The sequence below is a fragment of the Benincasa hispida genome, chromosome 3 (genome assembly GCF_027475165.1).
Source record: "Benincasa hispida cultivar pf3 chromosome 3, pf3_genome.v1.1, whole genome shotgun sequence".
NCBI lineage: Eukaryota > Viridiplantae > Streptophyta > Magnoliopsida > Cucurbitales > Cucurbitaceae > Benincasa > Benincasa hispida.
This window is the reverse complement of record NC_143480.1, coordinates 32589956-32662044: the sequence shown is the minus strand read 5'-3', so window position 1 is coordinate 32662044 and position 72089 is coordinate 32589956. Positions and strand designations below refer to the sequence as shown.

The following is a 72089-nucleotide window of genomic DNA, read 5'->3' as shown; positions in this document are numbered from 1 at the left end:
CTGCAATATAATAAACTTAATGTATTTTGGACACAATTTAACATATTTTATCAACACAAGCCAACATTGTTAAAGAACTTAGCACTATGATAACATGCATTCATACCCGTTATCAATTAACTTTCAGGGTTTGACCAAACTATTTAAAGTTTTACCTTTCAATTTAGGGCTAATTAAAGGTATTTAAACTTGGTTTATAGCCCAATTAACATCATTAAGATATTTTAAAGCGATTAATTTAATGTAAACCCTAATTAGGGTTATGGAAAGTTAGATCGAATTGGACAAAATTAAGGTTAATTTATGGGATATTTGAATTATGACTATGATGGGAATAATAAAATAAATTTTAGGATTATCCAGAATTTGATGGATGAGAAATTTAGGGAAAAGCTAATTAACTGCGGGTGGTTTTATTTTCAAATATTTTAATTTTTTTTAATGAACTCAAGCATGATTTTTTTTATTGTGAATCTTGAACGAATTATTTAAATAAACATATTTTACTAAGGATGGGAGAAGAGTTTGATTTGAGATATATTATGATTTTATTTTAGTTTTGAGGGAAGTGGATTTCAAACCACTGGCTTAGGTATCTAGGGAATCTTAGCATACTCTGTGGACATCTGACGAGGATTGTCAATACGCTCTAACTAGAATTGTCAGCATACTCGAGTATGTTTGGCAAAAATTATTGACATATGCACATGGGATGGGTTAAATTAGGTATGGGGTTTAGTGAGATTTTTCCTGGATATGACTGGAATTTATATGAACTATTTTCTGGTTTAATTGAAAAGATTTATGATCATGCTATTACATTGATTTGCATATGTTTCCAGGATTTCCTATTATGAGTTGATCTGTTATGTTTTAAAGGATTATTTGATGAAATATGTCTGAAAAGTTTAGTGAAGTATTGTAAGATCTGGTTATTATAGTGATTTTGCTTAAGAATGTATTTCAAGAGTATATCTAAAAATAAAATCCCTATGTTCGTATAAAAATACCACTCATTGGGCTTCAAAACTCATGTCTTCTAATGTTTTGTTCCCCCCTCCCCCTTCCATGTAACAGGAGAGTTCCAAGGTGCTTTAACTAAAAGAGTCCAGTCTGCCACCACATCAGAGTATCTTGTAGGCTAAGAACTAAAAGTCTGGTTGTTTTAAGTTAGTCATTGTACTCGTCAACATTAGTAGATGAGGGTGTCAAGGCCCTGACTGTAATCTAAGTTTATACTTGGAAGTATGTTATGAGTTGTTTTGTGATAATCAAAATTGTTGGTTTTAATATCATAAATTTAATGTATATTTCTTGTTATAAGTTAAAGTAAAGTACGTCAAGTTGGACAATAGATATCATAAGAGGGTTGACATTTGTTATCCTCACATCTCCTCTTGGGTTCAGAGGGTAATCTGGGAAGGGGTATGACAAAAATTGCACTTTACGTTCATGCATTTACAAAATTTATCCTCCTGGAAATTATAAAATTTAACATATTTTGAATGCAAATGAAGTGATCAGATCGGCTCCAAATTTTGCACGCAAAGAACCATTGGATGAGCAGAAACACGAAGAGAGAAAAAGACAAACGCATGGGCTGTGGATGTCAAATCAAAATACAAATTGGTCGCTGATTTGAGACAGTCACGACAGAGCCATTGAACCCGTGATGCTAGTAGTCGGAACAGAGGGCATGGAATTAAATGCAAAGGTGTAAGAACATCATTAGAAAGAGGCAAATAAGCTTCCATTTGACTCCTATAAATAATGCATCTAAAATTTGTCTACATAAGTAACTTCCCATCGAGAGATTGGCGGAAGCTCTGCCCAAATTCTTCCATAATTCCACCATTATCATCCATCTTTCAAGATTTTTCTTTAAGAAATTTTGAGTGATAACTCTTCTTCTCTAAAATAAGAGAAAACTCCATCACCTCCATTGTAACCTCTATTGAAGTAGCCACCATACAAGCCAAAAGAAGCAAGAGATTGCATTCTGCGATTTGACACTTTCATTATTTGCTCATTATTATATTTTCCTTGGCATCTTATTTGTTGAGTTATTTAAGATTGAAAAACTCACATGCCTTTATATAAATATGACTTCTTCCATATTCAATCTATCCATGTCATTTCCTTCCTTTATCATGAGCAATTAATTCTTCAATGGGTTGAGGAAGTTAAACTAACATTTCTTGTTTTGTATGGTCAAAGTTCCTCTTGTTTAATGTGTGCATATTAGATTGCTTTTAAAAAAAAAAATTGAGAGATTGGTTTAAGTAGAAATAATTAACTACTTGAGAGAGTAAGGGACTAGGAAACTCATTAAACAAGGAACGAAGTGGCTTTAGAGATAAAGCTAACCTTCTGTTTGAAATTAAGTAAAGCCTGCATCCTAAAAATAGGGTATTGTTGCTTAAAAGCACCAAGAGGTGAGTGCTTTATTTTATAAATTAATGACATGAACACAGACTTGTGCATTACTTTGGAAAATGTTAGTAAATCTTTATCGACCTTGCTTTATTCATTGATATTTCTTCATATTTTACACACGTTGTTTCATTGTGTTTGCAATTGTCATCACCACCTTCACTTCCACAACCATTTGACACATCATCAATCATTTATCGCTTACAATTGTCACTAGAATACATTATCATCATACTTGTACTTAGTCCAATTATTGATTAGTTGTATAAAACATTCTTAACGCATATTAAGATCAGACATTAAGCTCAAATGCCTCTTAATGGATTATCCCTGTATTCGACTCTAGACTCATCAAGACTCTATTTTGACTTATACTTGGGTTTTAATAGGGAAAACATTGCATCTAATCTAGACTATTCATTTTATTTGTTTAGTAAGACACAATACAAGACTATAATTTCTTTGACCATACTGAACGCAACAATTATTAAACTCGAGTTTCACGTAAGTGAATTGAAACCAAATCGAATTCTACATGACATAAACAAAGTATAAACTCAAATTTAAATTGTTAATTTCATTTCATAACCATTTGAATTTTTAAATTGTGCTTGTTTTTCAATTTTTCTTTACAACATGATCTTCATATTTATTAGATAAGCATTTGGATTATGTACAAAAATTCAAAAACAAATAAACTATTTTAAAAACTACTATTTTTGGTTTCTATTGGACTATTTGGGTAGCTAAGGTGAGTTATGAAACTTTGAGTTAATATGTACGTAGAGTCACTAAGTTTGTATTTATGGTGTAAAGTTGTTTAATCTAAGTTAAGAAGTTTGTGTTTTGAGTCTATCTTTTTGTTTGGTTTGTTGTAGACTTGATAAGTGTTGGAACAATCTGTCCTTAGGTGCAAGTAGTGGTTTTTAAATAGCCGAGGCACATTAAGACGCAGTGGCCCTATGGAGCCTAGACACAAAGCGCACAAAAAGGCGTCGACTTCTTTCGTAAGGCGCACTATTTATTAAAAATATAGATACATGTTTATTTACATGACCAAAATATAGATGGGTAGAAATGGAACTTAAAAAATAATATACAAAAATAAAAGATAGATAACGTTTTAATATCAGTCACTCAACACCAAGTTAAGTGAAGTCAACAAAATTTACCTTACAAACAAAAACATGAAACAACACAAAAACAATCATAAATACAACTCTAAAGTCCTAAAGATCAAATTCTTTTTCACTAAATATGTCTTCATCTTCATTTTCTCCACCGTTCAACTTATGACCATTTGTATCTTCTTCGTCGGTCTTAGAGTCATCCAAATTACGGAATTCATTCCTACCCATTTCAGGGTCAACAAGGTTGTTTTCTTAAGTACTGACTCCTGATCTTGAATAAAAGGGTCTCACCCTCTCTATGGCTGAGAGGGACTCGGTTTATTGGTAGGACCATAAATCAATTGTTCATTGGTGGATCAGTGGAGACTTAAGAAGCAAGATATAATATAGGGGTAAAATGGTAATTTTGACCCAACTATTAATACTAACAACCTGTGAGGGTTCGACTTACTAATCATGGTTAAATCAAGTGAATATAAATATATCTACAGTGAGGAGAGTGCAACTACTAGGCTTTAGTGGAGTGATCCAATAGTTAACAAGTGTTGATTAATTTAGTTTAAAGAGCTTAGCCAATTAATTTCAGATCGTTGAAGCTCATAATCTCTAGGTCCATTAGGTCCCCCTACTAGCTCACAAATGGATTAATCCTTAGAATAGGAGTAAATTTGAATTAAGGAAATCGGTAATTATATGTGATATAACGAAATTGGAGAGTTGGAAAATATTTAAATGAGATTTAAATATTAGTTACATGAACAGGGATTCATGTATTAGGAAATGGTAGTTTAATATTTGATATTTGATACGAAATTTTCATTAGTTAAATAGTTTAATTAATGATTTAAAACTAATTTTTTTGTTAGAATTAGTTTTATAAATTTTTCCAATTTTTTAAATTGGATTCATATTGATTTTTGAATAAAAATCAAGTTAATTTGAATTTTGAATAAAAATCAATTAAAAAACCATAGTCAGTTTTACCCACTTTGGACACCAAATTCCCACTAAAACCAAGTTGTTTGATGTCAAATTACCATACAATCCGATTACATGTAGTGTTTTTAAACAAAAGATCAGCTAGTTCGGCTAAAAAATAGTACATGTCATTTGAAAATTCTAAATTTTTTAATGAAAAAAGAGTTCTTTAACACTTAGACACCAAACCAGAAAATTCTTCAAAATTCTTCTCTTCTTGGATCCCACCATCCAATCTAATATCCTAGAGGAAAGTAAGGAAGATTAAGTGTTGGTCTACAATCTACTAAAGAAGAGATCCGGCCGGATTTTGAAGATTTAAAGAGTCCATCAAAGGTAATTTAAAAAATTTTACTTTTTTGTTATGACCATGCTTACTTGGTTGCTAAAATTGATGAAATTATAGTGTTTAAAATTCAAATTGCTTTCGCTTGTTCATTGCCAATACCGACAGTTGTGTCCATGAATATAATCAATATAAGTAAGTCGATCCTTCACAAGTCGTTCATAATTATAGTCGGATCAAAATATTTGTTTCACCTCTATAATTACAACTTTTCCTTAAATCCCACTAATTCATCTAATTAATAATTTGTTTCAAGTACAACTATGAATTAAGTCCCTCTCGGGCCAATGAGAGCGAGGGATCCCTTTGTTCAATATCCAAAATCGACACTTAAAGGAACTACTTATCTACTTTCCCTATATGGAAAAGAGTGAATTCCATATTGTGAAGTTATGTTCCCAGCTCCCTATTTAGTCAACTCCCCAAAATGGTAGGCCTATTGAGTCGGCAACTTGGATCACTCTCACCCGTACAAATCAAAGGACTGACCTCATAGACAGAAGTATAAATCGCTCAAGATTAAGATCGATTCACACATGATCATCATATGAAATATTAATCTCTTCAATTAAGGGATTTACAAAGAGATATTAAATATTTTCCAATCCAATCTTATACAAACTCTTTGTATAAGATACCCTCGCTAGCATGTATCAACTTGAACGATTTGTGTAACACCTCGAATTTTGTTATTAATGTAATTTCAGTATTTTCTAGTATTAAAGGGAATTTTTGGAATTTTGGAAATTTAAGTGTAATTATTATGATTTGATCGCAAAGAAAGAGGTGATTCGTCTTAATTGTTTAATCAGAGGGAAATTGTGAAAATTGAACCTTTTATGTCACACAAATTTAATTTGAAATTGATATCAGGAATTAATTTTATTTTGGGAGGGGGTTGGTTAAATTCTTTTTTTAATTGAAAATTTTAAAGGAACAGGGGATTTAAAAATGGAAGGAAGAGATTAAAATAAGGTAAAATAAGATATAATAAGATAAAATAAAATAAAATATTTTATTTTATTTCTTTATTTATTATTTTTCTTTTCTTTTTCCCTTCCCTTTCTTCTTCTCGCGCAAAGGTGACCCACCCAACTTTTCTTCTCCACGTTGTCCACCGCCGACCCAGCCTCCGCACCTCTTGCCTCTCGCGCCGCTCGCCCTCCTTCGCACTGCTCGTCGCGTCGGCGCTTCCTCCCAGCCGCTGAAGTCGACACTGAGTCATAGATCTAAGATACACATCCTAGCAGTCTCAGTCCTAGATCCAGCCACTTACCCTCTACCTTCGTGTTGACTCCGCCGGAAAATCCAGATTTGAAGCGCCGCCTCACCGTTCGCGACTCGACACCGCCCTTGTCTCAGTCAACTGGATCCGACTCCCATCAGCGATGCGCTGCTCGACGGCGAGCTTCAAATGCCTGCCCCTCTTTATGACCCACGAATCTGTAGCTTGCCGCCTCTGATTGCGAGTCGCTGCTGCCTAGGTTGTGCGACTCCACTCCGACACCACCGTCAAGCAGGATGTCGTCGCCACTCGCTAATCTACTAGTTGGGTGAGTTTTGCTGGGAATTTGAGGATTTGTGGTTCAGGTTTTGAATAACCAACTAATTATGGGCCTAATTACTGGATTAATTGTGATTTTGAATTTTAGATACAAAGTTTGGAGGCATTTTAAAGTCTTTTGGGTGCTACCGACAAGATTATGAGTTCCGTCAATTTTGGTAAGTTTTGGGTGAGTAGTTGGTTTGGTTCCCTTTTTGATTAAGGGTAATCATTGAAAATTTAGTTATTATACTTTGGTTTTGATTTGGGTTCAGTTTAGACAAATAAATAGAACTTTGGAACTGGCCTAGAACCAAGTCGCGACTTCGGTAAGTTAAATTTGTGGTCATTTAATTTAATTTGGTTAACTGGATTTAGATCCCAAAGATGAGTTTAAAACTTTTGATTTATTATTTTTGGACTAGGGGTGCTAAATTAATATTTTTAATGTATGTTATAGGATGGATTCAAAGTTTTCCAAGAGTTGTAAGAAGGTTAATTACTTGGGTTAATTTGGGACCAAATTTGAGGTAAGTAATCTTACCACTAGAACTGCCCACAGGCCAAGCTTTAGTTGTATGCTAGCATGGTGACTGTATGTTGTGGTAAATTGTTAGCATGTTGATTGATAGTATGACCTGAATCAAAGTATGTTCTGGCACGAGTTTGGAATTGTTTAAATACACACCTAAGCTCTTGATCGTTAGTATGTGATGGTATGTGTTTTCATATGTCGACGTCTAATCTGTTGGTGTTGAGGCATACTTGTATGTTGTAGAATTATGACGTAAGGTTTACATGAATGTTGTATAATATGTTGTTAAGGATTATGTGTATGTGATGGAGCCATGGTACCAAGGATTTCATGTATGTTTTAGAATTGTACGGTGTTGAAACTGTGTGAATATCCTCATTGATTAGTTAGATGCTCACCAGTTTTGTGTTTCCTTCGAGATTCACCAGTTTGTGTTTCCTTTGGGATTCACCAGTTTTGTGTTTCCTTCGGGATTCACCAGTTTGTGTTTCCTTCGGGATTCACCAGTTTTGTGTTTCCTTCGGGATTCATCAGTTTTGTGTTTCCTTCGGAATTCACCAGTTTTGTGTTTCCTTTGAGATTCGCCAGTTTTGTGGGCATACTTAACTACAATAGGATAGGACTCAGTCTCTTGTTTGTTTCATGTGTTTATGTGCCATATGCGGGTATCTAGAGGACATAGGTGCCTAGTCTGACCCCAGTGGTGGGGCTACTTACTGAGTATTTCATACTCATCCTTTCTTATGTTGATTTTTCAGGAAAAGGTAAAGATGTACCGGCGATGGTGCAACGGAATTCATGATTGTGTCACTGGGACTAGACCTTTTTGCTTCCGCATCTTGAAATTTGATATTTAGTTTTACTGTTTAAAATTTATTACTAAGGACTATTTCTCTTATATGCCTTTGAACGTCTTTAAGAAGTTTGGGTACCCTATTAACTGTTTTAATAATTGCATTTAATAAACGTTTTTTGAACTTCTCTTATTTAATTAGTATTTATTTCAAATAACTGAGCGTCGTTTTAAATTTTGTGCATGCATTTATTTTAGTAACGACCTTACCTAAGTCTTATGGGGTCGGGTCGTTACAATTTGGATCGAACCATTTGTAACTATTGCAAACTAGGTTGTATCCATAGTGTCACGAAGATAAGGTACCCAACCTTACCCATGTACTATAGACCTTTAGATTATTTCTTGAACATGATATTCCTGTATGTTAACTACATACATGTTCGAGATTTCATATAATAACCTTGGATTTTCTGGTTTATTTTGAATAATGTTATGCAAATGATAATTAACATAAAATAACAAATTGTTTTATTAATTGATAAATAGTTTATTTACAAAAGTTACAAGCTTTAGGGCATAAACTCCAACAATCTCTCACTTACACTAATGCTAGTGGGGACTACAAATAAACTAGGGTATATTATGCACCCTATAACATCTCCCACTTGTCCTAGACAAGGTGATGTACATCTCATAGACCTATACTTTCTAGATGACCCTCAAACACTTTAACCGTGAGAGCCTTTGTAAATGGATCAACATAGTTGTCTTCAGATGCAATTTTAGGAACTACTACGTCACCCATTTGCACTATTTATCTAATCAAGTGATACTTTTTCTCTATATGCTTCCTCTCTTATGATTTGTAGGTTATTTAAAGTTAACCACAACACTACTGTTATCGCAATAAAATGTGATAGGCAGGTTCATATTTGGAATAGCTTCCAAATTTGTCATGAACTTTTTGAGCCAAACAGTTTCCTTAGCTGCTTCATAAGCAACCACATATCCAGCTTCCATTGTAGAGTCTACAATGCATCCTTGATTGATGCTACGCACATTATAGCTCCTCTACATAGAATGGATACTGTTCATGAAATGGATTTCCTAAAATCCTAATCAATCTAAAAATTAGAGGTCTTGTATCCTATAAGGATCAATTTCTTAGCTCCATACACAAACATATAGTCCCTCGTTCTCCTAATATGCTCGAGGATCGTTTTGATTGTAATCCAGCGATCATATCCTGGATTGGAATGATATCTATTGACAATCCCTACTACATAACAGATATCAGGCCTCATACATAATATTTCATGCATGAACTGCCTATAGCATATGCATAGAGAATCAGTCTCACTTCCTTAATATCTTGAGGTGTCTTAGGACACTGTTCCTTAGATAAAATAGTTCCATGCCTGAAAGGTTGATTACCCTTCTTCGAATTCTGCATCGAATTAATAAGCATCCTGTCAATATATGATGCACGAGACAAGACTAAGGTTTTGTCCTTGCGATTCCTTATAATGTGAACCCCTAGAAGAAATTGTGCCTATTCCAAATCTTTCATCTATAATTGCGTAGCTAGCCAATTTTTAATGTATGTGAGAACACTTAGATCATTCTGAATCATCCATGTACAATACTAGAAAAGCTAATTTCCTTTTAATGATCTTTTTGTAGATACAAGGTTCATCAACATTTTGTTCGAAGCCATATGATTTGACAACATTTTCAAATCTAATATTTCAAGATCTTGATGCTTGTTTAAGTCCATAAATGAACCTATTAAGCTTACAAACCGCATACTTTTGATATTGCTCTATGAAATCTTTTAGTTGACCCATGTAGATGTTCTTTTCAAGATTGACATTCAGAAAGGCAGTTTTCACATCCATTTTCTATATCCCATAATCATAAAATGTGGCAATGGCAAAGAGAATGTGAATTGACTTTAACATGGCAACTAACGAGAAGGTTTCCTTATAGTCCACCCTCTCCCTTTGGGTATACTCTTTTGCCAGAAGTCTCGTCTTGAAGGTCTGCACCTTCCCATCTATATTTTTTCCCCTCTTGTAGATCCACTTGCATTCTATGGATTTTACCCCTTCAAGTTTATCTTCGAGATCACAAACTAAATTGGAGGATATAGACTCCCTTTCAAGGTTTATGGCTTTGAGTCATTCATCTTTATCAACGTCATCCATTGCTTGTTTGAAAGTTAATGGATCCTTGATGTCATCATTAGATGGGTTGTGTTATAACCCTCCTACTACACCAAGACACTTTAACTCTTGGGAAGGACAAACCTGACTAACAAATTCTTCATCAACGACTCTTATTGATGAATTACCAATAACTTTTTTTGGTATTTCATCAACAACTTTTGTTGATGTTCAAGTAGCTCCAACGGAAGTCATTTCATTCAACGCAATTTTACTACGATGTTTATGATCCCTCATATGATCTTCCTTTAAGAACGTGGAATTTGTAGACGCAAACACCTTATTTTCTTTAAAAACATAAAAACAACCACCTTTAGTTTCCTTTGAATAGCTTACAAAAAGGCATAATTTTGAATGTGGTTTCAATTTTTTTGGGTTTTCATTCAGCACATGTGCTGAACATCTATAAATCCTGAAATATCGCAAAATACACTTACGACATCTTCAAAGTTTAAATGGTGTCTCTAGGACACTCTTTGATAGAACATTGTTCAAAATATACAGTACAGTCAATATTGTATACTCCCAAAAGGAATATGGTAACTGAGCATAGCTCATCATCGATTAAACCATGTCCAACAAGGTTCTGTTACTGATTTCTTATACACCATTCTATCGAGGTGTACTAGAAATTGAGAGTTGGGATGTGATTTCATTCTCTGTAGTCTTGGAATCTCAAGTACATATACTCTCCAACTCGATCCGATTGAAGTGTTCTAATTTTTTTACCTAATAGATTCTCAACTTCAGCCTTATACTCCTTGAACTTTTCAAGAGTTTCAGACTTATGTTGCATTAGGTAACGATATACATATCTTGAATAATCATCTATGAAGGAGATGAAATATTCATAACCTTCCCTTGCTTTAATATTCATCAAACTACAAAGGTCTGAATGTATAAGTTTATATGTTCATTGGCTCTATGATATTTTCCAGTAAAAGGTCTTTTGCCTTCAAAACAAGATGTGTCCACTTCGAACTTATTTAGAAGAACACTATTTACCAACTTCTTAATCCTATTGAGTTTATATGATCCAACCTTAGATGCCAAATATATGTAACATTTTTGTGAGAAACCTTTGTCTTTTTGTCATAGAGTTTGTTGTACTAAAAATTTTAGTGTTAAGAAGTATTTTACATGCTAGTGATTTTAGCACATATAAATTATCTTTAATAAAAGTTGAACAAGGATCCAAGTCATTCTTAGAAATAAAAACTTTATTCTCGATAAAGTTTAAAGAATAATAATATTCAACTAAATAAGAAACCGAAATCATGTTCCTCATAGAACTAGGAACTAAATAAACGCTGTCCAAAAAATAATAATAACATTTCTCAAAAGATAACTTAATGCTTCCAACAGCAACAACCGATACGACTTTACCGGTTCCAACTTGTATCATCATTTCTCCAGCCTCTAATTGCTCCCAATAGTCAATTTCCTAAAAAGAAGAACAAACGTGATTAATGGCTCTCAGATTAATTATCCTGGTGGAACTATTGTTGTCCACTAAATAGTTCTCTAGGACAACTAAATCATATTTACCTTCCTTGGCTTCTTTTCCTCGGCCAGATACTTTTCTCTCCCAATGCCTAATTTCATTGCAATTGAATCATTTTCTTTTTGCATTCTTGTTTCTAGCTTTCTTCCCTTTTGGGGAAAATTTAGCTTTATTATTCTTCTCATTTCTCTTCATTTTCTAGCTCTTTTAACTAGAGAATGAAGCTCTAGACTTCATTACAAAGGTCAAATCCATGAACTTATGTTTATTTAAAGTGGCCTTTCCATTTTGTCCCTTGTTCAAAGACTGAAAAAGTCTATAGTTCATTCAACAAATTTGTGAGATTGTAAGTAATTTTGTTCATAATAACATTATTTTTAAATTGTAAGAAACTCTTAGGAAGAGTTTCTAACATAAAACTAACTTGGTTGGAATCATCAATGACAACTCCATTTATTTATGCGATGTTTAAGTGAACCATCATGTCAAGAATATGTTCCCCAACAAATGTTCCCTCCTTCATACATGCATTATAAATGTACTTAAGAGCATCATGCTTGATGTATTCAAACGGTTGCCAAAACATATCATACAATGAATCCATTTATCTCATGTGCAGTCTACATGCTTTCAAGCTTCTTGGCCAAAATATCAATTATGCTCGCCAAGATATAGACTCGGGCCTTTTCGTTTATCCTTATCCATTTTTCATAGGTTTCACGAACATTTCATGTAGCATTTAGAGCCAGTTCTTAAGGACATTCCTCAGTTAGGACAAATTTTGCATTGTCTAGTATTAGTACTTTTTTTATATTGTTTTTCCATGTATAATTATCACTTGTCAATTAATTAGTGGTGAGAAAAGAGATCATAGAGGTAAACGTTATTGTTGGAAAGAAAAACATTTTATCCAATCGACCATTTATATAACTTTAATCCAATTAAATTTAGCAATAAATTTTATGAACCTTATAAACCATGTCTAATGCAATGATACTCTAGTGATTTAGAACAAGTATCGCCAAAGGGTAAACCAAAAGCTCTTTCATTGGATTGAGATGTTCTCAACCAAATGTTACACCAGAACAACTCTTATTCTTATATCGTTTAATTGTCATTATTTGGTCAAAACACCATTAACAACTTTAATGTGTTATTGTAAGTATAAACTATTATTTTAGATCTTATAGTTCTACCCCAATAAGTCTGTCGAAAGGAAGGTCAATATTGGAAACATAATACTACATCTTATCCATGGTTGAAGTTTACCTTATCTTGACCCATGCAAACACCTTCCGAAAGAGAATAGAAGCAGAGGCCGAAGCAAAGCTGCCACGAGGCCAAGCATGAGTCTCATGGTATAAATCAATGATGGAGACCATAAGACATGTTGACATATGTTCTTCTTCCACTTACCATAAATACTTTCTTTAATTCACCTTGATCTTGACTCATACAAACACCTCTCGAAGAGAGATGAAAGTAGAGCCGAAGCCAAGCCACCACGAGGCCAAGCATGAGTCTCAAGGTGTGAATCTTATTAAAGAATGTAGGAGAGACGACGTATCATATACATTTAATCTCCCACTGAGTATTTTGAAAAGGGGTTTCATTACTTTGACAAATTTAGGCTAAATCATTCACCCAAGTTTTAGTTTTGTTTGCCAAACATAACTATTATATTTGGATATTTTATTTGACATAATGGAAAATATCCAAGTTTATCAAACTCTTTAATAAACTAATCACATTATGTTATAATAAAAGTTTGACTAATTCAACTCTCAGGTCAGTTTTCAGGTAGAGGTGTTCGGTTGTCGTCAGCTTAAATACCCCAATCATATGGAACCTATCTAACAGGTTCCTTTATAGGCAAGCTTTTATTATTTAAATCTTTTAAGTTACCCATTTTAAATTATTTAAAACTAAATTGAAAGATATAAATTAATCTAATATCATTAGATAAACATGCAATGTTTTCTAATCTCATTAAAAAATTATAAAGATAAACAAAAATTAATTTTATCTTTATTTAAGCAAGAACCTAATCCTATTAGGTAAGCATGCATTTTTCTAATCTCATTAGAGAAAGTAAAGATAAACCGTAAATAATTAATACTATGTTTATCTAAACATGCAAGCTTACTAAGCTCTTTAATTAATTATACAATATATTAAATATATTTTAATTAAAGAGGAATCTTTACTTGCATCTATTAAATATAACATTTGTATTTAATACATGTGAACCTCATCATGCATTTAATTAAATATAACACTTATATTTAAAATATGCATGATATTCTTAACCTTTGGAGAATTTTTAAACTAAATGGCATACTATATACAACAATCAAGATTTAATTTAAATTATGCATCTCATGTATAATTAAATTAAAAACAACAAAGTTTGTCGGCTTTTGGCATCCATAGAAAAAAAATCTAAAAATAATAAATTTTTAGGGGGAAAACCCCTGAAAGAAAATGGGGAAAAAACTTATGCCTGCTGGAATCGTCGGAGCGTCACGATACTGTTCATTTCGTGTTGTCTGCTTCATGTCAAAGCATTGCGACGCTTCGTCGTGATGCTATTCACATAACAGTACTGCCTTACCTTCGAATTTTTTATTTCACCTATGTTTTTTTAGGTTATCTTCACAACAACTCTTTACTATGAACGACACAGACTTACAGACTGAATTTACAACAATTTTTTTTTTTAAAAAAAAATACCCATAAATGCTAGATTTTACATTGATCTCACTGATAAAACTATAGATCAAAATGTCAAAAGCCTAAACAGGCAAACTGTAAACCACAATTAAAAAAACACATACATCTTATGCATTGATTTAAAAGCTACTCACTATTCTTGATTTTTAATTTCGAATCAAGAATCTAAGATTGACTCTAATACCAACTGAAGGAAATTGAATCCAGGTGGAAGCATGTGATCGATTTTTTTTTTTAATTTTTTGAAATAATTAAAAGAAGTAAACAAGAAAAAGGTTAAAGGTCATACGGTTGCCGACACGCAGCTATAGCAAAATCTCCTATTGAAACTGGTAGTCTCTTTCTTAGATTCTTAAAATTCCACGATGTCTTCCTTAATATAACTCTAGCAAAGATCCAGATCATGGGAACCACTTCTTGAAAGAATAGAGGGAAGAGGGAAGAAGAATTTTATTGGGAGTTTTATAAGAAAATTGAGAGAATTTCTATATGGAGAGTTTCAGAGTAATGTTAGGGATTATTCTTGCAAATAGTATATTCTATGAAAGCTCCCAAGGGCCTTATTTATAGAACTATGTGGGTTACTTCTAATCCTATTGGGATAACCCTTCTACATAGATTTTTAATTAAATATTTAATAACATCCAATATTAATAAATATCTACCCAAATAATATCCCATATTAAATTGTTTAAAATATTTAAATCATTAAAATATTTATTCTCTACGAGATTTAATTATCTATTAATAACCCATATTAAAAGACAATTATTAATTTAATATCTCTATTAAATGAATTTAAATATTTATTCTATGCATTATCTCTTAATTTCAATCATATTCAAATATATCAATTCTCCCAACATCTATTTAATTCAAACATTATTCAAATTAAATAATTTATTTATTTATATGTATCTCATCCAAATAAATAATTAATTATTTGAATCATATTCAAATACATTGATTCTTCATGTTATAAAATTATAATTTGAATCATATTCAAATAAATTTTATGATAAATCATGTAATTAGTTGTATCTAATGAAATTAATATTTTTCCTTGTGAATTTAAACATTTCAAATTTTCTTTTAATCCTTGTTGATCCATAACGAGCTAGCAAGGGACCTTATTGACCTACAAATTATAAACTCCAATTGATAGAGTTGACATTCGACATACGAAAACTATTTGGATCTCAAGCAGTCTAATTACATTATGTTCTAGTAAGAAAACATGCAAGTTCATAAAATACATAAATAGGTTTTCAAGAACACAACCTTTGATGAATCCTCAAATTACTCCAAATCTCCACGAATTTCTTCTTCGAGCCTTGAAGTAGACTACCACAAGAGCCTTCTCTACTATACTCAGACCTTAGATTGGGTGGTGGAACCTAAATTGAGCGAGATTTGGGATGAATTTATAAGGTTTTTAGAGAGTGTTCAACGACAGTTTTTTTTTTCCTTATGAATTTTGGATTGCATGAACCCGAAAATAAATTACATTCAATCGTTTTATAGGTCTTAAGCTTGCAAATCAAATTCAACAAGAATTTGCTACTTAATCTCCCACTTAGATAAGTGGATTAGGTGTGATTTAAGTGAAAAGTATGGGATTATCCCACTTTCTATTTAATCCTTTTATTTTTAATACTAATTGGAACAATTTCCAAAATCTATTAAATGAGAAAAAAATCAATTTTATATTTTGAATTTCATAAATTCAAAATTCAATCAAATTAATTTGGATAAATAATTAATTAAACCATTTAATTAGTTAATTTGAGATTAATTTAATATCGAATATTAAATTAATAAGACACCTAATTAAAATATTTAAATCATATTTAAATATTCTCAACTCTCTAAAACCGTAATATTTAATTCGATAATTAAACATTAATTATATGAAATATAATAATCCAAATCCTAATCTAAATTTGAACATTTCAAATCCATTCAACATGCTATTCTAAAGTTTAATCCTTTTGCGAGCTAGTAGAGGGACCTAATAAACCTACAGATCATGAGCTCCAACGATCTAAGATTAATTGGTTAAACTCTTTAAACCGAATTAATCAATATTTGTTAATTATCAAGACACACCACGATAGCTCAATAGTTGTACTCTCCTCGCTGTAAATATATTCCTGTCTACTTGATTTAACCATAATCAGTAAGTCGATCCTTCACAAGTTGTTTCTATTTACAGTTGGATCAAAATTACCATTTTACTCCTATAATACATCTTGCTCCTTAAGTTTACATTGATCCACTAATGAACAATTGGTTTATAGTCTTACCAATAAACCGAGTCCCTCTCAGCCATATAGAGGGTGGAGTCCCTTTATTTAAGACCAAAAGTCAGTACTTAAGGGTGCAACATATATGTTAACCCTAGAACAAGTACGAGTAAATTTTGTCTTATGGAACTATGTCTCCAGCTATCTATTCGGTCTTACCTCTAAAATGGGAGGCTTATTGAGCAGCGATGTTGAGCCACTCTCACCCATACAGATTAAAGGATAGTCTTGAATAAACAAGAGTTCATAGTTAGCTTAAGATTAAGATTAGGTTATCTTAGATCATCAAATTGAAATAGTCAGTTTTGATAGTAAACGGTCGTTATAAGAAAAATGACTATTTCGTAGTCCGGTCTCATGCAAATATCTTTTACATAGGATGCCTCCACTCACATATCTCCACATGAACGACTTAGAGATCACATCGTTTATATCAATATACAAAGCGGGTCACATCCATAGTGTCCCCGGGATAAGGTACTCAACCCTATCCATATACCTATAGACCATATTGGCTATACACTCAAACTTGATTATCTTTTATGTCTCCACATAAAGTTTAAGTATTTATGTTATAGCCATAAGTTCGTTACTTTATTGGATTTATGAATCTGTAAATGCAATTTATATGTTCAATAACAACTTTATTGTAAATAGAATATATCTAAAGTTTACAAACTATGAGTTTTAGGACATACAATCCAACACCAATGATTCAAGATTAATTAATTAAACTCTTTAATTAAATCAACCTTCATTCATTAACTATAGGGCAAACCACTATAGACTCATAGTTGAACTCTTATACATGACAAGTTGTGTCCATGGATATAATCAATATAAGCAAGTTGATCCTTCATAAATTGTTCATAATTACAGTTGGGTCAAAAAGTCCATTTCACTCCTGTAATTACATTTTTTCCTTAAGTCACATTGATTTCTCTAATGAACAACTTATTTATGGTCCAACCACTAAGTCCCTTTTGAGCCAATGAGAGGGTGAGATCCCTTTGCTCAAGACCCAAAATAAGCACTTAAGGGAACTACTCGTCTACTTATCCTATATGGGAAAGAATGAATTTCATTTTTTGAAGTTTTGTTCCCAGCTCCCTATTTAGTCAAGTCCACAAAATGTAGGCTTATTGAGTCGACAACTCAGGCTATTTTCACCTTGCAAATCAAAGAAATGGCTTCACAGACAGAAGTTCATAAATCACCCAAGATTAAGATCAAGTCGCACATGATCATCTTATGAAACATTGATCTCATCAATTAACAGATTTACAAAGAGAGATTAAATATTTCTCGATCTGATGTTATACAAACTCTTTGTATAGGATACCTCCATTCACATATCTCCACATTAACGGTTTGGATCAAACGTTTGTACTATTACAAAGTGGGTCGTATCCATAGGATCAATGGGATAAGACACCCAACCTTAACCATGTACTATAGGCCTTTAGGTTATTTATTGAACATGATCCTCTCGTATGTTTACATGCATGTTCAAGATTTCATACAATAACCTTAGATTTTTTGGTTTGTTTGATAATGTTAGGCAAATGATAATTAACATAAAATAACAAATTAGTAATTGTTTGATAAATAGTTTATTTATAAAAGCTATGAGCTTTTGGACATAAAACTCCAACAAACGGCACAAACACAAATCTCCCTCGAACTGAAAAATACCTCTCACGAACAAACAAGTCACGAACAGGGGACACCACCAATTGGTTTCCTAGCTTTTCTCGAGACAATTAATCAAGGATATGTGGGCTCTTTAATTTGGTAGGGAGAAATGATTTTGTGCTAGAGATGTTTCTTGAGGAAGAAGATGAATAGTGCATATAAATTTTTTTTCTCTCTCTCTTTTGAGTGATCTATGCGTTGTATTGAAGCTTCTCAAAAATTAATCTCCTCCTTCCTATTTTTACTTGAGAGCGAGTTGGTTGGGGAGGGAATTAAAACTCCCTTCCACTAACTCACAATAACTTCTGAAGGGAGTCAATAATTTGAATTTAAATAAATTATATATTAAATCAAATTCAATATATAATTAAACAAATATCAATTGATTAACAATTAATTAATTCATTAAACATCATATATTTAATTCAATTTGAATCATATTCGAATAATAACATCTCATATAACTTATAGTTTTAATATGAATCTTATTAATATTAGTTTTAACCTATTTTATTATATGAATCTTATTCATATAATTAATATTTGAATTTTATTTAAATATTTATCTCTCACACATTATAAAGTATAATTTTTAATCTTATTCAAAATTAACTTTGAGTTATAATATATCTATATATATTATATTACTTGTAAAATGTGCATCCATTAGATCCTTTGTCTTGGCCTCCATGAGCTTGGACCACTTAGTGCCGCTTCTTTTATTCAAATTGCTTACACTCACTTCATCTTCATCATCGTCCTTAATACCATAATGCATCAATTTCCATGATCAAATTTCTTTATTCTTTAATCTCTCTTTTGGACATATACTATTTAATTTATTCCTTCATGTGATCCGGACATTTTCTACATGTCGTGACATTATATAACCATCAACAATGTGTTGTTTCATCCTATAAACCCTTCCTTTTGTTATTTTCGAACAAAACCCACACACATGTATTTATATCTTGGGCATTTTGCAATCGAGCATATTTCCATGCTAAATCTCTTCTTAAACTATCCTCAACCATCTATGTTGTGAAAATTGCAAGTAACAAAACAAACAATTATTACTGGGAGAAAAGAGAACAAACATATCACATATGTAAATTGGGAAAATAAGACTGTTTGAGATTATATGTTGGTAAAATTTCTTATTTTTTAAATGAGAGAAAAAAAAAGAGTAGAGAATCTCACATTGTTTGGGATTACATGAAGGTGTCTCCTCATTTACCGGTTTGGGTGCCAAGGGATATCCAAGGTTTAGAAGGAGTGAGGAGGTAGGCAAATGAGGATTTGATGGTATTTCCATGCGCGTGTCGTTGTCGTCCGTTTGGTGGGGTGAGGCGAATAATAATATCCGTCTTAGTCAACAACTAAACGAATCCCCAAATCTCTGGAAAGCTGTTTTTAACACCGAACCTAATCAAATTGGCTTAGAAAAGATGAGATAGGGAGGCCCTACCTTGGATGATTGATTGGTACCGGTTAATGATGTGATGGATTCTAATCAATGTGATAAAAAAAAACTTTCCTAATTAAATTAATTAGACAATATATGTCCAAGAAAAGCTCGCGCCTAGTGCGCGACTTCTTCAATATGCCTTGTCTGTTCAAGGCGATGCCCCACATATGTGCCTTGCAAGTTGCGCCTAGGCGTGTGCCCGATGATGCCTTTTAAAACATCAGGTGCAAGTATACATTGTTTCAACCTTAATGAAAAAATTGTACCTAATTTGTGTTCATAATTACTTTGCTCGACTAGACCCATATACAATTTAGTATGTGACTTAAATGTATCTGCATTAATTCAAATTAGTAAGGGTTAAGTCGTATGCAACCAAATTGTAGAATTGTGGCCACAATCTATTTGCTAATCGACGCTTAGCAACATGAATCAAATTTATCTCTTGTTAAGTTTATTTGAGAATTACCTTTTGGGGACTAAGAAATTAAAACAACTATAGTGATTCCATACGAATTATCCTATTTATGTGGGTAAAACAAAATCTCATGTCTAAACTTTTATGACAACTGTATATTATCCAACTCTTTCAATTTTAGACCCGACATAGTGTGCTAACTTAGTTAAGCAAAATGAGTAAACAATAAGCAGTAAAACCAATAACAACATGTGAATACTAATGTCGAGCGAAAGTAATATGGACATGTGAAGTTTTTGTTCCATCATTAGGGTACCTACATATTAATAACGGATGACTCATCTCTATATGCTTCCTCTCTCATCACTCACACCAAAAATGATTTAGAATATTTCAAAAAAGAAATAAAAATGATTTTTCACATAATAAATTATGATTAGGTACAACTTAGTGAGATGCACAAAGATAGTACCTAAGTATTTTTTCCATATATTTGAATCACCATAAAATGTTTAGTTTATAACAGGAAATTAAGAAAAAAAATACAAAGAATAAAAAACTCGCATTAATGTAGAATTGCGAAAATGTACAATAATTGTTTTAATGTGAATAAAAGTAAAAAATTAGCTTAAAAACATGAATTAAAATTATTATGGAAAGAAAAGTACAAGAAGTAATAAAAGAAAAAGCAATTAAAACCTATCCAATGTGCTCCTTAATCTAGCTGGGGTTCAATCCACTTAAGACAAACAAAACCCCTGTACTTGTTATTTTAAAGCAAGCGTATGAAAAATGGCACGTAAGCTGCGAAATGATCGAAGCAACAATCTTTCTATTCAATTTGTGTGTGCGATACACATATTTATAACTAAAGAAAAATGTTGAAAATTTCGACAGTCTCTTACAAGGGACGAGGCTCGATGATTTGGGAAAAAAACATGTCGCCTTTTTAAACATCCAAGACAGTATGGAAGAAAATAATATATGGTTTAGTTGGATTTGGTCTCGGTCACACTTCGGGGACTTTTATTTTTATTTTAAGTATACCGGCAATCGAGTTGATTGTTCTCTAGTTATTGGAGTCGATCGATAAAGTTAGTTATTGACGGTGGTTGTCAAAGTTGGCTACTATAGATAATCACCATAGTTTAGCATCAAAGTTGTTCATCAAAATTGATGATTGAATGTAGTCTTCACTATGTAGTTGTCCGTAAGAGTTGGTGTCAATGTTCATTGACGGTGATCGTCAAAAGTTGATGTTGGAGGTAGTCATTAGAGTTTTGCATCAAATGTGACATCAAATTATGATTAATTTTTTAAATTCGGGTTTGGCTTCTTGGGCTTAGAGTTAGAATTTGGATATTTAATATTAGGCTCAAATCCAATATTATACATTATAAACATACACACACATTAAATTATTTTATATATTATAAATATATATTTATAGTCAAATCGGGATCCCGGTTTGACCCCATCCCCGGTCAAATAGGGATTCCCGCGAAAAATTTTGCCAACCCTAATCGAAATGGATCGTGAGAGGTTTTTGTCGGCGATGATTGTTGCAATAATGAAGTTGTGGTTTGTCTCCAATAGTAGTAGGTTATTGTTGAAGTTGATCGTCGAGCATGTAACCAATGATTATTATTGTTGAAGGGAGGTGGCGATAGTGTTAATGATAATTGTTATCGTCAAAATTGTTCATCGATAAACGCTCAAATCAAATGGCAATAATAATCAAGCTTTCAAACTAAAATGAAAACTTCATATAGAATAAATGTTTATGTCACAAAAGGTAACAAAATCCATTATCAACCGCAAGAAAAGTAGACCACATTAAAACAAATAAAAATTTCTAAATAAATCCATAAAAGTCATTTATATGCGCAACATAAAAGAAATGCACAAAATACAAATTCAACTAATTCTACACTTCTAATTGTCTATTGTGTTCTTTAACAATTACAATAGTTTCTAAATAATTAAGATCTACGATAATATTTATTTATATGTTCTTATCTAAAATACAATCTTAAAATTTAATCAAGATATTTGAAACAAGAAAAAACACATAGTTTATGTCAGTTTAACTATAGTATCAACAAAACTGTAATGGAAGCAAAACATTAGGTTAACGATAATTAATTAATTACTCTACGTAATTTTCATTTTTCTCCTATGCCCTTCTATTTTCTTCTTTTACTTGAATATCCGATAAACGGATACATTGAAATGGCAAAATACATAAACCGTACCCGAAAAGAACAATTAAACGACAAATTTAGACTAAATTAAAATTAGAAGGGTTATCTATGAATTGAAGAAGGTAGAATTATCCGGCGCTGATCTTCATCGTGGATTCTCTGACCATATCCATATGTGTAAGCGCATAGTAAAGGCAGGCAGAGAATTTTGGAGTAATCGAGACGCCATTAACACAACAGCAAGCGATTATTACGAGGATAAGGTTTCTCTGTACTCACCTCCCACTTCATCTTGTCCAAAAACCATTCCTAATCACGTGCTTACTTGCCTGCCATTTGCTTGCGGTTTCAACAAACCCCATTTTGGTGCTAATGTCCTTTTCTTAGTGCAACTGCTCGCCAGTTTCCTTCCTTCTTTATCAAGCGGCGACGACTCTTGCCGTGGCTACTGTGAAGTCAGATTGGAATTTTGCTTGATTTTGTTTTCTTAACAAGGTGGTGTTTGGTTGTTTGTGATGTTTGGGGTCTGATTCGTTGGAGATACGAGTAGATTCTAATTGATTTTAAGAAAGTTATGGCTGAAGAAAAGGAATCGACCTCGGTTCCTCTTAGTCAAGTTGATAATGGCGGCCAGGATCCTGAGGATCCTGTTAAATCTCCTCCCAGTTCTCCCAACTCGTCCACTCGTAAGGTCTGGCTCTTGAATCTCTACCGTTTATTTTTCTTTTCTTTTGTTTGAGTGTCGCATTATTTGCTCCGAAATTTGCTCCGATCCATTTGGCCGGATTTATTGGATCCCTGTACTTGGAGGCTTCCCTTTTTCCGTTGACGATTTTCTTCTATTTTTTGCCCTATTATGGTCAAATGGATGTTAAAATATTGTGACTCGATCCTGTGGTGATCCAGTTCGGATTGAAGTTTTGACTCAAGACTATTATCTGGGAAGATCTGAATCGACTTTTTCTGGTAATCGGAAATGATCTTTCCGGTGGTGATCCAGTCAATATGCATGACAGTAAGTCGGCGAAGAAAATGCAGAAGTATTCACGATGTTGGCACCCAAAAGAAATTTGGACTCAACTAGGTTGAAGAGTTGTTTTTCATTATAATGATAATTGGGCTATATGTTTTTCGATCTTGAAAGTTGAGCTAAAAGGTAAACTTATTATTTAAAATATTTGGGTCGTGTTATAAAGTAGACTAATTGTATAATCTAGCATAAGAAGAGACAGCACCAGACAATAATTAGTAGAACGATGGCTGGCCATGGCATTCGTGGTGTGGGTGAATTTTGACTGGTATTGGATTCTGACAGCATTTTTGCTGGGTCAAAATATAAAAACTGATATGTTACTTTGCCGAGTTTACAAACTTGATGATGTATGTGAAGTGTAAACCGGAGAAGAAATGGGCTAGTATATTGCCTAGAACTTTGTCAAAGGCCAAAAAGTGTCGATGACTGATCATTCTACAATCTGGAGGATTAATTTCCTTTAGAATGAAAGACAAATATCGACTGGTTTCGCTTCCAATGGCATCATTTGTGCAAGTAGTTACGATAAATTTTCTCCAAGTTTGTTCATCTAGTATAATACCAGCTATTCTGCATCTGCAACCAGTTTCATACAACGCTCAAAAATGAGAAACTTGGAAAAAGCACATTAAGGATCTTATGATGACTCGACTCTCAATGGATATCTCATTTGAAGGCCTGAAGCCATAGTATATGGTCTAGAGATATAGTTGTTTGGTTAATATGTAGGAAATATGATGTATTTCATGGTAAATTTCATTCCGTTCCTTCTTTTTTCTGGTCATATATTGAATGTTTAACATATTCTGTCTTCTAATTTTGTCTTCTCTTTTTGTCCTTTCTTCTTCCTCTTCTCCTCTTTGTAAGCATAGTCATTCTTTTCATCGTTGTGTGAATAGCCAGGTTTTCTTCTCCTCTTCCATTTAAGTCCGACTTTAATTCTCTCTTTCCTGCAGGCTTGTTATTATGTTCTCCAAAGCTGGGTGTCAAAGAAGTTTATGACTGGATGGTAATTTGGCTGGGCACTGTCTTCCATTTCTTTGTGTGTTGTGGCTCTTGTTCTTTTATAATTTCAGACATTTTGTTCAATTGTTCATCTTGCAGTGTGGTTCTTTTCCCTGTTGCTGTTACCTTTTTTGTTACATGGTGGTTCATTCAATTTGTTGATGGTTTCTTCAGCCCACTATATGAGAGGCTTGGAGTTGACATATTTGGTAAGGTTTAACTTCTAAGTATGTTAGAATTAAAATTCTTTTTATGTATAAAATGACATGGACATAAATAATTGAAAACTTCACGTTGGCCTTGGTGCAAATCGTAAGAGAATGTTGTTGCATTCTGAAGAGAATCGAACAACTATTTTCAGATTATGGTTTAGAAGATGCCCCTCGCTTGCATATGTTGAAAGTTCCTTGACAGTTGTGCTTGAAGCATAAGAATGCTTGAGCATTCATTCCCTGTCGCTCAATAGAGTTTTAGAATATTTCTTCTAATTTGATGAACCTTTACTGTCTATGGAGTTATAGGTTATTTTCATCCAAACAAAAATGGACTTATAAGTTATTTCTTCTTCTGCTGCTGCTACTGCCCAACTTTGGTAAAATCCCACAGAATTGGATGTCAAAAAAGGAATTTGTAATTTAAAAAGAAAACTATGAGGGTATGGTGCTCCTCACCATGTCAACTGGGGTCATGGGTATTTCTGGTATTTGCTAGCTTTAAAAGTTAGTCCTAGCTTGACTGATTCCGGGTAAAGGGCCTGTTTGGATGACTAGGAAAAAAGTGTTTTTCAAAATGTCCTTTTCATTTAAAAACTTTTTATAAAATTTGTTTAAAATAAAAACGCACATGTGTTTGGTTACACTTTCTCAAAAGTGTTTTTATAGTAAAATTTTGTTTGGCTGAAATATAATGCAACTCCTTTTTATTTTAATGGAGGGTAGTAGACTAGTAGCAAGGACGGTTCCATATTTCAACTTTAGATTATGGACCCACATTTAACATGTACTCAATTGTTAACAATGATAGGAAAATCTTCTGGATTTTACTCATGTTCCATTTCTTCCTTAACTTGAATATTCTACTTTTGTTGGGTCTAAAATGATTTATTAACAAGAAGGATCTGATTTGATCGTGTGATGGTATAAAATATACTATATGTACCACCCAATGCTTTCATATAAAATATTACATGGGTAATGTGTATTCCTAGCTGAAAAATGGCACCTAGAATCAACTTAGGGAAAATTTATAGACGTTTAAGTTAAACGTAAATTTCTACATGGAGTCTGCTATTCACGTCATTATTGCCTCTCATATAGGTTTTTCATTTTCTGGAAACATCTGATAAAGAAAGTTTCTGATGCAGGACTTGGGTTCATAACATCTTTACTCTTTGTATTCTTTGTTGGTATATTTGTCTCATCATGGCTGGGTGCTACACTCTTCTGGCTTGGAGAATGGTTCATCCAGCGAATGCCCTTTGTCAGGCATCTATATTCTGCCTCGAAACAAATCAGTGCAGCTATTTCTCCTGGTAATTTTGTAGCACTCATAGTCTGGTTTGAATCTGATGTTGAATGGCAATTTGTGGTCTCATGAGCAATTTCTTATGTATGATTGTCTCATATCCAAATATGAGTTGATAGTATCATTATTAAAAAAATAAAAAATCAAATATGAGTTGATTTATTAGGGCCTCCTTCCCATGCAGATCAAAATACTAGGGCTTTCAAAGAAGTTGCAATTATTTGCCATCCACGTGTTGGTGAATATGCATTTGGCTTTATTACTTCAACTGTTACCCTTCAGGTAATAATCCTTTATGCACTATAGACTCTATATTTGCTAAGTACATAAGGTTTGATACACTTTATTTCGTCTGTAAAACCTAACCATGAATAGAATGCACAAATTCTTTCTGTGGAATGTTGGACTTGACTCATTTTAATTGGTAGGGAGGATAGGTGTGTGTGTGTGTGTGTGGGTGTGTTTAATTATCATCATTATTATTTAATGAACACTGGCTCATCGAAAAAGTTACGTGCTTGAAAAATTGGAAGAAAGTGATCAATCACAAAGTTGCAGGAGGATTAGGAGTTTGCAAAATCAGAGAAGAAGCTAATTGCCATGGTTACTCTCGGTAGATTCTGAGATTTTCGTTTGAAAATGATTCTTTTCAGAACTCTGTCATTTGAGTAAACTTGGACAGGATGATTTAGGTTGGTTCACAGGTGAAATCATGAGCGAATGAGAATAAATTTTCCTGGGAGATATGTGAATTTGGGCAGAAAATTTTGTACCATCCTTCTATCTATAAAGGTTGTAATGGGAGGAATACTATTTTACTAGGTATGGGATTTATAGTTGGGTGGGAGACAGACCGCGAATACTTATTTGAACAAGACCAAATTAGTACCAAAAGGATGAAATGTTGCTGAAGCGTGGGATCGGGGTAGGCATTTGAATCTAGTAGACCCTGGGTCACTGAGGTCTACAGTCGTGTTTGTTTTTGGGTGTATCCTGGCAGTAATTTTGTGCCACCCATATGCTTTGGTTGGTTAGAATGTTGGCCGAGTGTTTTGTGTACAGGTATAGCCTTATAAGGGCATATTCCAGGATTCAGAGAGAGGGGTTGGGCATGTTTTGTGTTTTGTGTTAGTATTCATACTGGAAAGTTCTTGGAGAGAGGGGAGCTCTCAAATCTGATACTGCCATAAATTCTTGATAAATAATTCAGGGTTTATCAGAATCTCATCTTTATGCAGCTTGGTCATGATGAATGATTTGACCAATCTTCTGGTCATGTTGAGTCTCAACAGCTTGAACAATCGGCCAAATTGCTTAACAAGTATTTGGACAGTTCTGGTAATTATTATTGTGGCTTGTTTTCAATCCTCTTTCCTCACTAATAAAATGAGGTCATGGAGAGTGACCTAGAGGCATGTTTGGGCTGGTGAAACACAAAAGGAATCTGGATTCTTCTACTGGAATTCAGTACCAGGAGGGCTTAAACACTGCTGCTGTTATCCAAAATGGACTACCCAGCCTAAATCCCTCTCCGGAACTCTCTTTGACGAGTTTAACCTGGCATACTACATTTTTCGGCCCATTTCTTAGCAATTGACCAGAGCTTAGTGGGTTTCAAGAAGAAAGCTCGAATCACTTGGGAATATGCTAGCAAAGGAATTGTGATGGAAAGTTTTATCTTTGGGGGTTATACTTTATTTGTACTGAACGTTGAATGAATGCTTTCTTCTATAACTTTTGGAAATTTGCTTTACGAATGATTGCCTGTTCTTCGGGACCTTGTAATATTGATTTTCATTGCAGAGAGAGAGCGAAGATGAAGAGCTATGTAGCGTTTTTGTGCCAACAAATCACCTATACATTGGGGATATATTTCTTGTTAATTCTAAGGAAATCATAAGACCAAACCTATCTATACGAGAAGGAATAGGTATGTCTTCTCTCTTTATTGTTTTCATCGTTATAAATACAACACTGCACTTGAAAAGATTCGATCATATTCGTCTGATTCCATAACGATACTTTCAGCTCTCTTTCTGTGCATAAGATAATGCTGTAAATTTCTGTTCCTCAAAGTAGTTTAGGTTGATGCATTGAACTTCTTGTTTATTTAACCTTCAGATAAGTTGTGCTATATTTTTTAACCGAACACTAATCTAGTGCAAAAGATAACTTGGATTTTACTTCTATCACTTCGCCTTAAAACTGAATCAAAACTTCACTCCACTCATCTTATTAATTTGATATTACTGGGAATTGTGCAGAGATTATTGTTTCTGGCGGTATGACGATGCCACAAATTATTACTCCTTTGGAGAGAGTTGATAGACAGGCTGATAGAATAACTTTGAACAGAATAAAGTAGTGACAAGCAGAGGAGCAGGTATCCCTGGTTTGTACGAGCAGTTTATTGTCCTATAAATAGTGTGGAAGTCGTAGTAGTAATAGTGACCTTATATGACAGAGTCATGGGCTGTACTTGACAAAGATAGGCTTGTTTGCGAGGTGAGCCATTTTGCCCTCTTGAATTTTTGTATTCGAGTGCGAGTTATAAATGGTGGTTCTTGTTAGTTATTACTACCTTTATTTGATGTGTTTGTAGTATTATCATAGTAGTGATAGAAATCTTTTGATAGAAAGACACAAATATCTCTCTAGTTATGGCATCGATTGCTCTTTCTCACACGAAATAGGTCGCGATTTGATTTCCTATGGAAATAGAAAGTAAAAGATACAGAAGTATATTGGTATATTTTGTTTTTCTTGTCTTTCCTTTTTGAAAGATAACATTAAAAACAAGCGTCGGTTTCAACTCTCCCTTCATCAATAATCAACTGGAAAAATCAGAACCTTAAAATACTCCATCTTTCAAATGGGAAGAAAGATTCTTCTAACAAAAATTCTCAAAATCAGTTGCAACACAGGCAATATAGTGAGTTCTGCAATTCTTATCCACTGATTTCGTTTAGTGTATTTGTATCTAAATTAGAAGAATTCTCGAAATCAGTTGCAACACAGGCAATATAGATTTTTAGTGTATTTGTATCTAAATTTGATACCGGTTACTTGGGTTAATTTTTAAATCAACAGATAATCTCTTGTATTCTGTTAAAGGAGAAATTGGGGGAAAAGATATTGAACCTTAAAAACTATATTTTGATTGGGCCTCGTCCTTTTAAAAGGTGAAAAATGGGTCTATCCCATTCATGTTCTTTGACTACAATGGGAAATGGTTCACAATTTGTATGTTCTATGAAGAATCTATTTTACTCTCTCAAATGACCTAATAAATAGTCAGACAAGTTTTCCTTATGTTTGTTATGTTTGTTAATTAGGGGTGTACATGGGTTGGATTGGATTGGGTTGAAGGTATTTTTTGGATCAACTCGAAAATTCGGATTGGTTTTATTGACAATCTAAATGACCAAAATAAAGTTTTCAATCCAACCCAACTCTTAAAATTCGGGTTGGATTTGTCGGATTATAACTTATTTTTTTATTTTTAATGAAAAATATGTAATTTATATATAACACATGACTAATAACTAAAATTTCAAAAAATTAAGATGCTAAATACTAAATATTTATGATATTTATTGTAAATTTTAAACAAAGACAAATATCATAATAATTTTAAAAGAAAAATAAACAAAGAAGAATATATATATGAAATTTGGGTGGGTTCCAACACCCCAAACCAATAAAAATAGAAAAATTCAACCCAATCTAAAAACAAAACTAATCCAACCCAATCCAACCCTTACATTTTGGATTAGGTGGTCTAGGTTGTTTGGATTGTTGGGTTATTTGAACACCTTAGCTCTTTTTTTAATCAAGTCTATAGATACTACTTACATTTTCAATTTTCTTAATATATTTTTGTTTTTAATTTAATTAATAATTCAATCATTATATTTAAGAAATATGCAAATCATTATAAGGAATTGTGAGACTTAATTTTAAAAAACAAAAAATAAAAAATGAAATGATCATCGAATAACGCCTAACTTTTTATTAAATTAAGTTTGAGAATGAAAATATATTTTCTGAAATCAAGTTTTGTTCTTGGATTAGAAAAATGTCATTGCCTCCTGAAATACTAATCAGAATACATATTATTCAATTAATTACGCTATACTTAAGTAGGTGGTTAAATAAATAAGTAATGGAATAAAAAGATAAAAGAGGCATTTGGCACGCGGGTGAAATCCTAAAAATGAATCTTTAAAAACTTACTTATTCCAATGAAATCAGTTTTGTACATGCTTAAAATTGATCAAGGATTCGATCAACAAACTCAAAGTTTATTACTGATGTTGATTTATTATAAAGTCCTATTTAATGTTGTGTTGTACACGTGCTTATAATTAATTGAATGTACGTAATGAGATTCTAATTAATTACCGTCAATACTATTTTAGAATTCTCATTTATTACCGTATTTATCATTTGCCATGATTTTTACTATTTTATATTCATTATTTTTTTTATTTATTTACTACAATATTTATTATTTCATTCTCAAACTAAAATGGTTTATACCTCAAACACATATCATTGTAACTTAAACTAAAATAATCTACATCCCAAATATAAATTATTATAATCTAACTATAATACAACTCTTTACCCCAACTATAATACACATCATTGAGTTGTGCTATTGAAACTTACCAATAATAATATAGTTTCCAACCAGATTCATTTATAGGATTGACAAAGGAGGAAAATGTGTATATTTGGCTTAAATGTTGTGTTATTCCCACCAATATCCTCAATCACAAATTGTTCTTGTCTTGATGCTTTAAAGTTCCAAACTTCTAATTTATGTTCATTTTAGGGGTCCACGGGATGGATAATCAAAAAATTAGATAAAAATGTGAAATGTCCCGATTTTTGAAAAAAATGTTGAATGACCCTTTGATGACATCAAGTTCGGGTAAAACTACCAAAATATACTCACGCGCACGCGGATAAGTAATATCGCTCTTGCTCTCTCTTCTTTTTTCACTCACAAGTCACTACGTCTCTCGCTCTAGCTCATATCGCTCTCTCTCTCTCTCTCTTTTTTCCCATTCACATATCACTAAGTCTATTGCTCTAACTCGTCTCGCTCTCTTTTCGTTTCCCCACTCACGAAAATCACTCATCTCTTTTGTCTCTTGCTCATCGAAGTTGGTCGCATTTGAGCTACTTGCGTAGATTCGTTGTGCTAGAGAATATGAAGCCAAAGAAGAAGAAGATGAAGTGCAGATGAAAATTTCTCGTACCGGAGAAAAAAGGAAAAAAGAAAAAAAGGCAATAACATAACTCTACATGGTCATGGCATCAGCAAAGAGACATTTGACATTTTTTTTTCAAAAAACTAGGTCATTTGTCATTATAGACCTTTAAAATTGGTCTTTTGAGTAATTAATCCTCATTTTAGTCTATATACTTTTAGTTTGGTATCCAAAATTTATATATTTTTCTTAGCACAACAATATCATAAACAAGGATTGAACTATTGACTTTAAAGAGAAGAGTACATATTAATTATAATTTAGTTATTTTTTAAAATAAATTTCACACATCAGTTCGATTGAACTATGCTCGTTTTGACGTTAATATTAACATTACTTAATAACCAAAGTGAATACGAATTTTTCAATTTTGTGGAATCTGATCTGTTTTCATCCATATAAAAACAACTCCAACTCTTCACTCGCGGATTATTGAGAAACTCAAAGCCAACCAATAGTTCCTCTCCCAGAAACCCCTTCAAAAAACCCTAGAATTCTCAATTTATCGAAATTTCTTCCCCGGCCTAGCTTCGCTGATTTTGTTCGAACACGAATTCCGGCAAGATCCGAAGCTTTCATTTTGCGGGTCTACTCTCGAGCCGCTGAATTTCTGAAGATTCGATGGACTTCGACGAGTACGATTACTTGGAGAAAGCTGTGGAGGAGCAGGATGATAGGGAGACGAAGAAGCCAAAGAAGAGCGAGAGTGAGAGGAACGAGAAAAGCAGCAGAAAGAGAGAGGTAGACGAGGAAGCTGGCTCCGGTGGTCGTGAGGACGAGGAGGTGAAGGTCAAGCGGTCGAGAAGCGAGCATGAAAACGGGAAGGAGGATAAGGATCACTCGGGGCGAGGGAGGGATCGGCATCGAAGAGACAGAGAGGAGGAAGCAGATGGGGGAAAAGAGAGGGATAGAGAAAGGAACCGTACGAGAGAGAGGGGTAGCAGTGAGAAGGAAAGGGATAGAGACAGGGATAGAGAGGAGAGAGATAGAGATAGACATAAGGAGAAGGAGAGGGAGAGAGACAAGGATAGAAGGGATAAGGACAGAGATAGAGAGAGGCATAAGGAGAAGGACAGAGAGAGAGACAAGGATAGAAGGGACAGAGATAGAGAGAGGGAGAAGGAAAAAGAAAGAGAAAGGAGAGAAAGGGAGAAGAGGGAGCGGGAGAGGGAAGAGGAGAGATCGAGGCGAAGCAGGAGTCGGTCTGTTCGGGAACGAGAACGTGAAGTTGATGTCAGAGAAAACAGGTATTTGTTCACTTGTGCGCTCTTTGTTGAACATGAAAGCTTTTAGTTGAGTACTTGGTGTTGCTTGTATACATTTTTATTGTCCGCTTGTTTCTTGTTATTCTTGAAATTTCCAAGGGCGGTGTGTTTGATCAAGAAACAAACTTTTCATGGAAAACATTGAAGGATAGAGACCCCCCATGGGATTGAAAACAACTACCCAAGCAAATTAAGTGAAGAAAAAATTTCAAACTCTACGAGAGCCAGAAGATAAACAAAACATTTGAGAACTTGAGGGAAATACCTAGCAACTCTGAGAGAACAACTTGAAAAGCCAGCGAGCCAAAACAACAAAAACTGCTTCCACCAAGCCCAAACACTGCTCCGAGCTGCAGACTAACTGGAGATCAACTGGATAACTGCCCAAAACTGGATAGAAAAACTCCTTTCTGAAACAAACCATTAACTTTGCAACCAAAATCTCTTCAAGCACACCAAACTAATCGCACACTAATCCTTCAACCAAGCACAACCATAAATAAGTTAATCTGGAATAAGCCATACTCGGTTGTTGTTTGTTTGCTTTGAACTCCTAAACCTCTTGGAATACAGGAGATGATTTTCATGACTATACACACCAGCCCACCTCAACACTTGAGCTAAAGTGTTCAAGGCATAAGAAGAAGTTTTTGTTAAATATCATTTTAGTAACTGCTTATCAACATCTTTAAATTTGATTCGACCTATGAAATCCGTCTCATAAAAAAAAAAGCGTTGCATTAAACGATATGACATTGTATTATCGAATTGGAAACTTCATTAGAATCCATTTATGCTTTGGATAGTGAAGCGTATAAATATTAGAACTAATTCCCAGGCCATTGGGTTGGCATCATTGATAAACCAGATATTCAATGGAAATTAGGATCTCTTTCAAGCCTTGTAATGGCAGTAGATTTTATTTTTATTTTTACCTGTTTGAATAGAAAGAACTCTAGGTTCTCATTGACAAGTGCAAAAGTTTTCTAGACAGTTACCAAATTGATATTTTGCAGCAAAAAGGGCAGGAAGTTGATAAACAACCAATGATAACCAACACCACGGTGTGGAAATCCTAGAAACCCATCATTTCTTAATGTATTCATTTTTAATTTGCTCAGGATTTCCAAGAATGAAGGCACCAAAATGGAATCATATAAGTTTGGACTCCTTCTCTAAGTTGGTTTTATATTTTTATTATGCAAGCTCTCTTCTTAGTGTAGTGGATTGGCTAAATTGCTGATATACTGTGCTGAAGTTCTTACTGAGAAAAAGTTTCAAATTTATTCAATCACTATCCCCTAGTAATATAGAGTGGAAAGAACTAAGAAGAAATTTGAGTCATCCTAAATCTTTTTAAACATTTGTTTTCAATTTAAATCACTTTATTTTCCTTCAATTTTGCCTGATATTTTGGGTGTGCGAATGACAGGAGAATGAAGGAAAAGAAAGACATGGTGGAGCCTGAAGCGGATCCAGAGAGGGATCAAAGGACTGTATTTGCTTACCAGGTTAATGGCTTCCCCTATTTTCCCTATGTTCCATGTTCAGTCTACATTTTGCTTATCATTCTTGTTATCCTATATTTTCTTTGTACAGATGCCTTTGAAGGCCACGGAGAGAGATGTTTACGAATTCTTTTCAAAAGCGGGAAAGGTATTTGAAACTAATTACTCAAGTGAAACATTTGAGCATTTATTTTTTCTTTTGCTGGAAATGAATAATTAAAGGTATTAGCAGTCATACATTCGTCTATATCATTTCAAGTGTTATGCCCCTGTACTTGTTCACCTCTGTAGCCTGTATTAGAATATAAGTATTTTTGTTGCAATGTTAATGCTAGAAATGTTATGGTTGCATAGATATTGAGATAGATTTGCTTCGTATTGCAGTTACTGTTCCTCTGCCTTCAGTTTCGAAACTATAATCAATTTCTTCTATCTCAACATTCTGTTTATATGGGGTGAGTGAAAATGTATATGAGTTATGTCATCATCTCATTGATGGCTGAATGGTGCTTTGCTTCGAGTGTAAAGGACGTAGACCTTTATTGCTTTTCTGTTTTGCTGGCTTCCTAAAATAACCTGTTCTCATTGTTTTTTCTATTTTCAGGTGAGAGATGTCCGGCTGATCATGGACAGGAATTCCAGACGGTCAAAAGGAGTTGGGTATGTGGTCTTGGGATGAGCAATTTTTATATTGTATGCTTGTGATCTTGTTAATATGGTTATTAACATAGTAGTTTTCAAGTATCAAATTTAACTGTATTTTTAAATGAACTAGCAATGCGATAATGATGAGGGATGGTGGGAATACAATGCAGTCATGTTTAATCAATTCATGCTGCTTGTTCAAGGTAGATAACATAAACCTGAGGTTTCCTTTGTTGTTTTCCCCATCGTACTCCTAATTCTGCTCCTCTATGTTTTTGTGCAGATAAGAAACAGTCCTAACTCCTATGACTCTGTTATCTCTGGTCTTGGTTTTAGATTCATTTCTTTCTGTTATGGAATTTTCTTGGTTTGAATTGACTTTCAGAGATTGCTTTGTTACACTTCATGAAAATGAACATGCTTGGTTGGGTATCATCTACTCATTGTTTCTTTTCCCCGAATGTTATGTAGAAAGGTTCTAGCTTGGGGTTGTTATTTCAGTCTATTATCGAAATAATAAAAAATTTAGAGAAAATTGGTCTTCTGTGGAATCTTGACTTCCCTATAGTACTTACTGTGCAATGTTCTTTTTTATTTTTCGAGGACTGTCCAATTTTTTATAATGGATTTTGGGAATTAATTTGTATATGGAAATATGCTCATTGAAAATGTTAGAAAGGGTGATGAATAGTCACCATTTGATCCCCCCTCTTCTAGTCTAAGCTGGTCATCTGCTATTTTGTTTTGTGTTGCCTCTTCATTTGATGAACTGACCTGATCATTAATTCAGTCAGAAGAAACTAAGAGGTCTCTCCATATTTGTTTATTTTATGCTTTGTAAATTTTGTTTCTTGTTTTTGCTGTATTGTGTTCTGATAAGTTTACTTTGAGGCATTGATTAAACTGCAGGTATGTTGAATTTTATGATGCGATGTCTGTGCCTATGGCTATTGCTCTCTCTGGTCAACTACTTCTTGGGCAACCTGTAATGGTTAAACCTTCGGAGGCTGAAAAGAATCTTGTTCAATCAAATACGTCAGGGGCCTCTGGTGCAGGTCCATATGGAGCAGTAGACAGGAAACTATATGTTGGAAATCTACATTTTAACATGACGGAGACTCACCTTCGAGAGGTACTAAGACCAATTAATCTATGGAATTTTATTTCGAGACATCCATATTTGATTTCCTCTCATATGAAGTTATTTTCTATACAAGCGACAACTATAGACTGTCATTGAACAAAAACCAAATTTATGCATCAGTATTATTTCTGCAAGTATATGCAGTGAATATGGTTTTCCTACTGTAGAATCAGAGTCTATGAATGATAGGCCCTGATAGAGGATTTAGAGTTGTTTTGTACGGCTCATAAATAATCATAGCATAATAACCTTTCGACTACGATAGCTATTCCCTTTCTTTCAGATAGCTTTCACAGGAAATTACAATCTAACTTGCCAAGGACTAATTTGAGAGGGCCATCCATCTCTCCACACTACTGTTAGTTAACACACAATATGTACATATATCCAGCATAAACCTCATGTAAACGGAGACTCAGAAACAACTTAACTGACCAAGGGAATTATAACTTATAACTTCACTATTCAAAATATTCAAACAAGGAAACCCAAGACTGATACTTCTAAATATTAGAAACAGGAAACAGCTACATTTCAGTTTGCCATTCCTTGAATAAATCTTCTGGATTGGAGGTCTAACAGATCATTACTTCTTTTCTGATCAGATTTTTGAAGCATTTGGTCCTGTGGAGCTTGTGCAACTACCTCTTGACCTTGAGTCAGGTCACTGTAAGGGTTTTGGATTTGTTCAAGTGGGTAATCATTTATTATCAATTTTTGCAAGTTTTTAATGTACTGTGTATCATAGTCCATTCATAAACGTCTGTCTTAATTTTTTGAGTTGTTTCCAGTTTGCTCATCTAGAGCATGCAAAGGCAGCTCAAAGCTTGAACGGGAAATTAGAAATTGCTGGCCGAACCATCAAGGTAGTCTTCTACTATTTCTTTGTTATTAGCGCCTCTGAAGAATGATGACATCCTGGGTTTGTTTGTCCTAATTAATACTGTTTGTGCAGGTTTCATCTGTTACAGATCATATTGGAGCACAGGAGAGCGTTGCAAAATCAAATGACCTTGATGACGATGAAGGGGGTGGTCTGGTTGGTGTATAGTTTTTTTTTACGGTTAAATAAACATCTTTTTACAATCCTTTTAGCACGGTTCCTTTTCAGTCTCCTTCTGCTAAGGCTTGAGTTGAGCTATCTTGATGACTTAATTATTTGAAGCTCTGCATCAGATGTTTTATGTCACAAAAATTTGGTCTTTACTATAGTTGAAGTTTGCAATAATTTAATTTGGCTGTCTCATAAATGATCTTCTTGTGTTTAAGTATAAGTATATCCTTGTTATAATGACATTAGATCTGAAGACATTTTTGCTTTCAATTATTTTATGAGTGAGACTAGGTGAGTTTCTCTTGTGCGAGCCAAGCACCTGCCTTGAGTGTGTGCTCATAGGAATTGCAATTGTCTATCATTGGCTCCTCTCCATCTTCCTATCGTAATATAATTGTGTTGGGTGTAGTTAGGTGATGCTTGGACTTTGATATCTCCATGATGGTAGATTGTAGATACACATGGTCTATTGATTAGGACCTTCTTATGTAGATAGCTTTTATTTATATATACTTTTGAAATAATAATATCAGGAACCCAAGCTATTGTCGAGAAATATGAAGGAATACAATAGGGCCAACAGAAAAAAAAAGAGGAAAAGAACGGGCTCATAGGCTGTAATTTAATTTTGAGAGGCATGGGGAGTCCAGAGTGGGCCAAGTATTGAGCCTTTGAATAAATTTTTGTGGGGTGGCGAGTGTCAAATATTGATTGAATGGTGTTGAACAACATTCACTGGAATGCACATTGAAAAATACTAATATTAGATTCCTGTGGAATTTTTACACACACGGATTCTTACTTCGTCATAGGCTGCCCATGGAAACTAGAAAGGTGGATGGTGGTATACATGCTAAAAGGCTGGATAATTACATGAAGGAATTGATTGAGTGATATGTGGAAACAGCACCTCCAAGTTGTAGATATATTCCCGATGTATTGATTGTTATCTGAAATTTTCTTGTATTGGATGACGACATATGAACGGAGCATGCTAGTCTATTGTTGATATATTGGCATCATTAAGGGAGAATGATTCTTTCCTGGCGGTTGACATCCTGAGTTTTTTAGCCTTGGTTTCCAATATTTGACACCTTGCTTAAGATTTTCTTCCTCTCACATGCTTAATGGAAAAGGGAGAAAAAAAGAAATGAAAATGAGACTATTGTCATTGACTAATTAGATTATGCTTATTATGTGTCATATCATTTATTTGATGACTGTTGAACCTTGCTGACTGAACCTTGTTTTCTTTAATCGCTTCCAACTAGAGTGCTTTATGGTTACTCCTTGGCTGTAGCAAAAGTTTCTTGCTAATTGTAACATCTAACTGCAGGCATTGAATGCTCAATCAAGAGCTCTGCTGATGCAGAAGCTTGACCGAACTGGCATTGCTACTAGGTTTGTCTCCCTTTTGGTGTGATTAAGTAGCCAGATGTCTTATTTTCTTTCTTTAGTAGTCAGTGTGCTCATATCCTTCTTCAATGGATGTTGTATTTGTATTCTGTAAGAAAGAAAGATTGGATTAATGCAAGTTAACTGCTTCATGGTTTCAGTATTGCAGGATCTCTTGGAGCTCCAGTGTTGAATGGGTCAGCCCCAAATCAGAGATCTACCAGCTTGCCTTTAAATGGTCAAGTTGCAGTTGCTGCACCAGTACTTCCGGCGAATTTTACTCCACCTGTTTTACAATCTGTTGGAAGTCCTAGTGAATGTTTACTACTGAAAAATATGTTTGATCCATCAACGGAGGTACTGAATACTTGTATTTTTTGTTTTCATCTTTCAAGCTGGATTATTTATTAGATGAATCATCTTGCAGACAGCACCAGACTTTGACATGGAAATCAAAGAAGATGTTGAAGAGGAGTGTTCTAAATACGGTCGCGTTAAACATATATATGTGGATAAGTGAGTATTTTTCTTGTCCCTACAATCATATTAACTATTTCAGGTCATATTATCAAGTGGAACATTTTTTTTTTTGGTTCAAACTTATATTTCTGCTCTCTCTTTAAGTCAATCATATTTATGGCTACAACGCTTAAAACAGGATGTCCCCTGTTCACATCTTTCTTGAATTTGTTTTGTTCCGTGTTGGGGCATTGACTTGGATCTTTGATCCTCATTTGCAGATACTTCCGGAATAGGGATGGAAAAAAATTACTAATGCCTCCATGGATGGGAGAATCTTATTTTCCCTATTTAATTTTAGGATGGTTATGGAAAGGGCTATCTTATGCCGACATTAGCCCTGAATTATTACAAATTTATAACTATACTCGACTGACGACATTTTCCATTTAGTATTTACTGACAAATTAATTATTTAACAAGAATTTAAATAAATGATAATATTTTTTTGTTTGTTTTCTTTTTTTTTTTTTGGGGGGGGGGGGGGGGGTTGGATTTGGTTGGGAGTTTGTTTTGTTTTATGCTGCTCTTGAGATTGATCTTTGACCCTTTTTGAATAATCAAGGTCTTGTTCGTTTATTCTTCTGAGATTTGAATTAGGACGCAATTTCTATTGTAATCTGTTAACTCTTTTAATTTCTGATGACAAAAACCATTGGAAGGTACTTGCAAAATTATTTGTAGATATCCTGTTTTTGTAAAGCTCACATTCTTCTTGGACAGTTGTAGTTTTGATTGAACATTTAGATAGTACTTGCAAAATTATTTGGACTTCTACTAGCTTATGATGGTTAGGGAAACATACTTGAATTTTTTTTGTCTGTGCAAATATGTTACCAAGTCTGAGATGTGTTGTTCTCATAGTTCAGTTTTCCACATATTTCTACGGAGGCTTTACTGCAGCTTCACTCTAGCAAGTTGCATAGTAATGTCAACATAATCCAGAAGTTCATTAAGTTTGGGAAGTCAAATAATGCAATTATTGCTTCCATAAAAAGAATGCAATTATTGTTAGGTTCGTAGTTTTATGTGATGGGACTTGATGTAATGGAGAAGAGAGAGGGCAAGTGAAAGGTAGGAAAGGTAGTGTAAAGAATTGCTCTTATATTTCATGCATTTGCTTAGATACTGTAAATTTAACCTGTTTGACAAGCTTTTAAACTCTACTTCCACTCTAAATTTCTACATTATGTCTTCCACTCTACTAAATTTTTCAAAAACTAAGCCCAAGTTTTGAAAACTAAAATACGAGTTTTTCAATAATTGTTTTTGTTTTTAGATTTTGACAAAAAATTCAGATCTTATTTTAAGAAGAGTGAAAAATATATTAAATAAATTGGGAGAAAACAAACATAAATTTAAAAACTCTGAACTGGAAACTATAAACAAAATGTTACCAAACAAGTTTCATTTTATGTCAGTATCTCTTGTGTTTCTTCTTAAACCTCTGTGCCATATCTTTTTTCTATTTTGTTGTAGGTAATGTAACTGAGGTACTCTCCATCTTATGTCCAAAAATAGATGTTTTCGTTATTGTATGATTAAATAGATGTTTGTTTATGTAGAAGTTATCATTTCATCGTCTTTCTTCTTTTATTATTTTACATTGTGCAGAAATAGCGCTGGATGTGTGTATCTGCAATATGATACTGTGGAAGCAGCTATAAATGCTCAACGTGCAATGCACTTGAGATGGTTTGCAGGCAGACAGATATCGGTCTTGTTCATGGTTTGTTATTGAACTCGAAAGCTCCAATATGTTAATAAATTTCTCAATGCTGTTAGACTAGTGGTATTAGGAAAAAGAAATTATGCCCAGGAGCTCGATTTGTTTCTTTTGAATTCCTTGTGTTAGTTCTCTCAGTTTCGGCTTCTCAGTATCACCCAACTTGTTCTGTCTTGCAGCAACCGCAGGTGTATGAAGCCAAGTTCATAGGAGCTTGAATTTCCGTTCATGGTTCTCATCATTTAGGAGTAATCAGAAGATTCCTCTAGCCAATCCCTGCTCTATATTTTCTCAGGTGGCATCCCGTCCGGTCCGGTCCATCGATGTCTAATGTCTCTCCTTTCTGTAATAGGTGCTTATAGAAGTACTGGTTAAAAATGTGTCAATTGTCTTAATAGAAAAGTTAACGTCCTGTTCTTTATGGTGGGATATTGGTACCAATTCTTAAATTTCTGCTCTGTAACATTAGTGTCAAGCGAATACTTTTGGTTGGCTTGGATGCTTTTATTGTTGTTGACTTATGGAGCTACTTTCTATGAACATGTCTTGCAATGCATTTTGTAGAAGATTCCCAGAAACACTTATTTGACTTGGGGTTTCTTGCATTTACAGATTCATTTCTGCCAGCGATCATTTTGAAGCCTTGAATTTGTGTAAAATTTTTCCATGTTAACTTTTTATCCGACAGATCTGGTACAACAAGATGTTATTTGTAAGATTCACGACTTCAAAATGATTTAGGAAGTCGGAGAAGCTCAAGTTTATTCAATACATCTCAGGCTTCACAAGTACAGTTCCGAGGTATGGAATTGATTTAAAAATTGGTTTAAAATATAGGGGTTTAAAACTACTCTAAGAGTATTTACTCATTTAAAATCAATTTAACATGCTATGTTTAATCAAAATCTTCAATTGTCTTAATAGAAAAGTTAACGTCCTGTTCTTTGGATTGACTGCAACACTTTAAAATCAAGAGGGTCCTACCCTCATTTCGGCTCTTTTTTTTTTTCTTTTTTTTTTTTAAATTTTTAAAATTTGTTTTTGGTATTGATTTGTCATGTAATAAAATATCTCAATTCTCCCTAAACTACACTGAAAAATAAATAGAAATATCAATTTCAAAAGTCCCCACATTCTTTTAAACATCATATTGTAGGACTCAATTTAATATTTGAACTATGAAAATGAGGTTGGATGAGTGAATAGCACGTGTTACAAGAATTATTATCCTTACAATAAGGGCAACAGCAAAAAAATCATATTTAATTTTTTTGATTAGATAAGATAGAGTATGTAAACATAATTGTTCTTATTTAATATATCTTTTCTAAATCATATTTAATTTTTTTAATGGAGATAAAATCAATAACTATTGAGATGGTAATTAATATCTTTATTCACATAGTTATATTCGGAGTTTTTATTTTTTAAATAATTACGAAGATGGAAAATCGAAACCTCCGATCACCGAGGAGCATATCAATAACATTAGGCTATTAGAGTCGATCTACAAGAAGCAAGAGAGAATTCGTTGCGAGTACAAGCACTTACGTTCTTAAAACATTCCAAGTTTAAAAGTGTGTATGGGCCAAATGGGCCGAAGAGGGTATGTAGTAAAAGGGGCCGAAGAGAGAGAATTGTGATAGTTTGTTGGCGGAGGGGGATTGGTAGGTGGCAGTGATCCAGCAGGGATTACGTGCGGTCACGGCGGCGATAAGACCGGGGCCTCAAAGCCCTACTCTCACTGGTTCATACTCGGCCACCCCTTTTCTTCTCCTTCTCTTTCTATATAATCTTCCTTCTTTCGCCAAACCCACGGGGCCTTCGGAAAGGGGCTTAATTTTTCGAAACCACCCAATTACCCAATCAAACAAAACAGGTTTCACTCAGATTCACGCACAGAGAGGGAGTGGTGTAGATTCTTCTATCTCTTTCCAAGCTTCTCCAGATTCACCTCTTCTTTCTTCTTCTACTAGTCGCCTCACTTACGGTAACAAACAACTCACCAGTTTTAGGGCTGCTTTCATTAGTTTATTTCTGCTGGTTTCTGATATGGGGTTTTAACTAAATTCTTTCTTCTTCTTTCTGGTGTCAGATGGATAGGTATCAGAGAGTGGAGAAGCCCAAGTCGGAGAATACTCCTATAAATGAGAATGAGATTCGCATTACTACTCAAGGAAGGATGAGAAACTACATTACTTATGCCACCACTCTTCTCCAGGTTGATTTCTTCTGGAGCTCTCTCTTATGTGTTTGTTTTTATGTTATTGATGTAGAATTATGGGTAATTATTAATTATGTGAATGAAAACGGTATAACCTCAAATGGGTACTTCCTAATTTCGTAGTACTCGTGCTTTTAATACTTGAAATTCCTGTTTTGAATGCCTAACTTCTGTTTCATGCTGTTACTTTATTTGTTAGTGCTTTTCTTTTGCCATGAAAAGATCTGGGAAAACTTGCTTTTGATATCATTATCAAATATGGGTTGCTACACATTTGCACATTTTATTTTTGTTCTCATTTTTGGTAATTTCTTACTATTATTTCCTCCTAGTGCATGTTCCTTCTTCACCTACAGACTCTCTTAGTTGTTTGTCCGTATTAAACTTGATGCTTTTATCCATCCTAAAATAAAATTCTTGCTATTGCTTTTTCTCTCTTGTTTGCTTACGTTTTGTGGTCTGCATCAAGACCCTTTCTTGCATGTCTAGTCTTGAAAAAATATTTTGAGATTTTATTGATTATGATTTCTGGTGTGTTTCATAGGAGAAAGGATCAAACGAGATTGTTGTCAAGGGAATGGGTAGAGCTATCAATAAGACTGTAATGATAGCTGAGCTAATTAAGGTGGGGTTATTCTCTTCACTGTGCTTGTTTTTTTTTTTTTTTTTGGTGTTCTTGCGATATCGTTTGTATTATCTACCGTTTCTCTGTTCAGAGAAGGATTGTTGGTCTCCATCAGAACACATCAATTGGATCCACTGATATAACTGACATGTGGGAGCCACTCGAAGAAGGCCTTCTTCCGTATGAATTCCTAGTCTCCCATATGCTTCTGAAAATTTACCGTTATTAGCTTTGTAGTATGGAAAGCTCATTCTCCCTACTGTTGGCAGTCTCGAGACTACAAGACATGTTTCAATGGTGTCAATTACCTTGTCCAAGAAAGAGCTAGATACATCTTCGACAGGGTAAATATCTGTCAAATTTTAGTTACTAAAAATATTCTCTTACGATTGTATATTTTCTAATACCAATGTATAATAATGTTGAATAGTTACATTCATGTGGGTTGCCTAATTTGCAAGCCTACCTTTATATTTAAAAAATTGGTTAAGGATTGTGTTCTTGTATTAAATATTAGTATCACTATTAACTTCAATGAAATTTGGCACATGCGGTTTTACTCTAAAATTGTGGTGATTAACATTTAATGGTAATCGTAGCACGTTTGGAATGGCATATATATATATATATATACTTTGGCCTTTTAATACAATGGGGATTGATGTGAAATTTTCTGTCTTTTCTTTTTCTTATAATTTTTTTTTCTATGAATCAGCGATACAGACTAATTGTGGTGTATTTGATATATTTTTTGGATTTTTTGGTTAAGATTTATTGTTAAGTCTCCATGTACTCTCAAGTTTTTAAATGGATCTGCTTCTTCACCACCATTTTCCATTTGTATTACTCATATGTAGATACCAACCACCTCTTCCCGTTGACCAAGTGAAACCATGGAATGAATTCGAAGATGAAGGAGGTGAATTATATAAAATGATTTTTATATTTTAATCATTTACTTTTAGTAATGAACTGATTTTAATTTATTTGCACCAATATGCTTTTAGAGGGATCACCTAGAATACGAGGTAGGGGACGTGGTAGAGGAAGAGGCAGGGGTAGAGGTAATATTATTCTCTTTATTCTTTTAGATTGCCTTATATGTGTAAGGATACTTTTTCAGGCATATTTGGTTTGGATTTATTTAATGTAACTGTATGCTGGTATCACTTTTTCTGTGTAATGTATAGTAAGTATGGTTTTTGTATTGTAGCAGTACAGAGTTCATCCAAAAAAGATGACATAGGTGAATTTCATTTTAAAGAAAAAGAACACTTAAAGTACAGAAAATAAAAAAGGCAAATGCTTACATGGAAGCACCTCGGTCATACGAAATATCAAATTATTTAATAGGGTCTGAGACCCTTTACATGTACTTGATGCATTTTTTCTGATTAATGAGAGATTTATCTTTTAATGATCTTAAATTCAAATTTACGGTCTGTGCCAATTTTTTATTGAACCTTTTTTATGTAGGGAACTACAACGGTCCATCTGAGTATCAGGGAGATGGTTGGGATGGAGGGCGAGGTTTTGGACCTAGAGGTCGAGGACGTGGAAGAGGTCGTGCATTTCGTGGAAGGGGGCGTGGTTATGGTCGCCAATCGGGGGGATATTATGATTATGGTGAGCCTATGGCACCACCAGTACCGGGTCGGGGTAAGTTATGGAATTTATGATACAATTATACCCAAAACTCAGGTGCTTGTGTATCTCTTGGTTTTCTTAATCTTGTTCTTTTGCTTATAAAAGGATGTTAAACTAAAGTGTGAGATAAAAAAGGCTTAAATTGCAAGACACTTTTAGGAAAGAAAATCAGAAGGGTAGGGGGATAATGGTAGATGATCAAATTTTCACCTTCTAACAGCGGTTCTGGTTTGAGACTAATATGTTCATAATAGATTAAAAATTATTAAATTTAAACCAAGTGCTCAGTTTTCATGTCAAGCAGTAATTCAAAAGCTTAAGTAGAAAAGCATGGTTGTCGTATCGTCATTGTTATCAAACTCGTGATTATTATCCTTGTTCCAAACCTGTGCACACCCTTCGTTTAGTTCCGTTGTTAAAATTGGTTCTGTTGAAGTGCACATTCTGTTGACTATATATTATCTGAAGGTTTTGCAGGGCGTGGTCGTGGCAGGGGGCGGGCTCGTGGTCGCGGTGGTTATTATCGATCCGATGGTCCGGTGCAAGCAGCTGCTGCTTGAGAGGCAAATGTGATCAACGTGGTTGCATTTTGCCGATGGCCTCGATATTTTATAGTTCTGTCTCTTTTTTTTGTTCCTTTCTTTTTCTTTTTTCCTTTTCATGTTCGTAAATTGCTGCCATGGAGGTAGGAGTTTTAGTTTCTGTAGTTTGAGGTAGGAAGATTTTCATAGCTCCTAATTAACTTAAAAGTACATCCGAGGCAAATGGCTGTAAATTATTATTATTTTTTATATTCTCTATTCAATAGGAGAGGTAGAGTGTAGCAGCAGCGGTACATTCTTTTATTCTTAAATGAATTTGCATGCTAATCTACTGATCTAGATTTCTTTTTATCAATATTTAATGGAACAGTTACATTCTTCTATATAATTGGATGGTAAGGCAACATATGAATCATTGTTTAGGTTTTGAGTTGTATCAATTAGATTTAATATTTCCTTAAAATATGATAAATAAATTAATATTTATTATATTAACTTTGGATTTTAAATTTAATGTTACTAAAAGAAAACAACACATCACATCGTTAGGCTAAAGTGATATATGAACTTATAAGGCAAACTTCTTGAACAATGTATAAACAGTTGGTAGAAATAGAAACACGTTTTTCTATACATTGTCCGACTGCATGATGACATACTACAACTCTAAATGCCATAGATGACCAAAATGAGTAAATTCATATAAAAAAGTATTTTTGACCTCAAGATGTGAGGTTTGATAAGAATCAAGATGCTAGTCATAAATATTACAAGGTCAAATTTTGAAATGAAATAATGCATGATAGTAAGTAAGGTCATATTACCTTTAGCAATTCCAGCTAACTCATTTCAAATAGAGGATAATGATTACTTGAAATGTGTTATTTTACTAGTCGCGAACACGTAGAATCAAGTGTTACAACGAAAATTGAGCTTAAATGAACAAATGGAAATCTAAATCAACACCAAGTCAACCAAGTTAAAAGAAGACACAAAATTAGCAAAATGTCCCCAGGACTAACATTGTAATGCTGGTACTCAATACGAATGCGCTTAAATATTGAGAATGCACACTAGATAATAGGACAATAATTTTTTCCCCTAAAACTTATCTGAAAAGAAGAAAACAAAAAAGTCTTATCCAAAACATGTGGACAATGTGCAAATGATGGGCATATATATGTGTTTTTGTTATGTGAAAAATGAAAACGATTGTTTCTCCAAGTCTACACAAAGCATTTAACTTCCACTATTACTCAACAGTGGAGTTATTTATGAAAAACATGCATACCATGCCTTAATTTTATCATTGAGCTTTAGTCCTATTAAACAAAACCAATAAATTACAACTTTTGGAGAAAAAAGTGTGGTCAACAATTACAGCTTTGCAACATGTTTTCACTCAACTTTTGTTTTCTTTAAAACAATCAGAATATTGTTCGAAAATATTTACAAACAGGCCTTATACTATATGAACGTTATCGAATATTATTATTTTTAAAAGATTCAAATTTCTAATATCTTACGTATGACAAACATGTCTTTAACTAATTCATATTGAGCTATGAATGTCATTTTTATCTTATGACCCTTCTATTATTATATTGTTTAATCTTCTTTTAGTTATTTGAATATCTATTTATACCTATTATATACAAGTCTCGAACAACCTGACTTGTAATATGAGAGTTGTATTACATGTGGAGATTTTATTATCCGACATATATAAAAGTTTCAAATCTTCATCTAATCGTTATAATTATAAGACAAAATACAAATAATTTCAATAAATCTTAAAATGTGTCGAGAAGACTTGGTAAACTGTTGATTGAGAATGATGTTAAGAACATATTTTTTTTTAAACGTTTGTATAAAAATATTTTATATTATTATTGTTTGAATAGTGTTTTTTTTAAACATTTTTATTTTAATAATTATTCATTCATTTATTTTACGATAATTATTGAGATAAGAAATTGAATTTACGACAAGTTATGCTCAAGTTAGCATGACTCACTTATGTCAAAGTATTAATTTGATTAAATTTACTTTGACCCATTAGCTTGAATTTTTGGATTGATGATTTAACTTGATATCATAGTAAGAAGTTGGGAAATAACACTATCAAGTTTTCATTTTTCAAAACTGGTATGCTTTTTGAAAATTTGTTAAACTATTTTTTTCGGCCCTAATTTTTGTTTCCACAATTATATAAAGTTTCAAATTTCTAAATGAATTTACCGATTATGGTTTTCAAATATAACTAAGTGCACTGTGATGTCTAAATTTTGTAAATAAAAAACTTAAGATTTGGGAAAACAGAAAGAATCTCGATGTTAATCTACTCGAGATTTAAAGTCTAATTATATAGAATCTCGATATTAATTTTGGTGAGATACGCAAAGATTCTTTAGATCTCCCAAATTTTACTTAATTCTTAGCAAAATTTGATCTTTGGGTGGAAAGATTTGAAAATTAGGTAAGATTTGATATACAATAATTTGGAAAGATTACATAATATTTAGAAAATTTGATAGAATCTCGGTGTTAACTACCTAGATTTCGCCTTGATGGTCGATCTTAGGTTAGATGGATCCATAAAAACCATTGTACAGAATTTTTAAAAAATATGCTAGTTTTGAAAGATGAAAACTTGAGGAGGCTATTTCTGGCAATTTCTTTTTCAAGCTCACACGACAAAATGTTGAAGTGTTTTCATAGTACAACAAGAGATGAAAGATCGAATCTTTAACTTTTTTTAATCTAAATTTTAGAATGGGAACCTTTGAATTTTTATAATATCATCTATATTTGAGCTTTCAACAAAGAAATTATACAAGTTATTTCAATAACTTAACTATTTTATTAGCGTATAGTATATAAAAAGAATTTCATTAACCTAAGTTTAAGTGTCAATCCAAGTATAATTCAGCTGAGTAAATTAAAGTTCGGATCCTCCACACCTCTAAATATTCTATCAACTTAAAGGTAAAAAAAAAATAATTAAGTTGAAGTAATTACTTTTGTAAATGTGTATTTGAGATAAATGAAGGATGTTTGAAAGTGATTTTGAAATCATTAAATCAGTTTTGTTATTTTAAAAAACACCTTATACATTTTTAATAATTCGATGACATGAAAATTAAATTATATTTGAATGATCGGTGGCACGTTTTAAAGTAATTTTGAAATAAATAGAAGTGATTTTAAAATTTTCAAAATAACCTCTAAATAATTTTGGAATACAATTTACCTTTTTAGTGATCACACTATAAACCCTAGTGCCGCTGCTTCTAGCTCTCCCATTATTCACACGAAGTTTAAAACCAAATTTGGAAAATAGGAAGGCTAAACTTCATGTCAAATATAATAGAAAATTTGTAGCACTAAAATCTAAAATTACTTTTTTTTTTCTTTTTTTTTTTAAAAAAAAATTAATCTTTTGACAAAATTTTAATTTAGTCTCTACGATTTATAATTAAAATTTAGTTTGATAAAATTTCTCATAAATAATAGAGACCATAGACAACTATAAAAACTAAATTATAATTTTTTTAAAAAAAAAATTATTGGAATCAAATATGTAATTTAATTTAAAAGCTAGAAGGAAAACGAGAAAGATGAAAAAATAAAATAAATAAAGAAAGGGTATTAATAAAATAACAATATTTCTTTTAAATCGACCTTGTGATGCATTGAATATAGAAAAAGAGATTTGTGTTTTCTTTTGATATTTATTGTACATATTTTTCATACTTAAAATATTAATCCCATAAATAAAAATTTCACAGTAAAACAAATAAAAATAGATATTTATCATAACCATTTAGTTAAATAAGTTTTCAAAAAAAAAATGTCCGTAATTTGGTAAATTCTAAAATCCCTTTTTGAAACAAAACATAATGATTCTTACAATTTAATATCGATAGGATGGTATGAAAATCAAATTTACAAATCAATTCATCCTAACTCTTCTTTTCTAAAATTACTACTTCTATTATTACTCCCTAACATAAACATAATCTTGAATAACTTAATAAAAAAACATAATTTTGAATAATAATTATAAACACTTCTGAAAAAAACCCATAGAGGGCTTAGTAAAAATGACCATCCCAATTCTAATAGGGTAATCAACAATCATTTAAAAACAAAGATATCATTTTTTAAAATGACTAAAAAAGATTTTTCAAATTTCATGTGCAACTCCTAATTAATTTAAAATGGAATAGGAAAGAAATGCAAAGATATAAAAGATAATAGAGATCAAAACATAAAGATTCATTCAACAATTTTCATCTCTTTTCTAGTTCCAATGGCTTGCATAGAGAGTAGCAGGAAGGCAAAATGTACAATTTCTACCATTAATTTTCAAACATCATATTCAAAATTAAGATCAAAGTTTTTCTTTTAATATCAATTGTCGAACATAGTTCAATTAGTTAAAAAAATTCGAAACATAACCCTTTAAAAAGGTAGAGATGTACTTTAACCATAGAACTATGCTCATGCGAGTTGATCTACCGCGACCACCACCGTCACCACGTTCAATTCCCGACGATCATCTTAGTGGAGAATCTACCATTAATATTGATAGGTTTAGTGTTCATATATATGCTTTGAATGGATCGAAATCGTCGCTTCTTAGGACGAGAAGTAGAATAATGATGATCATAACAATCTTTTTCATCATCTTTCCCAAAAATCTCTTCAATTTTCAACCAAATTGATGACTCAATTTGGCATCTCTTCTGATCAACCTCCTCCTCTCCACCGCCCCCGCCGCCATCGCCGCCGTGGTCCCTCTTCATCTTCTTCTTGTTCTTCTTGTTCTCCTTTGCAGAGACGATGAAGGCAACATTGCTACTATTGTCGTCGTCGTTGCTCAGCTGCATCAACTGCTGCGCTGCACCCAAAACCTCCTCCGAATTATGCGAACTCGACGATTCTTCTTCCATTAAAACTAAAAGAAAAAGTTTAGAGAGAGAAAGAAGAGAGAGGATGAAGTGTAGTGATCAAGTTGGTGTGTTTTTAGTTTTTGTGTTGAATTTGTGTGTGTGAATTGTAATGGGTTTTTATGGGTTTTGCGAAAGAGCGCGTAATAGTTGAAGTTGTAGAGCTTTTAGAGAGAGAGAGAAGCAACCAAAAGAGGAGAGAGAAAACTGGTTACAGAAGAATGAAATTGCGACGTTGGTGCCAAGAAGATGGATGGAAATTATATCTTTTTTCTTTTTTGTTATATAAAGTTGTTCGAAGTGATTTGCTACACCCGGTTCTATTATAAACAATTTGTTTGTGGGTCTAAGAATTAAAACATTTGGTAGCCACATGGATACATTTGTTGATCAAGAAAGAAAAATATTTGAATGTATCTCAAGTTATACTCATCTTTGTGCAATCTATTTAAGTGTCTAATCATAAGTTGTCGTTTGATTTTGATTTATCTGTCAATTAGAGAGTTCAACATTTATATAAAAAGGAAAAATATTTCGTTTATTTCAACCTGCATTCATTTTTGTATAGTCGTGTTTAACAATAAGTTTATATCACATGACAAAATTTTCTTAATCTAAAAGAGCAATAATTGAGTTGCACTCATTTTCATGCATCTCTTTCGATCATAAAAGGAAATATATATATATATATATTTTTTAAAATATCTTTTTTAAATAAAGATAAATTTGTCATGTGACAACTTGTGATTCAACACTTAAGTGAGCAACACAAATATAATGCAACCAGGTATTTTTCTTTTTGAAAAGATGTTTTTTTCTCAATTATGATGGAAAGGGATACATGAGATGGGACAATCTCTATCTATTAGAAATAAATACTTGTAGAACACACACATATATATGTATATGTATATCATCATTTTGATTCAACCCAATATGATTTTAAATATCACAACAACATCTATAATTTCGTTTGAGGATAAGAATTTGATTATTTATTTATCGATATGTCATCAATATATTCATAAAATTAAAATTTTAATATCGATATTTTTATTGTCACACCCCCTTCCGCTCTTACCTCTTTCACCCAAAAGAAGGCTTGAAGATAATAGACATTACTCTATTGTAACACATGTTATCCATCACCTTGTACTTATCAAGCACATCTCAAACTCTTTTGTGATAACTATTGCTCATCTTGGACCTAGTATAAAATGACAACAACTCTCTGGTTAATTTATTTTATATCAAACCACTATAATATTAAAACAACTCCAAACTCAGCTTGGATAACTCTACTCCTAGTCTACAGAATTCATAAAGAGCAGACCTTAACCCAGAAACGTGGTTACAATATGCCAAACCTTGACCTTAACAACACCCTGGAATTCTACTCTTGAGCTTCTTGGGGGGAAAATAAAACATTTGAAAAATATGAGCTGGGAAAGCTCAATGAGTGGTATGTTTAGTATAAAAATAGATTTGTTGTTGGAAATATTTTTTGGGAATATCATTTCACAGATAACCAAACATAGTATGCATGGCCTCAATATATATATAAACATATCAATTCACCAAGACAGAGAAAAGAGAACCACTCACAATTCACGGGGAAACAAGGTTCCCTAATCTCCTGTATCTTCTTTCATCTTCAATCCCAAACCTGTATTGATCCAAATATCAACTTAGAATCCCGTATTTAGGGTTAAAAAAATCTTAAAACATTTCCTTAACCCTAACCCTAGCTTGCCAACCCACCAGGCTTAAACTACACCTTCAATTTGGAAAAATAAACAGCTGTTGGATGCATGGACAGCAATACCAACGCCTGGTTCAACCTGTTCTACACTTAACAGTCAAGCTTGGATGCCTGATACAACACTCCAACGCATGGTCTTCTCTCCAAACTCTAATTCTCTCTAATCACTCTCTTTTTAAGACTTCTCAAGAGATCAGAAAGTTATGTAGTGAAAAGTAACTCCCTCAAGGTATTTATAGGCAACCAACTTCAGATCATCCTTGTCATCCTTCAAGCATCCAACACCAACCACCTCCTCCTTGAAAAAAACTTGAGTGTCTTTCTCCAGTTGAGCCACTACCTTCTTCATTGCCACCATCTACTTGCATATAGGTAAGTTGTGTCCTCTATTGCATATGTCCAATGCATACTTCCTTTGATGTGGCTGCCCCATATTAAATCTCGCATCTCTACCCTCCACCTCCTACTTCGGTTTGCCAAAATTTCATTCGGAGAAGCCACAATCCTCCCCAGGCTATCACTCAATGCCCAAATACTCCTTATTGGATGCATGATCCCCTTGTTCATGCGTTCAACTTCCCAAATCCTACTCGGCTCTAGTTTCCTTTTTGTGGCATGATTTCTTCCCTTGGTTTAGTTCCAAACTCCCTACTATGCGTCCAAGATGAAACTAAATGCATGCCTTCCTCAGGTTTGTGTATCCAAACCATCCTTTTGAGGTTTATACTTCCCCAAGTGACTTCCCAAACGCCTAACACCTTAGATCATACGTCCAAGCAAGTTGTCTTCTCATGGTATGCGTTTACCTTGTCTCTCATGGGATTTTTTTATGCAAATTCCTCCTAAATGGTTACCTCAAGCTCGAATCTTGCTCTTCATATGCTTAAAATGGCATTTGCATCGCCTTCTATGCGTCCACTATACTTTCCAGGCGCCCAACCCTCAAACTTTAGTGTTCCACCTACTTATTGTGTCACATGTTGTCCAACACTTAGCCAAATTTACAGCATGGACCTTTTATTCGTTCACTATCTCATTGCTATGCATCCAACCCTAGTTTTCTCACTTAGTTGTGCATAGTTCAACGCATGGTTGTCCAACACAATTATTTCTTCTCCCATGCATTCACCTAGTCCTAGACATCCCGAAATGGTTCTTCTTGCCATAGCATGTGTCCAAGTGAGCCTGTTCTTGTCCAAACATGCGTCTAAGGCTCTTACAATTCCAGTTATACTTCCAACTCTAGAGTGACTTATCCCATACTTAGTGTTCAGTCCAAATTCCTTCCTCTTCCTTAGACTAGGTGTTCTATTTGTCTCCCATACTTAGCCAATTTGTTATTCTTCATTCTCAAGTCAACTCTAGGTTCAAAGCATAGTTTGAACACTTGGCCAAAATTCTGACCTCAACCTACTATGTCTCTAACACTTATAATTTTTTTTTTCCTCTAAGACATAGTTCAGGCACTTAATCAAACTTTTCCTTTCAAAGTTTTTAATTTCAAATTCTCCTTTTAACCTAAAAAATCCTTCAAGAATTCGGGTGTCACATTTATTTTTAGTGCAATCATCTAAGCCGTTGGATTCTTGCAAATTTTAAATAACGCATTGTTGACTTTGTTGACCTATGTCGTTCCAAGTTGCTATTCTTTTTTTTTTTTTTTTTTTTTTTTTTATGATTTGAACAAGTATTATTTTTTTTTAATACTTAAACTAGATTTATATTTTTGAGAATTATGTTACGAGTGCATTTACGTTTCCTAATAAATAAATAAATGTGATTGACCTTTTTATTTATTTTTTTTTAAAAAAAAAATCTTTAGCTTTCATAAAGAAATAAATTTTCGATTATTTTTAATATTTTAGGACTGTTAATTTAAAATCAACTCAAAGTTTTAACCATCAACCATGTCCTTCAAATTATGCGATTATTTTAGCATCAAAGTACAAGATATAGACTTCTTAAAAATAAACCTACAATTTCAATATAGCTTTCTAAGCACTCTTAATTTTTTCTAAATTGAAAATTAAAAATTTCATTTCCCAAAACATAACACGATTGGTTAAAATATAGGCTCTATTTGATGGTTAAAGAAAATTAAGAGAGGGTAAAGAAGTTTGAATCTATTTATTATTAACTTCGAAATAAAAATTAAGAATAAGAATGTTATTCTACTAAAACATGGGGAAAATAATTTTTTTTTTGTTATAGTTTCGAAATGTTATATTTTTTATCTTTGAGTTTTTATCATTCACATAGTCCTTAGATTTCAAATTATTACATTTTTTATCTATTGAATTTTGAATTTAGGTTTCATTTGGTTTCTATATTACAACACTTTATACTTCCTCTCGAGTCTTTATTAATTCTCATTTTTGGTCTTTAGCGTTATTTTCAATTAATTAATTTAAAACAATTGTGATAAAAAAACTTTAAATTAATTTCAATAATGATAACAAAAAAATTGAGTAAAAACTAATTTAATTATACTTAATTTAATTCTTTTAAATTAATTATAGATTTTAGCATCAAATGGAAGTGAATACATAGTGAAAAATCAAATGTGAAAAATGTAACATTAAAGGAAAATTTTCACAGATAGAAAAAATGTCAAACTGTTTATATAAATAGCAAAAAGAATATTGATAGGCACTAATAGACTTCTATTAGCGTCTATCACATAGTATCGATGATAAACTTCTATAAGTTTTTATTATTAATATACTTCTATTGATCTGGAGATTAAATTTTGCTATTTTATGTAATAGTTTTTCTTTTTCTTTTCTTATTTTCGAAAATTTCGATTTTAGAAATCTAGAAATCGAATAAAAATTAAACTCAACATTCCAGATAAAACTATAATATTTTTAAATTTATAGACTAGAAAAAAATTAAAAAACTAAAAACCTTATTTTTGGATAATTTCACCCTGAAATATTCAAAGAAATATTCAAAGAATTTGTCTTTAAATGGTAATGAAGTAAATAAAATGGTGAATAATTACCGAAAAAGGCATGAGTAATCACTATTATATATATAATGGTCTTTCAAGCTAAGAAGGCATCCCTTGTGATGAGGTCTTCACACGAGCCAGGATCCTCTACAGGCAATCCCATGGTAGGATAATACGCCACCAACAAATACGAGTTTGCTGAAGAAAGAGTAAGCCGTCGGATATGCACAGCGTTTAGAATCAAACGGTTGTAATTGGTTGAGTCCTCAAGGTTTAAAATGTCCATATCCACAAACATGTCAAGTCTCAATTTTATAAAAATATAAACAAAATATCCACGTTAATGTATATTTTTACAAAGGAGAAATTATTAAAATAAAGAAATAAATTGTTTATTACTTGTACCATATTTGTATTAGTGATATATTGTTGATTTTTTTCTTTTATGTTTCATAGACTTTTTACGATATAGTAAAAATGTTGATTTGTTTCTTTTGTCAATGTCGAGTTTACATAATGAAAAAATATCGATAAAAACGTCGATTTATGGATGAAAATGAAATACTATGATTGGGAGAAGCAATGACAGATTGACAAGGGATTCAAGAGGGCTCGAGCCCCCCTCAAGTTTATGGTTTTTTAAATAATATATATATAAACTAATATAGTATACAAAACATTAAGTAGCACAGTGGTAAATATATCTTTTACTCCTCTCTAGACTCAAATTTAAAATTCATTTATTATACTTATTTTTATTAAATTATATAAAACTCCCATCAACAAAATTTATTGATCCGTCAAAGTGAAAATGATCGAACTCGCGTGTACCATGTTTTTCCTATATATTGAGGCTTAATTTGAAAGAATCGAAGGAGGATGACTTTTGACCATTTCTTGGGTTAGGCTTCGCTAGATGATAAGTAAGCGTGTAAAAGACTAATTGCTTTTGCGTTAGGAAAATGGTTACTTTTCTTATTATTATATTTTGATTTTTTTTTTAAATATTCCTCTTATGGAAATTACTATTCATTTTCTTAAATTGTTATTTTCACTCTTTATGGTTATTCTAAATGACGTTTAAAAGTCTATCTACGTGGTTAGAAGTTTTGTTTCCATCTCTCGAATTTAAGTAAATTGAAAAGGAAATTTAAGTAAATCGTTTTCTTTCAAGAAAAAAAAAACGTATGCATCTAAAATTAGTTGATCGAACAATTCGAACTTTACAATTAATAAATAAATTACTAGGTTTTTTTTTATTGCTTTTGTAATATTAAATATGTTAAAATAACATTTAAAAAATTAACTGAACATTTTTGTCATTACTTTTATTTATTTGTTATTTTCCCTATTACATCTTTGACTCCTACCCTACCCAGAAAGTTTTCAAGAAAATTTCTACAGAAATATTGATATAATATATGATTTTTTTTAAAAAAAAATTATTAATATTAAAAATTTATGATAAATTATTTAAATTACCAAATAAGCACAACAGGTTTTAATTTCTTTCCCTTAGTATTAGTTTATTAGATTTTTTGAAAAATCGACCCTCTAGATTCTATCTGACTTCAAGATTGGTGGTACAAAAATAAACTGTGTCAATGCTTATTTTGGCTAGTCTATTAGATTCGCATTAGTTTTTTTTTTTTTTTTTAATGTTTCATTGATTTCTATATGATATAATGAAGATGTTGATTCTTGTCAAACTATAGACAAATGTGGATAGATATGTATTGACAGGTGAAAACTGGTGGATGAAAAGTATAATTGTTCTTTTCTAGAAAAAGTTATTTTAATGTTTGTATAGTTCCTACGTTCTAATGGGAATATGGATCTAGCTTATTGAATGACCCATTAAGAATTGTTCAATGGGTAAAATTCAGTAATTCAAAGTTTTTTAAAGTATGGTTTAAGCCTGCTTTCACATTTGTATATGCATATACTTAGATATATGACTTTTAACAGATGTTGGTCATAGATGTCAATGAAGAAAAAACCAATAATAGATAGAGAGAAATCCAATTAAACTAAACAAAAGTTTCCTTTACAAATTTCTCATTTGATTTGAGTCATGTGAGACTGGACTGTCACCTTAGAAGAATTTCATCGAGTCCTAATGCTAATAATTTAACTTTGGAAAGTTTCTTCACTTTCACACTCATCAAAATGTCATGAAAATTCTCTTTTTTCACCAAACCTATGACAAAAGAAACATAAAACTTTCATCTTGACCGATATTAAGACGGTTAGATCAATATTGAGGAAAACGCAAAGAACAGTTGAGGACCCAAACTTTTCTGGTGACAAACAATGGAATTTGAAAGTTGAAATTCAAATGGAAAGTCAATAACAGAGTGGTATTCAATTCAACACTGAAAAGAGGGAAACAAAGATTTATGAAGGAAACAGGGCAAAAATGAGAGTTTGAGACAAATTTTACATATCCCCCCAGAGTTTTGAGAAGGGAATAAATTATATAAGTTGATGTTTTCCATGGGACAAAAATAAGGAACAGTTTAGTAAAGGCTAATTAAGCACCCAGAGACCAGAGTAATTTTAATAAAAGAATCAAAGAAATCTATAGAACAAATAACGATTACTCACCTCTCCAACCAACCCAACCCCTCTATCTACATCATACTGCATTAACTTTCTTCTCACAAAAATTAGTCAAATTTCCTGCAAAAACCATAATCGTCCGGTCTTGTCCCGACCAACCTGTTTCCTAATCGCAATTCAACCCACAAACTTCTAAAACAGGACCATCTTTGGATACAAATGGGTTGATTCTTACCCAGAGTAATGTTAAGATTGAGGCTAAAAGAATTGACCAAACAACAATGATCGTCGGTAACCGATCTTGTTTCCCTAACAATCCCTTCAAGAAAGGGTAGAGGTGGATAATCACCCAGAGAGCAAAAAATAGCCTTCCGAAAAGAGGACCCCAGGAATCATACCCATTATTGATCGCATCCGAGATCCCGACGATCACACCAACGATGTTTATGATCAACAAGGTAGTGGGAGGTATTAACAATGATGTCCACTTGAAGATATAGAGCTCTGAAAATTCACCATCATCAGCTGCTTTCGATGTGACTGTGAAGTTGGTACTAACACCAGCTAAAACCTTAAGTAAACCTTGGAAGAGAGCAAAAAGATGTGACGAAACGCCTCCAATAACCCAGAACTGTTCGTTTCTCCACCAGTCGTCAATCCCGACACCACCCCACTGCATCTCAAGGATACCGGTTGCAGCAATCGAAATGAAGAGTGCCATGAAAATAAGACTAGCATAGTTGCTTATCTGCAAATATTCACAAATATGTTGGTGATTAGAACCCCTTCTAAGATCTAAGATCACAAATTGAAGAAAACAAATTCTTGATAATGCTAGTTAATGAAATGAGTAACCAAAACAGAAGTCATTCCAAGGATCCTTTCATTCAACACATTGTAGCAAATAGACGAAATAATTTACAGTTAATCATACAGTTTCATTTCGTTATGTACAGTAATTTTTAGTTAAAAAAGTATATTCAAACAAACCGAAATAAAGGAGAAGAGATCACCTCAGGAACAATGAATTTCCCAGTGAGAAGACAGATGGCTGGCAGACTACAGTAAACAAGCAATGGAATCGAGGTCCACGGATAGACCACTGAGTTTATGTACGAAAATCGCTCCAAACATTTCAGCCCACCTCCATAGCCATACCAGATAGGACAGTGTCTGCTCAAGAATATCTCAACAGATCCTAGAGCCCACCGCAGAACTTGGTGTAGACGATCTGAGAGATTGATTGGAGCCGACCCTTTAAATGCGGGTCTCTTGGGAATACAGTACACAGACCGCCAGCCGTGACAGTGCATTTTAAATCCAGTCAAGATATCTTCAGTCACAGAACCATAAATCCAGCCAACCTGAAATCAATCATGTCGAAAGATTTCAGAGACGAGATCTCAAAGAACGCAAAATCAAACTTGTATTGTTTTAGAAAAAGTTAAAAATTTCAGTTATTACTAACCTCTTTCCCCCATTCTGTTTTATCTTCGTAACCACAACTGATGACTTGAATGGCTTCTCTTAGGAGAGATGCAGCACTCACATCATGGGGAACACCTCCATTTTCCAACAGGGTTGAGGCAACAAACACCGGAGATTGCCCGAATTTTTTCGCCAGTTTTATTTCAGACGCATTCAATTTCTCTACACTTAGATCTGCAATAAACATATGGCAAGTCAAGTTGGGTTTCTCCTAATCTCCCTAAATCACAAAAAGATTGTACAACACATCGTTCCAAAATCAAATTGATTTGTTACCTTCGATTCCTTCCTCGATATTCTCGAGTGCATGGATCTGCTTTGATGCTTCTCTGTGCTTCGTCTTCTTTTTTGCATTCTTGGCCTTTCCTTTCTTGCCCCTAGACCCACAACAACACAGACAGCACCATTTTGGCAAACAGTTGCAAGTTTTGCTTGGGGGCTTCTTCTTTGAAGGAGCATCATATCCATAGAGAGCAACCCTCCGGAAAACGCATCCTGTACCAACATATATCGGTCCTTGTAGTCCATCCAATCCTTTCATGTTAATCTGCATTAAATTATTTACATTAGGCTTTCAACCAGGCTTAAGTATAAAAGTTTGAAGTACACTGTCCAACCAATGAAGCCTATACATACATCAAAGAATACAACGTTCCGGTTTGAATATCTATCGTGTCGATCGATCCCATCAAATCTTTGAGGAAACTGCACATAACAAACTTTCTTCCCGGATGTAGGATCCATCATGAAACACATAGCTTCTCTAAGTGCCTTGCTATTGTTAATGTAGTGGTCACAGTCAACATTGAGAAGATAAGGAGCATTTGAGAGAACTGCCGAGACCCGAACCTTTGAAGAAAAAAATGGAAATAAGGGTAAAGTTTAAGGGCAGCAAATATAATCAAATGGGTACACAAAAAAAAAAAGCACAAGAGCACTATCCAAGTGCTGATCAATTAAAAAAATCAGGAGATGAAGATTCTAGCTTAATACATACCAGTGCATTCATGGCACCAGCCTTTTTGTGATGTTCGAACCCTGGCCGCTTTTCACGAGAAACATAAACCAAACGTGGTAGCTCATTTCCTTCAACATCACACACTCCATTTTGGCCAAGGAAGACCTGTTAAGGCACAAATGCAAAGTACCCCTTTAGCTTGTACAAACATTACATGACCAATAAGACATGTATATGTAAATGCAGAAATGGGTTGTTTCACACAATTACAATCAGAGGAAGACGTCATTCTTATGTAGGTTTCAGAGCTTCAAAAACAGCAAGCCATTCTTATTAACAAAATGTTGACAAATTTCAAGACGTGTATTACCTGAATCATGCCAGGGTGGTCTCGAACATTGTTCCCAGGCCATGGCGTACCATCTTGCATTGTCCAGCCATCCTCAGGAACCTTTTGAGCCATGGAGACCAAAGCATTTACCCTAACCTTAAACTCTTCATATTCTCTCTGTTGAAAGCAAAGTAAACGAACAGAAAGTCAGTAATGTTGTTGCAGCAAACCATAAGGATATAAGATCAGCATCCTAACTTCAACCACAGTTGTAAAGGAGGTTATATAATTTGCATCAACTGAAAGAAAAAAAACAGCAATTGTTACAAACCTTCATTGCTCGCCTTTCCCTGACAAATGCTGGGTGGACCTTGTTCTTCAAATAATCAATCTTCTGAGAGAAATAAAATTCTGGGGCACGGGGCTCGATATTGAATTTCTTACAGAAAGGAACCCATTTCCTTGCAAATTCAGATGTCTCGGAGAGTGCTTCAAATGTTAACATGGCTGCACCATCATCAGAGACATAGCATGCAACTTTATCGACTGGATAGTCAACTGCAAGGATGGAAAGTACTGTATTTGCAGTGATCAATGGAGGTTCTTTCATTGGATCGACAGTACTAACAAATATGTCCACACTGGCTAATTCAGAAGGTTTCCCTTCTTTTTCATACCTGAAAAAGTGGAAACCAAATAATCAGGGAAAACTTCCCAAAGTAGAAAGAAAAATCTCCAAACTACCAAAAACGATTTGAATCATCTGATGGGAAAAAAGGAATTGATATGTGACGGAATAAGGCATTAAGAAAATTGTGTCCATCACCTCAGTGACAGCCGATCAAGATAAGTTTCCCTTTCAATTGGATACCATTTTGGGAACTGATCTAGAATCCACGATACAGCAAACCATATTTCACATATCACTGAAGTCAACCACAGGCCATAGGCATCTTTAACTGGATGAAGAATTCTGTAATGGAAAAACAGGCCAAGAATAACAAGACGAAGCAGGATGATTAATCTGTACGGATTTATCCTGCTTGAAGAGATAGGCAATTTCCTCGATAATGGTTGCCTAGCTTCATCCATCCTGTCGAGTGGTACACAAATAGATGGTTAGTTATTACATGGATCAAAGAAGAAAATATGAAATAGAGTTACAGGAAGAGTCAAAGAAGCCATGAAATAAGTTAAATTGCATGCCAATTTGTCCACGGCAATACTAAAATGTTGAGTTCAACAACAAACCGAACTTAGATAGGTGTAACAAAAATGCATGTAAATAAACCCATTACAGTGGCTTACATGGGCAAATCAGGATCATCGATGTCATTTCCATCATCATCAACCCCCGGGTGTTTCACCACTTGAAGTTTATCATTTTGCTTCTTCTTCCAATCTTCCATTCTGTCCTTCCATGCTACACTCCCATAACCATACAATGCAAAATCTTTGTGGGGAACCATTGGTCTACATTGAGCTATGGGATGGCAATCAAGATGTCAACCATAATGTATATTATGAACATGTGTATTAAAAATAAGCATCCCGATGCCTCAATGACTTACAAGGACTTGATCGATCAGGGGAAGGCATTGGATGGACTCTGTTTCCATTACCCATAAAATGGGGTACAAGAGCATGTTGATCAGAAGAAATCTCATAATCCTACCACGTGAAAAGGCAACATGACATGGGTTTGATTATGAATATCAACAATTAGCATAACCAAGAGAACGAGTGTTGAATAACTCCACTTACCTCCTCGCCATATGTTAAGAGAGGAATCTCTGAACCAAGGGGAGAAGGTTCATGCTCTGACTGTCCAGGGATATGAGATGCATTAGGGTGGGAACCGCGGCCAATGTTAAGGTGTGAGGCAAATGTTCCCTCTGCACCATGATGAGGGCCCAAAGCATCAAGGTTTCCATAGTCGAACTCATTGTCCAAATCATCAATATCATCTTCATCCTCATCACCTTCAACCCTAGGACTGCCTGTAATTTCCACCACTGATTAGACATGGCACCTGAAAAAATCACAACAATAGAAGAATGATGCTAAAAATTATACCTTTAATACGCTTGTATCTGGTTTTACACTGTGGACAAGCTTGATTTCCCTCTCTTCTCTCATACTCATAGCAAGGTCTACAAACTGGGAAAGCACATTCATTACAGGCAACAAAGAGCTCTCCCTCAGCAGTCAACTCTACCTCATCTCCACAAATCTGACATGTTTGCCCACTCAATTCTTTCACAGACTTGATCTGGAAACACCAAACAAAGATGGAAAGAGTAGAATAAGGACCCAAACTAGAAATGGCGGCTAAAATGAGTCCAGCACTGATCATCTTAAAAGCAAATTACTTCTGATTCTTAAACAGAATCAACAAAACAAAAGCAGTGCAGTCAAAATTTAGCCGAGAGGCGAGATTTTGTTCTAGCCCTACTCAGGGTAGATCTAAAAGACTATACGACCATGTTAAAAAATGAAAATTTATAACACAAAGCAGAAAGCTCAAAGCTTTCCAGAAAGCATCTGAAAAAAAAAAAAAAAAAAAAAAATGAAGTATCAAAATGCAAGATGAACTAAGAACAGACACTAATTTCTTCAATTCGATCAACTCCTCCCCTGACCAAAACTACGAAAGCAACTCGACATGCACAGAAATCAGGGAAAGACTTGGTATTTTGCCTTCTTTATCTTTAGCTTTCCTATGAGTGGAAAAACAAAGGGGGGAAAAGAAAAGGGATGACAGAAAACAGTATCCTTTCGTCGTCGGTTGAAGCAAAGACCTACAGAAGAAATTCCTTCCAAGAACAAAGAATCGAAGCCCCAAATTGTCAAGAAACCCCAAGGTAAAACGGAAAACAAACACAGATAAGTCGGAAAATTCCTCAAACGAGCCAATGCGTCGCATTAACGAAGCGTCAAGGAGTTTTAATCTTACCCGAGCAGTCTCATCTGCATTTATCAGAACAAACTCGTTTCTATTATGAGACCCAGCAATGAGTCTACCAGCGGTGTCCATTGTTTACAAACGCACTACAAATATTCGGCTCCTGAACTGAAATAAAACCCAGATTGTAGAAAGAGGGGAATCCCAATTAGAAGCCGATCTCGAAGTAAACGAGTCCGCCCCTCACAAATCACCTCAAAAAAATCCCATCTTTGCCGTAAAAAAACTTCAATCTTCAGTACCCCCCATTGGAAAATCGACTAGAAACGCATATCTTCGAGGATTCCCGCACACGGCAAAGTGAGTCCCCTTAGCAAAACTAGCTGGCCCCCGTCTTAATCTAGGCCAGTGCCAAAGGGATAAACAAGAAAAAGGAAGAGAAAGAGAAAGAGAGAGAGAGAGAGAGAGAGAGAGAGAGAGAGAAGGAGATTGTTCTTGTGTGGAAATGAGAAGGCGTAGAAGAGAAGGAGATAATAAGAGATGGACAGACAGAGAGAGAGAAAGGGATAAAGGGGTTCGTATGTGTGAGTGACAAGAAAGGTGGGCCCAGAAGTGTGGTGGTGGCGCTGGGCAGTGTCCACCACCGCCGGAGTTGGTGGCGAAAGGGAAGAAAAAAATTTAAAAAAACGAAAAACCCACAACAAAAACAGAGTGTTTCGAAATTAACGAATGGAATCAGAGGAAGAGAAAACGATTGATGGGTTTGGTTCGGGTTGGGTGTTTGTTACTTTATTTGTGGTAGTGGGTTGTGTCCAGTACGAAAGAGGGGATTGAACTTTCCAGATTCCACAGTTGCGTTAAGTGAGTGAAGAAACAGAGAGAGAATCTGAAAGGCAAGAATTTCAGGAAATTCCCAAATGGCAAGTGAAATTGGATTAAGAATTAAGAAGGGAGATTAGTTAGAAAGAGAAAAAGGAAATAGGATCTGCTCACGCGGCGAAGATTATGTCTTTTTGCTTTGATCTCTATCTCTCGCATCTTAGAGCAGTAGTGGTGGTGCTTGCTGGCAAACGCGTTTTTTAACTTTTTTGGGGTTTTGAGTGTAAATGTTGTAAATCTAAAATGTTTAATTTCAATTTGCTTGTTCGTAGTAATTTCTTGATTGGATTAGAAATGGGGGATTAGGGTTAGGGTTAAAAAAAAAGGTGGGAGCGTTACGAAGAAGACGGAGTTGACTATTAAATAGTAGTTTTGACTATACGCTTCTCTTCTTACATTGCAAGGTTCCTTTTAGCTCTTCCTTCCATGTTCCCATCCCCGGTTTTCACTTTTGCTTCTTTGTTAAATTCTTTATGTATATACCATTTTTTCTTTTGTTTCGATCAAATTATTATAACTATTATTATTTAGTACAATAAGTTTTTTTTAAAAAAAATAAATAAATTGACCGATCAATTATCCTTAAACTAAGCTTTTTTGGCTTTGGTTAGAATTATATTAAAAAATAAAAGATAGATTTAATCTTTTCTATTATATAGATAGATAGATATATTCTTTTATTCTTTTAAAAGTTGTATCATTTAAGGGTGTTTAAATGACTCGACAACTCGAACAATTCGAATTCGAATTATTCAACCCAAATTGTAAATGTTGGGTTAAGTTAGTTTTAACTTCAGATTGCGTTGGGTTGAATTTTTTTATTTTTTTCAGGTTGGATTCAGTTCAATTCAGTTTACACTTCTAAAAATTCAGATTGACCAACCCAAATTTTTAATATCATATATATAGGTTTTTATGATGTTCGTAATAGATATCTTGGATTTTGATATTTTACATTTGAGTTTTATGAAATTTCAATTACTAGTATATGTTGTGCCAATTTTAAGTATTTCAAGTTAATAAAAAATGTAATAAAAAAGATAAATAAATAAATAAATAACCCAACAACCCAATCCAATCCGAGTTTTGAGGATTGGATTGGGTTGGATTAAAGACCTTATTCATATCACTCGAGTAGTCAATCCGACCAACTCGGTCCTAAAAATCCTCTCAACTCAATCCAATCCAACTTATGTACACCCCTAGTGCCATTATAGTGTTACTATCTATTCTTATAAATATTTCAAACTAACTTTGGAGTAGAAATTTATTATAGTGTTACCATCTATTCTTATAAATATTTTAAACTAACTTTGGAGTAGAAATTCTTTAAAATGTCAAACATCAATTAGGATGTGAAACAACTTGTTAGTGACCTTGAACAAAAAATTGAATTGTCACATCACAACGACTTAGGTCGATATACGTTATTTCAAGTTGCAATTTTTGTCTATCATTATAAAGAATTTATATTACAAATTCCAATAATAGTTTTTTAAAAATGTCTCTAAAATGTTTATGGTAATATTGCAACTTTTGTTAAAAAATAGTTAAAGGATTTTGTAATAAATGACAAAGTTTAAGGGTATTTGTTATAATTAACATTGATATTTTCTTATAAAAAAATAAAGATAATATTTGTTGAAAACTATCAAAATGACATCTCTTAACAAATAACTTGGGCATAATTCAGCCAAGCAAGGCATATGTCTTCAATTGATGGTTTAAAGTGTTATCTGAGTACATAAAGATGGACATTTATCCCTTCACTCAGGTATGTTAGTGATTAAGATATTAAATACAAAGTTGGAGAGTAATTTTGAAATTGGTAAAACTATTGTTGTCATGTTTATTGTCTTATACATTTTTAATAATTCGAAAACAAATTTGATTCAAATTCACTTGCTCGACATTTATTGTATAGGACAAGATATAAATAAGTATCATGAATCAATGGATTTTCAATGGATTTTACTCACGTTGGTTTAGATATATATGGGGTTTTGATTTATGAAATTTATCGCTTTTCTTTTTACTTTTAACAATTATTTTTCAAAGTTATATGTTTGTGTAATGTATATATTCAAAAGCTCAAATTGTATTTTTAAACTTTTATTGGGTAAATTTCAAAAACTATTTCTAAAACATGGTAGTAAATGTAAGTGTACTACAAAACTACCAATTATAAAACACAAGCTCTCAAATTTATACAATTGTTAAAACAAGACCCTCAAACTTACATTATTATAGAAATTGTAACAATTGTATATAAGTTCGAGTGTTTAATTTTTATCATTTGGGGATGTAATTTTACAACTATTGTAAGTTTGAGAGTTAAATTTTAACAATATATAAATTTGAGAGCTCAAATTTTATAATTAATAGTTTGAGGGTATAATTATAATTGCTACTATATTATATCAGTGGTTTTCATAATTTGTCATTTGTTGTTATTATTTTATCGATTTTCATGTCTAGTTCTTATCCATGCAATGATTGGAATATATAAATCACATTTTTAACGATGTGAATATAAAGAATTTTACATAATAAATTAAATATAACTTTTAAATTTGGAGGAAAAAAACATAAACAAACCAATTTAAATGTACCATGACAGTTTCAACATCAATAATACTTTCTTATAAGTTCAAAGTTAAGATGTATGATATAGAAGTTTCTAATCTAGAATTTAGAATTATAGAAAAACGAGTCAAAATGAGTTTATTTCAATTGACATCGGTATGTATTGGGAATCAAGAGGTTCGTTTTTCAAATCTTTCCATTCGGTTTATTTCAAAGAAAAAAGAGAGAGAAAATTAAAAAATAATAATAATAATAAAGAGAGAGAGAGAATTACAATTTATTTTTCCATAACAAATTTATGTGAAGCAAATATTTAATTAAAAGAGAACAGCCATATGTTTAATGATTCAAGACACTTTGTTATTGAGCAAATTGAAGTTTTGAGTGCACATAAGTTTGGTCTCCAAAGAAATAACTTCTTCCACTTAAGTTCTATTACCTTTCTTAATCATCCATTATTATCCCCATCAATAATTCCTTTGACCCAAAACATTTAAATATTGCACCTCAAAATTCTCTATACCATAAGATTTCCTTTTAGTTTAGAAATTCAAATATTATTTTTATTAGAAATATTATGATAATAAATGCCCGTTAGATGCTCATGCTTAATGTTCATTGACCATGTGTCATGCTCGCATTTTCAAAATGTTGTTCATATGTCTCAACGTTACACATTATTAATTTGTAATCCACCTCCTACTTGTCAAATTGCCTGTAAATAGTGGCATTTAGTGGGTACTCGAAAACATATATTGAGCAAAATTCCACGAAAATTTGAGAAAGTGGAGAAATTCATCCTTTTTATTTACTTTTGTTATTTATTTACTTCACATATTTATATAATATGTTTAATTTATTTATTTTAATATTATATTATATTATATATTTTTTAATATTATATTATATTATATTTATTTTAATATTATATTACATTATATTTATTTTAATATCATATTTTATTGGTATCCGTATTCCCGTTATGCTCCTCAAGTTCACAAGCTCCTATTGTTTTCCTCGCTAAAGGTATGTCCTAAAGGTGTGTTGGTTTTCTTTCTTCATTATAATTAATAGATTAAATATTGTTTTACATATTTGATATATATTAAATTTCTAATATAAATATAATATTTTGTAATGGTGTTACTATGAAAATATTATAAAATTATAATTTGTAGCATTTGATATTAATGGTAATAATTATTTGTCATTAGTGCTTGATGACAAAATACATCTAGATGCCATAAAAATATGATCATCATAAAACAATCTTTCTTCTTAAAACTCGTCGTAAATGGATGCACTTGAGGCTCCAAAATTTTAAATTAATATGTTAGAAAAGTCATTTTTCTACATTTCGAATATACTCCTATGGTAGCAATATCGATAGAAACGTTTTAAACAGTATTATGAATTTCATGTTTACTTGTGGCCAAGCAAAATAACGAGTTATTGATGGAAAATCATAAATCTCGACCAATTGGAACAACACCATTCCCTGAAGCGAATGTTGTGAATAGTAATAATCGTGGTCGAGGTCGTGACTGTGGCAGATGAATAAATAAATATTATTTTTATGGTAGTCGTTCTAATTATTCAAATTTCAAAAGAACCACACAAAATGATGATCACAAAGAAAAACCCCACAAGATAAGAGTTCAAAAAGTGTTGAAAATAAAGATTTCCGATGTGGAATGATTAGGCAGCGGTCAATACCTATCATACGTCAAAACACTTAGTTGATCTCTAACAAACCTCCCTGAAAGAAAAATGGAAAAATGTGGAAGCAAATTTTACATATTTGAATGTAGCACGTTTTTTCAAAACTCTTGAAGAGAAAATTGACACAATTGATGACATGACAAACATTTTTGTTGCGAAAACGACAATTAAAGAACACAAAAAGGAACGTAGAAATAGAGAAGATCGACACACAGATACGCGTGGTTCACTAACAGTGTGTTAGCTACATCCACGGGCAGAGGGAGAACAATATTATTTGAGATAATGTTTTCAAAATTACATCAAAACGGCGCCTCTAGGGTTAGAGTGTTTATATAGTGCACTACTCTAAACCCTATGGTCAAAATCGTAAATACTACAAATAAATAAATATGTTGAATACTAGGTTGTTCGAAGTGCCCACAAACAGATTCAAGACAGATTTTGAGAATGTTTAGTATTAATGTTGTCTTTTTTCTTTTTTTTCTTTTCTTTTCTTTTATTTCATTTTCATGTTTTTTTTTCTTGGATTAATATTAAATTTTGTATATTCTAAGTGTTGTTTTTCTTTTTGTAATTATTTTCTTTTAATGAAGAAATCTGTATCAGTTTCATATGTTGGGTGACTAAAAAAAGAGTAAAGAATATCTATGTCTGGCAAACCGTGCAACTACATATACAATATTTACAAGTAGAAAGTATTTTTTTCAAATTGAAAATGCTAGAAGCAAAAGTTAATACTTAGTTTTAAAGATATATGTTGCAATAGTTATCATATCGAGACTGGTAGAAAGAATAATATTGAGTATCTTTCTATCATATCTATTGTCTCGTATGAAAAACGTATTTTGGAAGAGTTGTCTGCTTTATCTTCTGGATTATATTATATTCATATACGAGTAATTGAAACATATGCAATAATGAACTTGAAGTCCATGAATCCCAGAAGGATTCGTCATGTGGATGTAGTCACAACATATTTATATAGATCTCTCGATGATGACATTTATATGAGAATCCCATAATGATTTAAGGTACCGGAAATATATAAATCAAATTCCCAGGAATTGTATTTAATAAAGTTACAAATATCGCTATACGGATTGAAACAATTAGGACAAATGTGGTACAATCGCTTGAGTGGATGTTTGTTGAAATAGGGATATCAAAACAATCCAATATATCCATGTGTTTTTATTAAGAAATCATAACCTGAGATTTACCATATGTTGATGATTTGAGCAGAAACTCCTAAAAATAGTTCAAAAGACAATAGAATTTATGAAAAAAGAAATTGAGATGATAAATTTTGCCTTGGCTTGTAAATAAAGCATGGAGCAAATGAAATTGCATCAATTTATACGTAAAAGATCTTTTGTGGATTATATACATCGTTGAATACTCATATGGTGGTTCATTGACTCGATGTGAAAATAATATATCATCTGATCTCAAAAAGATGATGAAGAATAATAAGACCCGAAGAACCATGAATTTTAAAAAATTACATAAAAGATCTTTTGTGGATTATGTATATTATTGAATACTCAAATAGTGGTTCATTCACTCGATGTGAAAATGATATATCATCTGATCTACAAAAGATGATGAAGAATAATAGGACTTGAAGAACCATAAATTTTTTTAAAAAATAGGTACACTTATATAAATTTTACTAGTTTATACACTGCATTTTGTAGTATTTTTGTTACATATTTATGATCTTCCTCCAAAATGAAGATATTTGACTAGAATTAAATATATTGTACATTTTACTTGAGAATTAGTATATATTGATTTATTTTATTCTAATAAATCTAATTATGATCTATATCGGTTGTGAAGATGCAAGTTAATCATCTAATCCATACAAGCTAGATCTTAAACATGTTACTCAGTACATGAAGAATAATTTTTATATCATGACGATGAGTGAAACTCTTGCAATTCACGAGGATAGTCGATAATGTGTATGGCTAAGATCAATAATTCAAAACATTTGTGGAACATGTGGTTTGTCTTATAATAAAAATCTTTCGACGATATTATACGAAAACAACACAGCATGCATATCCCAAATCAAATGAGTATATATTAAATGAGGTAAAACAAAACATATTTCACTAAAATTTTTATACACTCATGATCTTGAAAAAAATGGTGACGTCACTGTACAATAAATGTGTTCGAATGGTAACCTATCAAACTTATCTACAAAATCATTACAATCACAACCTTTGAGAAATTGGTGCATGATATTGGAATGCGACGACTCGGAGATCTCAAGTGATGTTTTCAAGAAGGGGAGTAAATATATCTTTTTTTTTTTAAAAAAAAAAAAAGTATTAGATTATATGAAGTATATACTATTTTTCCTTTACTAATATTTTTTCCCAATGAGTTTTTTCCTGGTAAGGTTCTAATGAGGCGTATTTCACATATATAATGAGCATCTAAGGGGGAGTATTGTAAATATTGTGATAATAGATACCTATTGCTCATGCTTAGTGTCCATTGACCATGTGTCATGTCTTCATTTTCCAAAATGTTGTCCACGTGTCTAAACATTATACATTATCAGTGTCCGTGTAATCAACTACCTATAAATAGTGACATTTGGTGGGTTTTGAAATACATACACATTGGTTAAATTCCATAAAAATTGGAGAAATAGAGAATTTAGAGAAAGTTTTTATTTTTTATTTTCTAATTTGGTTTTGAAATACATGCACATTGGTTAAATTCTATTAAAATTGGAGAAATAGAGAATTTAGAGAAAGTTTTTATTTTTTATTTTCTATTTTATTTTATGTTAGTTATTTATATATTATGTTTAATTTATTTTATTATTATATTATATTTATTTTAATATTATATTTTATTGATATTCATGTTCCATTTATCCACAAGTTCACACCACTTTTTACTCTATATTTGTATGTTTTTTAGATGATTTTGTCACTTTTTTAAATTTTAAAAGTTTAATATTTTATTTTTAAAAAACAGTGTTAAGATTTGTTATTTGGCTTGACATGTATCGATAAGAATTTAATTAATATATAAATTATTAAATTTTGGCATACATAACAAATTAACAATAGAGAGAATATGTTATCAAATACAATGTAAAAGTACATAATTATAATGACGATAATCAAATCAGCTTAAATCTGTGCGAAAATTTTAAAATGAAAAATATAATGCAGAAATAATTGTTTTTAACATTTTTTTTAAATTGGGAAGTTGATGTGTCAATGTTTTGCATTCAAGATTTCAAGAGAGAGAGGGGATATTTTGCATTAAAAATACAGATGAAACTATATATTAAAAAAAAAAAACTTTAAAACAAATTATAATAAATGGCAAAATCATATATGTTGTCGTATTTGCACATGCGTCACGCAACAAAAATAAGTGACATTTTTAAATTTTGTGCACGTATATTTAGACATTTATATATTTTTATTTTTATTTTACCTAATTGATAGATATGAATTAACAATAGACACTATTGATATATATGTTAGGCGATTTTA

The 72089-nt window shown here is 32.9% G+C and overlaps 4 protein-coding genes across 8 annotated transcripts; 3 read left to right on the top strand and 1 right to left on the bottom strand.

Annotated features, from left to right (window-relative positions):
* Positions 1-22242: 22242 nt before the first annotated feature.
* LOC120073872 (protein LIKE COV 2-like) lies at positions 22243-28523 on the top strand. The gene is made up of 7 exons (XM_039026777.2): positions 22243-23005; positions 24304-24356; positions 24452-24561; positions 25716-25883; positions 26061-26158; positions 27680-27806; positions 28141-28523. The coding sequence occupies exons 1-7, from the start codon at positions 22889-22891 to the stop codon at positions 28239-28241; spliced, it is 774 nt and encodes a 257-aa protein (XP_038882705.1). The 5' UTR covers positions 22243-22888; the 3' UTR covers positions 28242-28523.
* Positions 28524-31393: 2870 nt separating this feature from the next.
* On the top strand, positions 31394-40992 carry LOC120073168 (Splicing factor, CC1-like protein). Of its 4 annotated transcripts, none has more exons than XR_016528454.1 (13): positions 31394-32405; positions 33856-33934; positions 34023-34079; positions 34536-34591; positions 35486-35708; positions 36326-36412; positions 36512-36586; positions 36676-36759; positions 38111-38175; positions 38339-38526; positions 38597-38685; positions 40303-40417; positions 40594-40992. XR_016528454.1 is itself a non-coding variant. In XM_039025829.2 (13 exons), exons 1-13 carry the CDS (start codon positions 31780-31782, stop codon positions 40630-40632), a joined length of 1791 nt encoding a protein of 596 aa, XP_038881757.1. In that variant the 5' UTR covers positions 31394-31779; the 3' UTR covers positions 40633-40992. The 4 variants fall into 4 exon arrangements, 2 of the variants coding, with proteins under 2 accessions (XP_038881757.1, XP_038881755.1); XM_039025829.2 differs by having other exon boundaries at positions 38331-38526; XR_016528455.1 differs by lacking the exons at positions 40303-40417; positions 40594-40992 and adding an exon at positions 38910-39141.
* Positions 40993-41955: 963 nt separating this feature from the next.
* On the top strand, positions 41956-45791 carry LOC120073169 (uncharacterized). Of its 2 annotated transcripts, none has more exons than XM_039025831.2 (9): positions 41956-42404; positions 42510-42635; positions 43183-43263; positions 43355-43443; positions 43533-43607; positions 44121-44182; positions 44271-44327; positions 44740-44922; positions 45379-45791. In XM_039025831.2, the coding sequence occupies exons 2-9, from the start codon at positions 42510-42512 to the stop codon at positions 45468-45470; spliced, it is 765 nt and encodes a 254-aa protein (XP_038881759.1). In that variant the 5' UTR covers positions 41956-42404; the 3' UTR covers positions 45471-45791. The 2 variants fall into 2 exon arrangements, with proteins under 2 accessions (XP_038881759.1, XP_038881760.1); XM_039025832.2 differs by having other exon boundaries at positions 41964-42404; positions 45388-45791.
* An 11768-nt stretch (positions 45792-57559) lies between these two features.
* LOC120072990 (cellulose synthase A catalytic subunit 2 [UDP-forming]-like) lies at positions 57560-64619 on the bottom strand. Its single transcript, XM_039025542.2, has 14 exons — positions 63418-64619; positions 62538-62733; positions 62226-62461; positions 62033-62132; positions 61770-61944; positions 61288-61554; positions 60793-61138; positions 60501-60638; positions 60170-60295; positions 59809-60021; positions 59449-59719; positions 59153-59346; positions 58698-59048; positions 57560-58432 (listed from the first exon to the last, which is right to left on the bottom strand). The coding sequence occupies exons 1-14, from the start codon at positions 63496-63498 to the stop codon at positions 57851-57853; spliced, it is 3276 nt and encodes a 1091-aa protein (XP_038881470.1). The 5' UTR covers positions 63499-64619; the 3' UTR covers positions 57560-57850.
* Between the last annotated feature and the right edge of the window lie 7470 nt (positions 64620-72089).

Excerpts from the sequence above, each read along its gene's own strand:
- LOC120073872 (XM_039026777.2), top strand. The coding sequence starts at position 22,889 with ATGGCTGAAGAAAAGGAATCGACCTCGGTTCCTCTTAGTCAAGTTGAT. Across the intron at positions 25,884-26,060 it reads CAGTGCAGCTATTTCTCCTG|ATCAAAATACTAGGGCTTTC; the intron begins GTAATTTTGTAG and ends CTTCCCATGCAG. Across the intron at positions 27,807-28,140 it reads ATCTATACGAGAAGGAATAG|AGATTATTGTTTCTGGCGGT; the intron begins GTATGTCTTCTC and ends GGAATTGTGCAG.
- LOC120073168 (XM_039025827.2), top strand. The coding sequence starts at position 31,780 with ATGGACTTCGACGAGTACGATTACTTGGAGAAAGCTGTGGAGGAGCAG. Across the intron at positions 34,592-35,485 it reads AGACGGTCAAAAGGAGTTGG|GTATGTTGAATTTTATGATG; the intron begins GTATGTGGTCTT and ends ATTAAACTGCAG. Across the intron at positions 36,760-38,110 it reads ACGATGAAGGGGGTGGTCTG|GCATTGAATGCTCAATCAAG; the intron begins GTTGGTGTATAG and ends ATCTAACTGCAG.
- LOC120073169 (XM_039025831.2), top strand. The coding sequence starts at position 42,510 with ATGGATAGGTATCAGAGAGTGGAGAAGCCCAAGTCGGAGAATACTCCT. Across the intron at positions 44,328-44,739 it reads AGGAAGAGGCAGGGGTAGAG|GGAACTACAACGGTCCATCT; the intron begins GTAATATTATTC and ends TTTTTTATGTAG. Across the intron at positions 44,923-45,378 it reads ACCACCAGTACCGGGTCGGG|GTTTTGCAGGGCGTGGTCGT; the intron begins GTAAGTTATGGA and ends TATTATCTGAAG.
- LOC120072990 (XM_039025542.2), bottom strand. The coding sequence starts at position 63,498 with ATGGACACCGCTGGTAGACTCATTGCTGGGTCTCATAATAGAAACGAG. Across the intron at positions 59,720-59,808 it reads GGAACGTTGTATTCTTTGAT|ATTAACATGAAAGGATTGGA; the intron begins GTATGTATAGGC and ends AATTTAATGCAG. Across the intron at positions 59,347-59,448 it reads TATCGAGGAAGGAATCGAAG|ATCTAAGTGTAGAGAAATTG; the intron begins GTAACAAATCAA and ends TGTTTATTGCAG.